Source organism: Papio anubis, unplaced genomic scaffold (genome assembly GCF_008728515.1).
Source record: "Papio anubis isolate 15944 unplaced genomic scaffold, Panubis1.0 scaffold214, whole genome shotgun sequence".
NCBI classification, from domain to species: domain Eukaryota; kingdom Metazoa; phylum Chordata; class Mammalia; order Primates; family Cercopithecidae; genus Papio; species Papio anubis.
In genome coordinates this window covers 98442-152639 of record NW_022162176.1, presented here as the reverse complement: position 1 = coordinate 152639, position 54198 = coordinate 98442, and the positions used below count along the sequence as shown (strand labels likewise).

Here is a 54198-nt window from a genome sequence, read left to right as displayed (position 1 = left end):
TAAACTGAACAAAACAGCCTATATCTTGAAGAAATCATGCTTGAAAAGTGATAATTTCACTCTCTAAAATTTAATTTTTAATTTTAAATTATTGTATGGGAGATAACTCCCATGGCTCAGAAATGAAAAACATGAAAAGCATTCAGTATAGTCTGTTCTCCGTCCATGTCCTCCTCTGTCTGATTTCATTGCACTCATCTGTGTAACAAAGTCTTTCTTATTGATTTCTAGGAACTCTTTATATGTGGCACTAAGGGCATGAGTTATGATTAACTTCTTGTGCATCCCCAGAGCTTCCTGATGCAGATGCAAACACACAGGAATGTGAGTGCTCACCTTCATCTTCTCTGTGTTTTACACAAATGGTGGCAGATTACATGCACTTTACCACACTTTGCTCTTATAAATTGGATAATCCCCCATATGAATACATGTAGCATTCCATTTTCTTACAGCTGTGGAGTATTTCGGTCCCACACTGGATGGATGGTTGGAGTTGATAGACACAGATTCTTTCAAATCTTTTGTTTATCTGTATAACAGATAATGCTGTTCTCTTGCTAATATATCATTTTGCATCTGTCTTTAGAATCAGTCGTGAAATTGCTGGGTCAGAGGACACATATCTTGGTAATTCTGTAGGTGTTGCCAAATTATCCTGCCTGTGGTCATGCGATTTGCTCTTCCCAGGCATGAAGGCCACTGCTTCTCCATGGCTCCTTACCTGCACATAGTGAATCTCTTCTGACATTTGCTGATTGAATAGGTTTCCTATTCTATTATTAGTAAGGCTGACCATCTATTTAGTTTATTTTCACTGGATCATTCCATCAAAGTTTTTTGCCTATCGATCTATTGAGTTTTTTTACCTTTTTCTTTCTTATTGATTTTTTGGAGCTTTTAATATATTAAGGATGTAACTTGTGATAAGAGGTGAAAATACATTCTTTCCCTCAGTGTCTGTCTTGATTTCTTAATTTGCTGATGGAAGTTTTTCATGCAGAAATTCCTATTTCTGTGTAGCTTAACTTACAAATTCTTTTATTGCATTTGGATTTTTCAGTTTTAATTTAAAAAATCATGGAATTTGGCCGGGCGCAGTGGCTCAAGCCTGTAATCCCAGCACTTTGGGAGGCCGAGACGGGCGGATCACGAGGTCAGGAGATCGAGACCATCCTGGCTAACATGGTGAAACCCCGTCTCTACTAAAATATACAAAAAACTAGCCGGGCGAGGCGGCGGGCGCCTGTAGTCCCAGCTACTTGGGAGGCTGAGGCAGGAGAATGGCGTAAACCCGGGAGGCGGAGCTTGCAGTGAGCTGAGATCCGGCCACTGCACTCCCGCCTGGGCGACAGAGCGAGACTCCCTCTCAAAAAAAAAAAAAAAAAATCATGGACTTTGTCCATGATTTCTTTTAGTATTTTTATGTCTTTACTTACAACATTTAAATATTTTATCTTTTTGAAATTTATTTTTATATACATTGTGGGACATGGGTGCAACTTTCATCTTTTATTATTTATTTTGCTGAATGCTACTCAGTTGTCCTAATGCCATTTATCACAGTTTTTTTCACTAACAATTTTAGATGTCACTTTTATGACTTACTAATTTCCCTCCTATTTTTGTGTCTATCTGTATTTCCTGTGCTTTTCTGTTGTTCTGTGTGTTTATTCATGACCCAGTACAACAGTGTTTTAGTTATTAAAATTATTATATGATCTAAGAACTGGTAAGGCTAATTCTTTCTCTTTACTCTTTTTTTTTCTGGATTTTCCTATTTTTGTTTGCTTCTTTTTCTATTTGAACTTTAGAATCAGATTATCTAGTTCTCACCTCACAGTAAAATATGTAAATAAATAAATAAAATACAAAGATCCAGAAAAACTTCAATCTATTTTTATTTAGGTGCATTAATTTGGTATTAAGTCAGGAAAGTTACATTTTATGATGTCAGCCTCCTAGTCTAGAACATCATAAGTCTTCTATTTGTTCAAGTTTCTTTTATAAACTTTTAGAAAGTGGATAAAAACATATCTCTATATAGATCTTTTAACTTTCTTAAGGCTTATTCCTAGAACTTTTTCTTGCTAATTAAATAGGAGTAATTTTTGTTATATCATCCAAAGTTATTGGTTTCTGTAACATCAATTTTATCCCTATGTTCTTAATTAATTTTCTTATTATTTGTTGAAGAAATTAACTTGATATTGTCTTTTGGTTTGAGATAGGTGTATCTTACAATGTTAAGGAAAATACTTATCAAATCCTATTTTATTAAGTTTTTAACACTAAATTTCATCAACAATTTAAATGCAGCTTCTGTATGATTATCTTATTTTTTCAAACTGGATCTGTTTGCAAACATTTTTAAAGTTTTTGAATTTTATTCTTTACATTGCCAAAATGCCTATTGTCCTTACAGCATGTGTCATTCGTAAACAATTTCCATAAGGATGCCATGTTTTCCTAAGCATTTGAGCCCACAGATTCAGAATTCATTTAACAAATGTTACAGAAGAAACAACTTAATACAGCTGTGTCATTATTTAAAAAAGCTTAACATTTTTCTCTGAGCTTGAAAAAATACTAGATACCTTTTCTAGTGAAGAAAGCACCTTAAATTCTTCTTGAATAAAGTAGGTAGATAGATGAGTAGATTGGCAGGCAGATATTCGAGATAAACATTGTCAATAAAATTCAAAAAATAATGACAAGTAAGAAATCTGGTTTCACGGCCGTCGCCTTGTCTTAGTGGTCCGAGCACTGTCTCCATGGAAACAGAGGAGGCCGAATGGACTGAGGAGACGCCGCAGTGAGTCCACTTTTTCCCCGAAACACCGTCATCATTTCCTAAGCTTATTTATCACCTTTCAATTCTAAGAATCATATGATTTTATGGGTGACTAAGGCCCAAGAGAAATGTTCATTCCAAGCATGGAGGATATAATCACCATTGAAAGGAAGCCAATCTTTCAGGCTTTTACAGGATATTGATCTCCGAGAATGTCAAAGAGGCACAAGGAGAGCAGTCGACATCTTGGACTCATAAATTGCTCACAATAAGGTCCACACACGCAGTGTATGATATGACAGGTGTCATGGAGATGTTCAAAGGTGCCACAAACGCCAACATCTGCTACTTGTTTGTCTCCTCTGCAGTGAAGCTGGCACAAACGATCTCCTAGAGAGGCTGGGAAGGTGGGAGAGAATGATCTAAAATGAAAGCTGCTAAATGAGGGCATTTTTTTCTGTCTCTCCTAACCATCAGCCATAAAACAACAGCAGGGACAGGGCTGGCGGCCCTCTCTGCCAAGCAACCAGCTGGTGATGGATTGGACGTGGTGGCTACAAAATGCAGATACAATAGCACTGCGTTCTGGCTAAGACTTCCCAAACTCACTTCACAATTAATTTGTATGTTTCAAAAACAATGAATGTTGTTGTTATTTTTAACATAGCATGAGTTTAAAACTTTGATGCTTCCATTTTCAAAAGGGCAAACCACCACGGACAATAAATGTCCTTTAATACAATACACTGGGGAACAGAGCCCAGGGCTTCCTGTAGAAGTTGCTGATTCTTTGTATAATTTCCGTCTCCGTTACTTCCTCAGATGTTTCTAAAGGCTTTCTGTCATATGCTGGAGATAAAAGCAGCCCAGCAGAAATAAATACAATGAGAATGAAGACGAGGCGGTTCTGACAAGGTGCTGCTCAACCAGGAGGTGGCAGCAGCAGGAGAGTGGACCTCCCTTCCACTGGAAGCTGCACATAAACAGGACCTTGGAGGCCAGGCTGGGTACAAAGCTCCCTGCCCCAGTAGGGACGGGCTTGTTCTAGGCAGAAGGCAGTTAAGCAAAGGAGAGGTGGCAGTAGGAATGACTTCAACTCTTTTAAAGGTTGAAACTGCTGAATAAAGGCATAGCTGTGAAGAGTATGGGATTGTTTATATTTGCTGAGTAATCAATACCATATTGCTTTCATGTTGTTTGCTCAGCTTCGTCCCAGGCACATCCAAGAAGCATGGGCATGTTTCTGCTTCCTTACAAAGCCTCCTCTGTTAGAAGCCTGTAGCATTTCATTGGCCAAAATAGCCATCGGCAAGAGTGTCTGTGGCCCTGTGTGCTGCCCCAGGCATTAATTTAGAGTGATGACTTGAGTCCCTTTATTTTCTGCTCTCCGGAAGGAGGGGTTTTAATAGATTTATCTTTTATATGTTCTGCCTAGCATTGTGAGAAGCAGACAATTTTAGTCAATCATTCGAGACCATCCTGCAACCCTCAGCTTGTGAGTTTACAAACCTTGTAAAGAAACATAGCATCTGGCAATCAATTGCTAAATGCTACCCATGGAATTTAGCCAAATATCTAAGTCTACCAAAATCTAAGTCATTAAGCCTTTTGGCCTGAATTCTTGGCATAATCTTAGATAGGGCGCATTACATCCCTGATCCAAGGGCCTGTGCACACCAGGTGCTCCTCCCAGCAGGGAAGGCCTCGAAGGTGTGGGCCAGGGATCGCAGCTGGGCTTTCTCAATCAGCATCTCCGGAATCAGGACACTGCACTTCACATTACCAGCCTTGCCACAACTGGCAGGACAAGACAAGGTGGCAACACTGTCATCTTTGAGAAAGGAGTTTGGAAAACATTCACTGCAAATTAACATAACTTTTCTGACTGGCGTGTGCTCCACAAATGGTGCAGCTGCACCCTGAACCAACCTGTGTTCTTGAAAGATCAGAGGGAAATGTGAGGGCAAACCCACCCAGTGCAGAGCTGCCTTCTGCAAGAGGTGTTTCCAAATTTGAAAGTGACCTTCGTGACTCCTCCTCTTTTCCTTTCCCTCTGTAGGGAATGTTTGAACAAGCAATTGATGACTGCCCCTAATAGCCCAGATAAGGTTTTACAAGAACAGGTGGGCCTGCTTGAAAGATAAACTTTTCCTGAAGCCACACTAAGACAAATGATCCGAAACTTGCAATTTGGTTAATGTTTTTCTCTCCGCCTTGCTGTGTACACAGCTCCTTCTGGCCGGCAGCAGGAAGAGTGGGCCTGTGTGTGCCAGGCCCTGCAGTCTCTCCTCTCACCTGGTGTCTCCAGTGAGGGGCCTGAGTCATCGCACACCATGAGCTTGTGCTCAGCCTGCACATCTCCCACCTCCCACCAGCTGCTCCTCAACTGGCAGGGCCAGATTCTAGCAAAATCTCACTCCTGTGCAGATGCTTGGGTTTCCCTGGTGTCTGGGGGGTGGTGTGCTTGGTGGCCTGAGCACTGCAGTGAATCCATGTTTCCCTCCCAGCACGCTGTTCTGTCCTCCAACTTGGCGGACAGCTCTGGCCAGGGACGTAGCCCAGCCGATGCCCACCCTGCACTCTGTCCATTTCATAAGAGCCCCCGGTTTCCTCACTTCCCTCAGATTTTGACAAGAGAACGGTCCCAGTGTGGCCCAGAAAGGCCAGCAGGGTGCAGCCTGGGACTGACAGCAGAGGCGGCTCTGGTGGGGAGAAAGTAGCTCTCCTAGCCTAGCCCCACTGGTGAGCGGCACCTCCTGGCTTCAGGCCATCTTTTGTTCCAGTCCCAGGTAAGAAAAACACAAACAAAAGCCAGCCTCACGGCGCTCGAGAAGTAGAAGGCCATTCACTGACCGCAACACACTGTGTGCACAGACACACGCGTGGACAGGAGGTAGAGCTTGGGGTTGCTGCGGAGTGGACAGGACACTGGAGCGGCAGGCGGTGCGGACCCGCTGGGCAGGAGCATGGTTGTCGTTTTGAGCAGCAGGAGCTAGTTTGTTGCTCAGGGCCTTGTCTTCTTTACAAAGAGCCCCAGGCCACGGGGGCTTCTCTGGGTGCCTCTTTGCTGCCACGTCTGCACGCAAGCGGAGAGCAGACCCAGCCACCGACTCACTTGCTTTGCTGTCTTCAGATGGAAAAGCCACTGTCATAGCCCCAAAGGAGGGGAAACGGTACTGATTTGGGGAACCTCTATGTTGATTTCAAAACAGATAGTCTCCTGTGTTCTCAAAGACTGGAAGCGAACCCCACAACCGCCTTAGGCCGCAAAAGCTTTATCCTTTCTAATGAGCATCCCTGTGACCTGCTCTGTGCCCTGCAGATACTTTGCTCAGCCAGCCAGAAGGAGGGAGGCCAGACACCAGCCCCCACGGAGCTGCGGCTGGGACCCTCTGCCTGGGGACGATGGGGTCGGGGTACAGTAGCTGCCCCAGAAACAAGTGGGGCCGCAGGAGGCTGATGGTGAGCTTGGAGGTTGGCAGAATTCTAAATCTAGGCACTGCGGGGTCCACACAGGTCATGACCCTACTCTGCTCCACCCAGACTCTGGAGGACCTGAGCAGGAACCTCTGCAGGGCGGGCCCGGGGCCCCCTACCCTCTCGGCAGCCGGCAGTGCTCCCTGACAGCCCGGGCCTCTCCTTCTGGTAGCTCTGTAGTTTGCTGTCGCCAACGTGGCTGGGCCTGGGACAGGCTGCTCCTCTCCCTGCTGAAGCCAGGCAGTCCCTCCTGCCTCAGTTTCTCAGACTAGACCGTCTCTCCCATCACGAGCCACTGAAGACGCTCAGCTGTTTCTCTCTGCCTGGTCTGACTGTCGGATCTCCCTCTGCATGCGTCGGTTTGCTGTGTTCTCGCTACTCGCCCTTGGATAAAATTTCTTCTCGACTCACCAAGGTGGGTGTCCTGGAGGGCAGGGCCGCACCTCACATGCATGTTGCCCACATAGCTCAGAAACAGATGCATTCATGCTTGTTAAAAGTAAAACGGGGTCAGGCGCAGTGGCTCATGCCTGTAATCCCAGCATTTTGGGAGGCTGAGGCGGGTGGATCATCTGAGGTCAGGAGTTCAAGACTAGCCTGACCAACACGGAGAAACCCTGTCTCTACTAAAAATACAAAAAATTAGCTGGGTGTGGTGGCGCGTGCCTGTAATCCCAGCTACTCGGAGGCTGAGGCAGGAGAATCGCTTGAACCCAGGAGGCAGAGCTTGCAGTGAGCCGAGATCGTGCCACTGCACTCCAGCCTGGGTGACAGAGCGAGACTCCATCTCAAAAAAAAAAAAAGAAAAAAGAGAAAAGAAAGAAAGACATGACCGTGTGGTGGCAGTAGCACACAAGATTGATGTGGGCAGTGCTTTGGCTGAATTGCACAGAAAGGGAAGTCATGAAGCAGGGCCACCCCCGGAAGGAGAAGAGGTCAAGGCAGAATCTGAGGGGGGCTGACAGGTCTAGGAGATGCCAGCTCAGCAGCCAATGGGGAGTACCTGGGCCAGAGACTCTGAAGGGCGGCAGTGGCTTGGGGTTTTCTGTGGCCCCAGGGTTTGTCTTCTCTGTGACTGACAGATTTGGGTACAGTTTTACAGGGCATGCAAAGCAAGTGGGCTCTAAGGGACTAACAATGTGCTTATTCGGACATGTTTCAAACAATTGTGTGCGTAAGAATTTGGGTTTGGCGGGAGGGGGCTCCTCTGAGTGTTGTGAAGGATGTGGGAACCGGAATGCTTGTACGTTGCCGGTGAGATGGTAAAAAGGTGCAGCCCACTTTGGAAAACAACTTGGCAGTTTCTTGAAAAGTTAAACACGGATTTACTAGAGGACCCAGACTGTCACTAGGAGTCGTACACCCAAGAGAATTGAAGACACACATCCACACCACATCCCGTACCTGAAAGTTCGTGGCAGCATTACTCACAATCGCCAAAAAGTAGAAACAACTCAAATGTCCAGCAACCAGGATTCACTAACCAAACGCGGTATGTCCACGCAGAAATACCATCAGGAATACAAAGCCAGGACCCACAGACCTGTGCTCCGCCACAGGAACCTCAAAACGTCACCCTCCGTGAAAGAAGTCACAAAAGAACAACTGTTGTATGATTTTATTTATATAAAACACCCGAAAAGGACAAAAGTAGAGAGACAGAAAGTAGATTAATGGTTGCCCAGGTTGGAGGGTGGGATTGGAGGGTGGGAAGGACAGTGACTAACAGGGGGCAGGGGCAAGGGGGGCAGGAGCTTTTTTTCTTTTGGTGAGACAGACATTTTAACTAGACTGATGTTGTCATGGTGGTGCAAGGCACTGGGTCCTTCTCAATACATCAAAATTCATTTAACTGCACATTGAAAACAGGTGAATTTTACTGTATGTAGATTAAGTCTTATTTGGAGTGTTAAGAGAAAAAGAAGTAAACACAGAAACACAAAAACCTATGGCCCATATCCTCCAGAGCAGTTCACCTTTCCAGAGGGCACATAGCGTTTTGTGAATTTACCTGGGCTGGCAAATAAGCTGACAAACAAACAACATGAATGGAGTGAAACAGAATGTCTCGATTTAGTCTCAAAACGCAGAGCACACTGGACCTGGCAGGAGCTTTCTAATTATGCTGTTGTGAATTGCAAAGGCTGTGTCTCCATTCTCTCCTCTCCACCGCAGGCCAAAGCTCACGGCCTTCCTGCTAGACCCACCGACCCATCAGCATCTGAACTGACTCCTGGGTTCCCTCCCCTGTCACCTGTTTGTGTTTTTGGTTTTGTTTTTGAGACAGGGTCTTACTCTGTCACTCAGGCTGGGGCACAGCAGTGCAACTGTGGCTCACTGCAGCCTCAAACTTCTAGGCTCAAGTGATCCTCCCACCTCAGCCTCCCAAGTAGCTGGGACTACAGGTGTATGCCACCACATTTGACCTCTGCTTTTTTTTTTTTTTTTTTTTTTTGTAGAGATGGGAGTCTAGTTATGTTGCCCAGGCTGGTCTCGAACTCCTGGGCTCAAATGATCCTCTCACCTCAGCCTCCTAAAGTGTTGAATTACAGGCATGAGCCACCGTGCCCTGCCAATGCTGAAATGATGTTACTCCTCTGATCAGACTCTTCTCAGGACCCGGAAGCCAGGACTTCACCATTTTGCTAGTGTCGGGGCCGTGCTTTCTAGTGCATGGGCTCTTGTGGTGCCAGCGGTCACAGGACAGCACGCTCCCCTCCTGTGGATGACTCCTTCATGCCCTTTCCTCTCTCTCCTAAGGCCTCCAACATTTTCTGTCCCATCCATATGCTCCACTTATGACCCTGCTTTTGCTTTGATTTTCTCATTAAAATAAATCTGCAGGCTGGCCAGGTGCAGTGGCTCATGCCTATAATCCCAGCACTTTGGGAGGCCGAGGCAGGTGGATCACCTGAGGTCGGGAGTTCGAGACCAGCCTGACCAACATGGAGAAACCGTGTCTCTACTAAAAATACAAAATTAACCAGGCATGGTGGTGCATGCCTGTATTCCCAGCTACTCAGGAGGCTGAGGCAGGAGAATCGCTTGATCCCAAGAGGCGGAGGTTGCAGTGAGCCAAGACACTGCCATTGCACTCCAGCCTGGGCAATAAGAGCGAAACTCCATCTCAAAAAAATAAAAAATAATAAATAATAAAATAAATCTGCAGGCTGCCCCCTCACGGCAACGTGTCTCGCCTGCATTACTGCAGAAGGATGGGCCACACCCCTGCCCTGGCGGACTAGACCTCTTAAGGACGCCTCTGCCTTCCACCTCACTCCTAAATCACCCACATCTTCTTCTCTAGTGAGTTGTACAAACGTGCTTTTTCCTGACCCATCTTTAAAACATCTTTTGCATGCTTTGCTCTGCAGCTGCATCCTATTTCTCTGTTCCCCTGTAGAGCGAAATGGTTCCAAAGCGTGGTCTGGACTTACCTTGAACACCCCTCCTCCCTCTGGCTATCTGAGCTACTCCAGTCCGGCTCTCGGCCTCTGCACTGCCCTGAACCTGCTCCTGCCGGCAGCCACAGCCTATGCAGACGTGCAGCCCCCAGCTGTAAGACAGTGGCCCCCCTCCCTGCTGCTCCTGAGCACCTCCTGCAGGTGGTTTCCTGAACCACTCTCCTCCCCCCCCAAGCCCCCTCCTCCATGCAAACTTCGGGACTCCTGGCTGCCCAAGGCCGCTCTGCCGTTTTCTGTCCGCACCTGCTTCCTGGGGTTGCATTGATTCCCACAGCTCCAAATGCCACCTGCCTGCTCATCGCACCCCGCCCAGGCCTCTTCTCCCTCGCTGGGAGCATGTCCTCCGTTTCTCCACTTCATAGACACCACCTCTCGCCCTTCCTTCCCAAACAGCTCCAAACAAAACTGTCTCCGGTTCAGGTCCCGGCTCCTCAGGACAGAAAACCCCGAGTCCTCCCTCCCCGTGTGCTCTTTCTCTCACACCCAGATCCAACCCAGCATGAATCCCCGCGACTCATACCTGCTTCCAGCCTCCACCGCCCTGACCCAGGCTCAGGGTCCGCGCAGCCACCTCCACCCTGCGCCCTGCGGTTCACGCTCCACACAGGCGCAAAAGTCAGATGGGGCCCCCCAGCTCCACCAGGCCTGCGAGGCCTCCAGCAGGGGCCGGCTCTCCCTGCTCCCTCCGGGGCCCAGCTCACTCTTCACCGGCATCCCCGCTCCCTTGCCAGAGTGTCACTTTCTCTGTGAAACACGCCAAATGTCCCTTTATGCCCTCATGTTTTGACTCTCCATAGCATTTTTCTTCCTCTAATATACTATTTACTTACATTGTTTATTTTCTTTCTTCTCCTAACAGAATGTACTGGCCGTAAAGGCAGAACATTGTATCCTGCTTTGTGTACTTTTGTATCCCTGGTAGCACAGACACATTTAATATTTAACTGTTGAGAGAATGAATGAATATGCTCCCCCTATTTACCTATCACTCGGCTGCCCTGCAACGGACCCTCAGATTCCTGCTGACAAAGATTCTCTGCTTGGCCAAACGATAGTCCGGCTCCTGAACCTCCTCCTACCTCCATCTGTGCACGTCCTTGTAAAATCTATTTTCACCAAGAACCCTGCTAAGTCAGGTTAGCAAGAAGCCCCTACCCTCAATACCTCATCGCCCTCCATATCTGATCAGGTTCCTCATCCTCCGTTGTCCCCAAGGTGAAGTCTGACCACCAGGGCCTGTCTTCAGCAAGAATCCTATTGGGCCGGATTAGCCAGGGTCCTTTTTACTCTGAATTACCTTTGAGTTCTTTTCCACCCACTGCCCCCAACCCCGCTGCTTGGTTATCAGCTCCCCCTCGCCCATGCTGTATTTGGAGCTGAACCTGATCTATCTCGATCCACCTATACCTGCCTCAATGGTCTGGAATAAAGTCCACCTGCCGTGCTAGTCACGTTGAGTAATTTTTCTTTAACGTTGCTCACGCTGACCTTACACATGCTGACCTCAGCCCCTCTCTCCACCACTCTGTGTCCTCTGCCCAGCTTTGCTGTCTCTTCCAAGCAGAAAATATCCTCCCTGCTTTCTGTTGCCAGAGTCCTTCCTCCACATCTCTTCTTGAACGCTAAGGATTGATGTGTTATCTCCCCTCCCTTCCACACTAAGCTCAGCCCCGCAGCCTTTTGTCTGAGATAAGCTGAAGTAGTGCTTGAAGAAACCAGCTCTGAGGCGTTCAACGGTCTCTGCCAAAGCCAGCGAGGCCCCGGCCGCTGTGCATCCGCACCTGCCACCTCCGGAAAGAGACCTGGCAGTGCACTCTGCCGAGGCTGCCCAGCTGCCCTGAGCCCTTGCCCAGTGCCACCACCAGTGAATCTGCCTCAGAGACACGGGACTGAGCCCAGCCTTCGGTGATTTGCTAAGTTAGAGAAATCACATGTCGAGCACTGAACCCAGACAGCACCTGTTTTAGTCCGTTATATGCTGCTCATGGCAGAAAACCTGAAACTGGGCAGTTTATAAAGAAAACGAATTTTCATTTCACTCCCAAGGTCGAGGGAGCATGTCTGGTGAGGAACTTCCTGCTGGTGAGGACTCTGCAAAGTCCCAAGGCAGTGCAGGACAGTCCATGGCAGGGAGGTGGAGCGTGCTGATGCTACCTTTTCTTCCTTTAAAGCCACCAGTCCCACTGATATCATAACGCACTAATCCATTAACCCCTGGTGGATGAGTCCATTCGTGAGAATGAAGCCCTCCGGACCCAATCACCATTTAAAGGATCCACCTTCTCAACACTGCCACTCTGGGGATTCAATTTCAGCAGGAGTTTCAGACAGGACAAACACTGCCATCATAGCCACCCCCTTCTCATGCCACCCAGGCTGGGACCCCAGCCTACCCTGCAACTTAACAACTTAGCCACAGAGCATGAGCCGCAGGGCCTCCTACTACCCTCTGCCACACTCAGGAGTCCCATCCAGTCTTCCTGAAAGGCTCCCATTCTTCCTTCTTCTCTTCCAGCCAGAATGGCCATACCTCACTCACCCCTCCTTCCTGTTCAAATCAGGTACCCCTCCCAGCAAGTGACCTCCATCACACCTCACACCGGAGCTGGCAGGGGGAAGGTGCCTTCTTACCTTAGTGAGCCAGGGCCTGAGCAGGCTCTCAGGAGTACTGGCGACTGAATTAGGGGGGTGGGAGTGTGCAGCCATGCCACCAGAGGCACACCTGCTGGAGAGATTTCAGGAAATCCCTAAGCAGCTATTGTTCATAGACAGCTGTGTGACAATAGTTATTTGCAGCTAAAACACAAAGTCAATAATTAATAAACTATGTGGCATGAGGGGATTATTGTCTTTGTGAAAACAGGAAGCTTTTTTTTTCATTTGTACACATTCATGGGGCACATGTGCAATTTTGTTACATGCATAGATTGCAGTAGTCAAGTCGGAGCTTTTAGGATGTCCATCTCCAGAATAAAGTACACTGCACCCCTTAACCAATTCCTCCTCCCCCTCCTCCTCCTCCTCCTCTTCCTCCTCCTCCTCCTCTTCCTCCTCCTCCTCCTCTTCCTCCTTCTCCTCCTCCTCTTCCTCCTTCTCCTCTTCCTCCTCCTCCTCTTCTTCCTCCTCCTCCTCTTCCTCCTCCTCCTCCTCTTCCTCCTCCTCCTCTTCCTCCTCCTCCTCCTCCCGGCCACCCCTTCACCCTTTGTCTCCATTGTCTCTCATCCTACTTTCAACATACATATTTTTTAGCTCCCAATTATGAGTGAGAACACATAATGTTTGTCTTTCTATGCCTGGCTTGTTTCAATTAAGAACCCAAGATATTGGCTTCCATTTCCATCCACGTTGCTGCAAAAGACATGATTTCATTCTTTTTATGGCTGAATAGTTCACCATTGAGTATATATGGCACATTATCTTTATCCATTTATCCAGTGATGGACACCTTGGTCGATTCCATATCTTTGCAATTGTGAAGCTTTGGCTTATTAATGACATGGCTTGAAATTCATCCAGGAAATTGCTGAGGTCTTATCAGAACTGAGTCCCTTGCTGGGTCTGCAGTCATTTGGATCAAGCATGACCTTATTCCCAGCAAGGTGGGCATCCAGAACTCTGCACACCTCTACTCCACACAGCCCCTCCAGGTCCCTTATTGAATCTGGGCCTGAAGAAAAGAAAATCTGTCTCTGCATTTTATGTAAAACTATGGTTATTACTGGTTTGGTTTGTTGTTGTTGTTGCTGTTTGTTTTTCGGGTTTTTTTGTTTGTTTTGAGTTTTGCTCTTGTCGCCCAGGCTGGAGTGCAATGGTGCGATCTTGGCTCACTGCAACCTCTGCCTCCTGGGTTCCAGTGATTCTCCTGCCTCAGCCTCCTGAGTAGCTAAGATTACAGGCATGTGCCACCATGCCCTGCTAATTTTGTATTTTTAGTAGAAATGGGGTTTCACCATGTTGGCCAGGCGGGTCTCAAACTCCCGACTTCAGGTGATCCACCTGCCTCGGCCTCCCAAAGTGCTGGGATTACTGGTGCGAGCCACCACGCCTTGCCTGGTTATTACTTTTTATCTTAAAACCTTAAACTTGTCCCTCAAAAAAGGTTGTTCATTTTATTAACTCTCTCTTTTTTTTTTTTTTTTTTGAGATGGAGTCTCGCTCTGTCGCCCAGGCTGGAGTGCAGTGGCCCGATCTTGGCTCACTGCAAGCTCCGCCTTCTGGGTTCATGCCATTCTCCTGCCTCAGCCTCCCGAGTAGCTGGGACTACAGGCGTCCGCCACCGCGCTGGGCTAATTTTTTGTATTTTTAGTGGAGACAGGTTTTCACTGTGTTAGCCAGGATGGTCTCGATCTCCTGACCTGGTGATCTGCCCACCTAAGCCTCCCAAAGTGCTGGGATTACAGGTGTGAGCCACCACACCTGGCCCATTTTATTAACTCTTTAATTGAGTTCAGTTCTCTATGTGAACTCAGTTGTCAATGATTAAAACTGGTAGGTTGGCTGTTTCAAGGCAAAATCTACTTCTTACTCAAAACTGGTTTCCTTTTCCATTTTTTTCTTTCTTTTTTTTTTTTTTTTTTTTTTTTTGAGACGGAGTCTCGCTCTGTGGCCCAGGCTGGAGTGCAGTGGCACAATCTCGGCTCATTGCAAGCTCCACCTCCTGGGTTCCCGCCATTCTCCTGCCTCAGCCTCCCGAGTAGCTGGGACTACAGGCGCCGCCACCGCGCCCGGCTAATTTTTTGTATTTTTAGTAGAGACGGGGTTTCACCGTGTTAGCCAGGATGGTCTCGATCTCCTGACCTTCTGATCTGCCCGCCTCAGCCTCCCAAAGTGCCGGGATTACAGGCTTCAGTCACTGTGCCCGGCCAACTTTTCAAATTTAAACCAGGAGGAAGCCCCAGCCCAACTGGCTGGATCCCAGAGCTGCAGGTGACAAAGCCCACGCACCCTGAGTCTCACTGTGAAATCCAGAACATTGGTGTGCAGTCTGGAGGGACTAGTGTTAAGCTCTTTTTGTGCCAAGTGCTATCTATGAGCAAATGTGGTTGACTCACAGTTTCATCAGCAGGGCATCATCTGCCAATAAAATACTAGTTTCAAAGTTAATTCTTCTTGTAGATCTGTATAGAAGTGCTTCGTATAGAAGATTACCTTTTAAGGAGCCAAAAGACAAGTGGTTATACCAAGAACAAAATGTAGGTTAGCAAAGCCCTGCATAAATGTTTATAATTAAGTGGTTCCTATTATATTGAGGCAAAATCCAGACTTTTGCTTCATCAAATTTTAGAATAAATCAGCTTTAATAAATAATATTAAATGAGATATAATCTAATTACGAGTTTAGAAGTTAGAAATTGAGAATAAAATCCAAGAAAAAGGAAGATTGAGATACCAACGGAGGGGTTCATGGTGCTTACCGCTTGGGACTCAGACAAAAAGGCATCTCATCCCCAAATGGAATTTGGGCTGGATGGTCTGGGGTCCTGGAGCACTGTTGTTAATTCCATTCCGTCTAATACAGATTGTGGGAACACAGCCTCACTTTTCAGACACCCTAAACGTGAAAATACTCAGGGAGAAGAAGACGTCATGATGTATGTAATTTACTTTAAAATTCTTCACTAAAAACAAAATAACAAATATGGCAAAACGAGTTTAATCTATGTGTGTGGCTGAGTCTCTGACAGGGCCCCAAAGAGTCCTTCCTGGTCTTCAGGCCGATATGCGACCCCCACCCTGAGAGTGGGCCTGGACTCACCTCTAACAGACAGCAGGTCACAAAAGGTGGGGACTCCGGCTCTCACCCTCTCCCTCCTGCCCTGGGGGAGGCCGTGGGTGCTGGTGCAGGGGAGAGGCCATGGGGCTGGCAGTGGAGGGTGTGGGGGCTGGGTGGAGGAAAGGGCAGGAAAGACCCTTCCAAGCCCAAACGCTTCTGGTCAAAGCACTCAGGCGCTGCAGGGTGCCACGCAGTTGAGAAGGAAGTTCTTTAGGGAGGGTGCTTCTCTGCGTCCCAGTCCCCAGGGCTCTGCAGCGGCACCGGCACTGCCATGGGAAGATGAAATGGTCCTGATGCCTGGCCCAGCTCTGAGCCTGGTGCTGAGGACAGGCTGATTCCCCTCCTGAGCCTGCGCTCCCAGGAGGGCCCCTGCATGCCAGGCCTGTGCTTCAGCATGCGACCGCCTGTCTCCCTGAAATATCCAATCTCTCTTTTTTTCGAGACCGAGTCTCGCTCTGTCACCCAGGCTGGAGTGCAGTGGCACGATCTCAGCTCACTGCAACCTCCGCCTCCCAGATTCACATGATTCATTGTTTTTTTCTGTTTGTTTGTGTGTTTTTTGAGGCAGAGTCTCACTCCGTCACCCAGGCTGGAGTGCCGGCTGCTTGCGGAGGTGATGTTCTGTCCAATATGGTCGCTGCCTGGTGGCCAAAATGAGCATCTCAGACTGTGCTGGGCTTTCTGAAGGGCCACACAACAGTTCAGGTTCACCATTTGATTTAAAGGAACATCAGCCGGACTCACGCCGTTGCCTGTGAGGGCTGCCTGCAGAGTCCCCCCCCGTGAATGAAAATGTCTGTGTAAGGACCCTTCGTAAAAGGTGTTCTCTGTACTTCCAGAAAGCCACCAGTACAAATGCACTCTACATGCAGCAAAAATTACTAAATTACATAATACATCACAATCACGGAAAAACAAAAACCTGGTGTATCCGTCAGCTCGGGCAGCCCTAACCAAATGCCGCAGGCTGGGAGTCCTGAGCCACAGAAATGTTTCCTCCCATGGCTCTGGAGACTGGAAGTCTGAAATCAAGGCGTCACCAGATTTGGGTTCCCCCGCGTCCTCCCTCATCGGCATGTAGATAGCTGTCTTCTCACTGTGCTCTTCCAAAAAGTAGAAAAAACAAGTATGCGTCAACAGATGACAAATAGACAAAACAAGGTGGATGCGTGTCGTGAAATATTTATTATTCAGTCACAAAAGGAGTGAAGCCCTGATGGGCGCTACAGCACGGACGGACCTAAGACATTATGCTATGTGGCATAGGCCAGACGCAAAAGGAAAATACTGCATGATTCCCCTCACATGCAATCTCTAGATGAGGAAAATGTGTGGAGACAGACGGCAGCCCCGCCCAAGAAGCCAGGACGATGGAGAAAGGTGTTTCTCACTCCCCACAGGTGCCAGGGGCAGCCTGCTTGGACAGCCATCGCTTTCAAGTCCTCCTCAGAGAATCCCTTCACACCTAACTTGTTGCAGAGCATTTTCCTGCATGATGGATGTGCCGAGAACACTGACGGGGCCTCCAGTCCTGGCACGGGTTCCGGTCCCACACACTCTATGAGCCAGAACATTCCAGTGCAGTTTTGATGGGTGGGTCGGCTCCAGCCTTATCTGTTTACAGCTGATAAGGAGGAAAGAGGCCTTTCCTGGCAGGGACCCACCTCCACCCTTCCCGTGCTCCCGGCAACGCTTCCAGCTGGGCCTCTTGATGGCAAACAGGGCAGCTCCTCTGCAGTAAAATGCAAAACCCTTTTATAAGACCTTTGAGTCAACGCGGCAACCTGGGACCACAAAGCTTTGTGTGGAGAGCAAGTGACAGTTTGGCGAAAATAGGTCATCAGAAGCTTTATCGCCAGGCCGTCGGCCCTTCTCAGAGCCAACTGCAGAGCTTAAGCAAGCAGCTTAAGCATATCGCACTGCTATTTCTTGCCTCTCGGTTCTGTCTTGCTGGCAAGACATTTTTTTTCCTAGTTTCCACTTATAAAGTGCAGATTTTCAAAATCTTACTCTACATATGAAATGTCATGATGTATTGGAGTTTTTAAAACTTCAAGAAAAAAGTTAGGGAGGAAACAAATGAGATAAGATTGGCCAAGGCTGATACTGAATTGCTGAACCTGGGCTTATTGGCTCATTCCCCCAGCCTTTGTGTATGTTTGGAAATGTCCACTAAGGTAAAATTTAATAAATAAACTATGGGGGAAAGTTAGATTTTAGACGCTGCTTTTAAAGCTTTCGTATTGTCAGAGAAGTTTGGTTTCAACATCACTCTGTAAAGTGAACAGTTTTAAAACTTATTTAGACAAAAAATACAATCCTCTAGCTTATATACATCTTCATTTTAGTATACAAACAATTTAGCTCATGCAGAAGATTCTATTAATTTAAAGTCATAAAATGTACTTACTTTTACATATAATTAAATGATGTAATTAACCAGTAGTAACCATTGAGTTTAAAAGTGTATTTTTTGACCGGGTGCGATGGCTCACGCCTGTAATCCCAGCACTGTGGGAGGCTGAGGCGGGTGGATCACAAGGTCAGGAGATCGAGACCATCCCGGCTAACACGGTGAAACCCCGTCTCTACTAAAAATACAAAAAATTAGCCAGGCGTGGTGGTGGGCGCCTGTAGTCCCAGCTACTCAGGAGGCTGAGGCAGGAGAAAGGAGTGAACCCAGAAGGCGGAACTGGCAGAGAGCCAAGATCGCGCCACTACACTCCAGCCTGGGTGACAGTGAGACTCCGTCTCAAAAAAAAAAAAAATGTACTTTTCACCGGGCACGGTGGGTTTGTCCCTGTAATCCCAACACTTTGGGAGGCAGAGGCAGGAGGATTGCTTAAGGCCAGAAGTTAGAGGACAGCCTGGGCAACATAGCAAGACCCTATCTCCACAAAATAAAAAAAAAAAAAAATCAGCTGGACATAGGGGCACGAGCCTGTAGTCCTAGCCATTCAGAGGCTGGGGTGGCAGGATCACTTGAGCCCAGGAGTTCGAGGATGTGGTGAGCTATGATCACTCACTGTACTCCAGCCTGGGAGACAGAGTGACACTTTGCCTCTAAAAAAACAAAATTAACAAGGTGTTTGTCTCATGACTCCACTTACAGATGCTTGATGAAGTTCTGGGGCACCTTCCTCCGTGTGCTCTGCCCACTCGGGTCTGCTGGCCTTGACCTGGTCCTGGCAGCCCACAGGACCCATTGCTGGGAGGTCGCCGGGACAGCCCGGTCCTCCAATTTCCCTTTGCTTTATTCAACAGCCTCTTTAATAAACCTCACATGTAAAGGTGTAAGAAATTAAATCACCACTGAAGATTATTTCAGCCTTGGAGGAAGAATACTATTTTTAGAAATAAGTTTTTATATTAAAATCACAGAACAATTTGCAACACTGGGTTGCAAAGTGTTTTCTTTAGTGCTGATAAAAGGGCCTCAGTCTCTAATCCCGTAGTTAGAAAAACACATTTAGAAGGTGCTAGAAAAGACCACAAATCACTCCCTCTTTGAGTTCCTTTTGGATTCAGCAGGCTCCTCTGGCAAGGGCAGGCGCTGCAGTTGCCCCGTGCTCCCAAGGGCTCCCTGTAGTTGCCTTAAATACCTGTGGGTATCTCATCATATCTGTGCCATGCATGTTTTTCAGAGATCGAACTGCCAAGGGATTGGAACTCTCTAAGCCTCCCTATCTCTCTTTTCATGTAGGGGATAATAATCGTGCCTACCCTAGAGGGTCCTATAGTAAATGGGGGCAGTGCCCCTCCCCCACTTGCTGGGCACAGAGAAGAGGCACCATCTGCGGAGTGATGGGGACTCTCTTAAAGCAGGGGGGACATGCTTTCCCTTATCCTTGTGTTCCCCATTCAGGGCAGCTGGGACCCCAGGCTGTGGCCTGTGCCCCACACGGCAGCTCCCTCTCCCGCAGGGCCCTTCACCATTTCCCAGTACAAGGAGTACGCGATAGAAAATCTCCATCTTCCTATGAAAGCTTTTTGTTCATGTTAGTTTTTTTTTTTTTTTTTTTCCAGTGAGAATATGGCTCGTCACCTTGGATACCAATGCTTTACCCCAGGGATTGGTCACTCCTGCTGCTGTCAGCACTGTAAACACTGCTGGGGGGAGTCAGCCCAAGTCCCCACCCCCAGCCAGGTCTCAGAGGGGATCGTCCTTCAGGCTCGGAGGGGCCTGCCTGTCACTGCACCCCCAACCCTAGCTCAGGGGCTGTAGAACTCGAGATACCGTCCTGTTTCTCCTGGCTGAGGAAGGGAAAGGAACGTCCACACCTTCCGTACTTGTCCATTCTGTGTCCCCGGGGCCTGGAGTAAAGACACCTTCAAATGCAGAGGCTCTTCAGACTCAGCTTTCCTGGAAACTGATCTTCAATGCACTAAGAGAAGGAGACTCTCAAACCAAAAATGACCTGGAGGCATCATGTCAGGTAAGGACAGAGGTCATGAGATCTTAGAGCCAAGAGGGGGGTCTTGAGAGCCTCAGAATCAATCGCAGTGCATGAGCCACTGTTCATTAAAGGAGGTGTACACTTTCTGTCTCAAAATCTAAGCCATAGCAAAATTAACAAAAAGCTACAAGTTACAAAATGATTGCCTTATTCATTATAATTCTTTTACATAATTTTATATTTATCTATAATGATTGCATTGTATTTTTAGGTATAGGTGAATTTCTGCTTATACTTTTAAAGACATTTTCAACTTCAATGATTTTCTTTAAATATTCTAGGTTTCTGTTTACGGTCAGTTTGGCATTACAGATCATCAATTTGGGAAACAGTAAGAAACATTTTATTCATAATTTCAGTTTTAATTGCATAAAATATTTGTTTCTCAATCATTATCAGTCTCACATTTTCGGTATTTTTTAAAGGCTATCAAAGAGAGAAACATAACGGCCGTAGAGAGGAAGTCACCAAGGTTGCCACTCAGAAGCACCAACAGTCACCGCTCAACTGGACCTCCAGTCATTCCGGGGAGGTGACTGGGAGCGCCCAGGGCTGGGGGCCGGAGGAGCCCCTCCCCTACTCCCGGGCTTTCCGAGAGGGTAAGTTGCGGTGCTGCCCACAAAATCCGGGGCGTCATCTCAGTCTGCGGACTCAAGAGTTTAGGATATAAGAATATGTAGTATAAATTCAGGATAAAATTCAAGGAGAGCATTTTGTTGTCTTCAAATGATGATGCACTTATAAAGCTGTAAAGCTAGAGACAGTTCCTAGTGAGGTGTTAAAAAGTTGTATTCTTTCACTGGCAAAACGTCGTGTTTGCTCTTCAATGGCTATTCTGCTGCAGATGTAGAGAACTGTGATTTAAATGTGTTGCAAATAAGTATCCCAAGCCCAGATAACAGTGGACCCTTCCTTGGCTTATCGCAGACACCGCGTCCCCAGGAGGCCCCTCGCCGGTAGGTTTGGCGTCATCACACCCGTGGGTGGTCCCGCCCGGGAGGCCTGTGCTTAATCACTGTCAGGTGAAGCCACAGCCAGAGGTTAACATGTGAAAGGAAGGGAGAGAGCAAGCCGGGTTTGCAGGCCGCAGCCCTGGTCGTTTGTTTCATGTCCCTAACAAGCAGGGTTTACCTGAGCAAACACACTTGGCGGGGAGCTGATTTTACTGCCTCCCCGGGGCGGCCACGTTCGGCCCCGTCCCTACGGGAGAATCGGGAGGGCCACGGGCCGCTGGGGGCGCGGGGCTGACGTGCGGGTGATCCCGCAGGTGCGTCCGCGAGGCCGCGCTGCTGCCGGAACGGCGGCACCTGCGTGCTGGGCAGCTTCTGCGTGTGCCCGGCCCACTTCACCGGCCGCTACTGCGAGCATGACCAGAGGCGCAGGTGGGCACCGGGGTGCGCGGGGAGGACGGGAGTGGGCGCCGGGCGAGGGGCGTGCGGGTCGGGGGCGCGGGAGTGGGCGCCGCGCGAGGGGCGTGCGGGTCGGGGGCGCGGGAGTGGGCGCCGCGCGAGGGGCGTGCGGGTCGGGGGCGCGGGAGTGGGCGCCGGGCGAGGGACGTGCGGGTCGTGGGGCGCGGGAGTGGGCGCCGGGCGAGGGGCGTGCGGGTCGGGGGGCGCGGGAGTGGGCGCCGGGCGAGGGGCACGAAGGCCACCGCATTGACGCAGGTCCGGGTCTTCTCAGTGAATGCGGTGCCCTGGAGCATGGAGCCTGGACCCTCCGCGGCTGCCACCTCTGCAGGTGCGTCTTCGGGACCCTGCACTGCCTTCCCCTCCAGACGCCTGGCAGCTGTGGTAAGAGGCCCTGCAATTCGGTCCCCAGCTCACCACCACACCACACACTGCTGCGCCTTCACTGCAGCGCCTTCACTGCAGCTCACCCTCCATACCGATCCACAGTGCATCTTCCATTGCCAGGCTATATAGCATTCAGCAAACTAGATGGATTCATCATTGAAGAAAATCGCATTCATTGGGAATCATATAGTGAATTAAATTTTGGTTTGAAGTTGCTCATATCCAGATTGCTGAGTTTAAAAATGATTTCCAGTGTCCTCACGTGTCTGTTTCAGTGAGCGGAATTTCAGGAGATGACCAACTGGTAATCGAAGAGGAATCTGGGAGACAAGTTAGCTGTGTAAATCTCAGGTGGTTTCTCTGCACTAGGCCAGCACCATCTGCTCAGCTGTGGGACCAGCAGGGGCACAGGCAGCATGGCATTGGCAGCACGGCATTTCCCTCTGGAATCCTGTGCCTTCTAGCCTCTCCTCTTTGGCAAGCACTGGCTGGCACTAGCAATGGAGGGCACAGCCAGTGAAGGCCCAGCCTCTCGGCCCCAACCCTGGCTCTGCCCTCTCCCAGGCCTGAGTGGTCTGGTGGTGCAGTGTCCAGGGGCATGCCTGATGAGGCCAAGGCCCTTGAGCCACTCTCCTGCCCCCTCCCTCCACTTCAGTCAGCCCTGGGAACCTCCATCTGTCAAAGGGCACAGCCCTGCAACCCCACTTCCCACCTGTCCTCCTCAGGCCATCCTGCTAGGGCTGTGTGGAGGGCAGTACCAGTGGCCAAAGATCTTCAACCCGGCTCCCTCAGCTTCCCTCTTGCTCTTGGAGGCCTGCAATGGAGGAGAACACTTAATGCATGCTTAGCTCTCCTTCACCTTCCTGTCCTCTCTTCTCTCCCTGGTAGGACCAGCAGTCAAGGAACACTCTTAATACAGGCACAGCCCCTAACCCCACTTCCCACATTTTCCCAAAGCACCCCCTCTTATATGTGTGCTCCTTTTGCTGGTCCTCTGCCTCTGAGTCACCAGCTGCTCCTCTAGGCCCCAGAGACAGGAAGACACAGATTTCACGGACAGGCATCAGAATCACAGCGGGTGCTTGTGTGGTCCTCATAGATGAAGTCAGTTCCCACCTGCCATTAGACCGCCCAGGTTGGAACGTGGGGAACGGACTAGCTGTGATGACTTCCAGGATATCTGGTCACGATTTTACATTCTTGGAAACATCCAGTACTGAGACTGCTATTTACCAAGGACAGTGATAGTGGCTCTGAAAATGTGGCCTCTGTTCATCAAAGCTGGACAAAATAGTACAGTCATCCTTCAGAGTCATCTGTCAGGTGCAGAGAGGGTAGTAACACCTTTGTGTTCTTTTACCCATTCATCCTGCTTCAAGGCAAGTTACAGTGATGCTTGTGATGGCTGTGCAGATGGTGGTTATGAGGACTTCAAGTTCACAAGAGTGATGATAGATGGAACATCCTCCGTGGCAGGTGCCATTGCAGTAGGGCAAGCTCTTCTGGGTGTTACAGCAGGAGAGGAGATCTCAGTGTATTTCAGGCACTTTATATACCCATTATCCCATTTAACTCTTACGAAAGCCAATGAAGTAGGTACACCTTTTACATTTGGGAAAGCTGAGACACAGACAGATCAACTCCTACAGATAGATAAAAGGGTCTGATTCTGATTCTTAACCTTGTGCCATTCTTGTACTTTTTTTTTTTTTTTTTTTTTGAGATGGAGTCTCGCTCTGTTGCCCAGGCTAGAGTGCAGTGGCACAATCTCGGCTCACCACAAGCTCCGCCTCCGGGGTTCACACCATTCTGCCTCAGCTTCCTGAGTAGCTGGGACTACAGGTGCCTGCCACCACACCTGGTTAATTTTTTAATTTTTTTAATTTTTAGTAGAGACGGGGTTTAACCATCTTAGCCAGGATGGTTTTGATCTCCTTACCTCGTGATCCACCCACCTCGGCCTCCCAAAGTGCTGGGATTACAGGCATGAGCCACCATGCCCGGCCCATTCCTGTACTCTTTCTATAAGAGTAATTATCAATATGACTGGGTACAATGGCTCATGCCTATAATCCCAGAACTCTGGGAGGCTTAGGTGGGAGGATTGCTTGAGGCCAGGAGTTTGAGAACAGCCTGGGCAATATAGCAAGACCTGTCTCTACAAAAAATTTTTAAAATTAGCCAGGTGTGGTGACAAGCACCTGTGGTCCCAACTACTTGGGAGGCTGAGAGGCAGAAGGATCACTTGAGCCTAAGAGTGTGAGGTTACAGTGAACTATGACTGCACTCCAACCTGGGTGACAGAGCAAGATCCTCTCTCTTAAAAAGAAAAGAAAGAATAAATATGAAACACATGAAGATATTTTTTATAGTGTTGTATAGAATACAGAAAGTTTGGTCATGGTCCAAAGCCAACAGCACAGTAATAGGTAAGTAAATGTTTTAAATCCTTTAATGGGAGATTAGGATGGTTTCGAAGAATATGTGGAAGATAGAATGTTGCTACAAAAGCGTGGCCCCCTGGCTCCTGCAGGGACTCTCTCTCTGGGGATCTCCAAGAGCACTCATTGCTCTGACTGATGCTCTGCGGGTCCAAGAATGAAAAGCTTCCATCTAGCAGGGACCTTTCCCCAGTCCTGAGCTAGCCAGGATCTCCTTGTTAGTCTGAGTGGGTGGCTCTTTCTACTGTGGCCCTACAGCATCAAGTATCAGTTTTCACAAGTATCAAGAGACAATTTAATTCCATAGACTCTAAAATTTAGAGTCTATACGATGACACGGTGATGTAGCCAAGTCAGGTGTCTTCAGAGATGGGCAGGTAACACAGAAGTGAGACAGGGCAAGGTCAGGACTCACCACACTGCTGCAAACTAATTTTTAAAAATGCAATTCTGGCAAAAACCCACCAACCAACCAACTAACAAGCAAACAAACATCCGTGGGCCAGACCCAGTCTACAGACCTCTGGGATGCCATTGGAATGGCTCTCGCAGGTCCAGCTGGCTCTGAGTCTGTAAGTATGCACCCTGTGTCCAGCCCTCCTGTTTCCTTCCATCAGGGAAAGGCCAGCACAGACCCAGTACTGCTGACCCCTTTCCCACCTGAATAGCTTCACATGCTGTGAGCGCCTGTCTTAGCATCAGCTTCTCTGGAGCCTCGTCTGAACCTAGATGTTAGTATTCCTGTTTGGGGATTCCGGCATCCCTGGAACAACCCTCTCTCCCAAGGTGGGGTGCTATGGGGAGGTGGCACCCAAGCCTGGAGTGAGCCTGACCTGGCCAATGCCACCACAGCCTACCTGTGGACAGGTGTACAGTGGTTCTTGCTGCAGGCGCTGGTCTGCATCATTCCTTGTTAATTTCCAGTTTCATACTCATGCCAGGTTCCCAAGTCCAGAGGGCATCTCCTGGAGGTATAGTAGAGGGTGAGGCGGACCTGGTCGGCAGGTGGGGAGGTGGCTGGCCTTTGTTCAGTTGCCCCGGGGAGAAGGTCCCTGTAGTTGGCCATGCTCTTCCACCAGCCTGACCCCACTCCAAGCCAGGCCTGAACTCACTTGTGAGAATGTTCTAGTGGTGTTGGCTGCCATGCCTGCAAGGTTGTCCACTTCACATGGCAATCACCACCCAGGGCATTAGCCAAGACCCTGCCCAGCCCCACCACTCCAGAGGTTCCCATTCCACTGTTCTGGACTGGGGTCCCAGCTACATAGAGACTAAGGCTCAGGGACCCTCAGGGTTCAGCATGAATGAGGCCTGCCGTGAGGGGTGGGGAGGGGAGACAGGGACTAGGCGTTCAGGCATGGCCTCCTGTGACCAGCGATGTGGACAAGGGGAGCAGCAGGTGAGTCCCATCGGGCGCGAGGGCACTCACAGGGCTAGGCCTCCTCAGAACAGCAACCAGACTTTGAGTGGCTGCACCCTCCTGCTCCATCAGCTGTCCCTCGTCAAAGAAATATTTCGAGCACTCATTTGGGGAAAAGTGGAACCTTTGTTGCAGCAGATGGAGGTGAGCTGATTTATATACTACAGCACTGTTTTAAATCGGGTCTATTTGCCCAATCGCTCAATGACCTGGAGCGGGACTCCCTGAAAGGTCATAGGCCAAATGAGAAAGACGGAAGGGCTGTTCTTCGTTCCCCTTTAAAAACAGTACTGTAATTCTCCTTCAGCGCTCTGAGTTCTACACACACTTAGAGGAAACCCTCCGTGCAGCCGGCAGGTACCAGCCCCCGCACACCTCGCCCTACAGCGCGGCCCAGGGGCGGAGCCTAGTGAGGGCTTAGGAGAAAAGGGCCTGCGGAAGGCAGGGAGCAGGCGTTTCTACTGCACGCCCTCAAACCGAGCCGCAACACTGTATTCATACATCTCCGGTTTGTCTTTTTTTCCAGACCCGAAAGACTTCCTGGCCTCCCACGCTCCAGGGCGCGGCGCCGGGGGCGCGCCCAGCCTGCTGCTCCTGCTGCCCTGCGCGCTCCTGCACCGCCTCCTGCGCCCGGACGCGCCCGCGCACCCTCGCTCCCTTGTGCCTTCCGTCCTGCAGCGGGAGCGGCGCCCCCTGCGGAAGGCCGGGACCTGGGCATCGCCTTTCATTTTCACTGTTGTAAATAATAGGTGTGTTTAGTTTACCGTAAGCTGAAGCGCTGGGTGGATATTTTTACGGGGTAATAAACATTTTCATGAAAGCGCCTTTGGCTCCAGATCCTTGGATCTGGTATCCAGATCCAGATCCGTGTGTCCCCATCACGGCTGGGACCTGTAGGTAGAGATAGCAGGACAACAGCAAGGAGCCAAAGCTGGAGCCAGAAAGCCTGGCACCGCCTCCTTCCCCCGACAGTTAGCACCTTCCTTTCACAACATCTCCCTTAAGGGGGGCGCGTCTGCTGCGGAACCCACCGCAAGGCGAGGCAGGCAGAGTTCAGCCTACAGAGCCCCAGGCAGCCTCCCCAGTCTCCCCAGCGCCGCTTCTCAGGCCGCTTCCACAGCCAGTCCAGGGCGACGGGCGCCGCGAGCTGAGGATGCCCGGCCGGGCCGCACCACACAGGCTTGGCCATGCGGAATGAGCGAGCACCTCAGGTAAAGGACACTTGAATTGAGCGCTTCAGCTTTTAAAATGCACGGTAGTTCATGAGCCTGCGTGACACAATTACTTTTACGTTTTATATTGTCAATGAGTTTACTGGCATTTTCAATCTTTTCAACTAGTGGCTATGAAAATACGAATTTAACGTAACATTCAAATGAGTATTAAATAAAAATAGAGTAGAACTTTATTAGAGGGCTGGCTTGGAGTTCATTGGTTCATGAGAAAAATAATTATTCAAGTTTTAAGACATAAATATTTCTAGGCATTAATATGTTTTGAGGCCGGGCTCACGCCTGTAATCTCACCAGTTTGGGAGACCGAGGTGGGCGGATCGCGAGGTCAGGAGCTCGAGACCATCCTGGCTAACACGGTGAAACTCCATCTCCACTAAAAATACAAAAAAAAAATTAGCCGGGCGTGGTGGCGGACGCCTGTAGTCCGGGGTACTCGGGAGGCTGAGGAAGGAGAATGGTGTGAACCCAGGAGACGGAGCTTGCAGTGAGCCGAGATTGTGGCACTGCACTCCAGCCTGGGGCAACAAAGTGACAAAAAAATACATATATATATGTTTTATATATATATGTATTTTTTTATACCAAAGTTGTCTTAAGGTAGTTTCAAGTGCATTCTGAGCAGTGCCTTTTATTTCAGTTTATCAGTTTATTGTAGGAATAAACAAGTGATAAACTTTGCAAATTATCCTAAGAGCTTGATGAATATGTATATGCTATTCATAAAATTTGTGTTTACAGAATGCCTATTTTTTACAACATTGCCAGGCAAAAAAGACACTGCTTTATTTTCAGTAGGTGCACTTAGGAAATGGAACTGAGAAGTCACAGTTGCGGTTAAAAGGAAACCAGAACTGTTCAATATTAGTATGAATATCTAGGGTATAAATACGTTTTAATTAGAAAATTAGAAATCGGGCTCTATGGATTTCTGTACTGGAATACTAGAAAGGATCCTTCCAGTGAAATGATTCTTGATTATAGGCAAGAAAGTTAGAGTCACCATTTATCTGTCTACTAATTGAAAAGCCTTTACCTACCTAGCCCTGAAAAGACAAGGAGAATTTGAGGATAAAAGGCATTTTCTTTTCGCAGCCCAGGCGTCCAGAGAGACAGTTAAAAAGGAGAAACTTCTCAGGAGAGAAAAGAGCAATGCTGGGCTCATGGCTGTTAGCGTCCTATAAATGTGTCCCAGATCTTATCTGTCCCCTGCGGTTGAGGAGGACAAATAGAGACATCCTCTAGGCCACTATCTGCCAGCACCCCTTGCTGGGAAGAGCCTGTTCACAGCCCTGGGTTTGCTCACGCGGATGGAGGGAGGGCACCTCCCTTCCCAGAGCAGTCCCCAGCTGTGTCCATTCTGCAGTGTTTGTAGAAGCTGCACTTTACTTGCCAGCTTAGCCCTGGCTCCGTCATCCCACACACATCCCAGAAGAGCAAAATCTGTCCTCACATGCCTTCTCCGAGGGAGCCACTCGCCAGGGATACTGGGAGGAGATGCAGGGGATGCATAAGGACTTACACCAGCACAGGGCTGGTATGTTCAGCCCATTCCTATGTCGGAGTTTCACTTCAGAGCCCCAGCGCATGCCTGCCAGCTGAGGGGCGCTCTTGTTCCTTTCAGCCACATCACAATTTCCCCGCTCTAGCCTAGAACCAAATGGTCTTTTCTTGCTGTGAGCATTCAGAAGCAGCCTCTGGATATTTTCCCAGTTTCCGTTGTCTGCAAAGCCACTCTGGCACGTACAGTCATACATCACACCAGCAAAAGTTTCTGGGAGTGACTTTTCCGTGGAATTCAGTTTTGAGTATTTAAAATTAAGTTTGATAAGCTTTCTATGCACAGGCACTTCTCATCTCACTTGGACTGTCTGTTATGGGGAAACGAAAACAAGGGGCTGTGTCTCTCACGGTTACAGCTGCTCGACTCCCACTGATCTGGCCAGCGCCTGGACCCCTTCGGAACCCGGCACAGTGCTATGGAAGTTTGTGGCCACAGAGCTAGCTGGATCCCCAGAAGCTGAATGCTGCCAAGTGAGTGGAGTGCTGGGCTGGGAAATGTCTGCAGCACTCCCACGGGGAAGGATGTGCTGCTCAGTGTGTAAGAACTGGCTCTCCAGAAACAAAAAAGGTGCATCAGTATGCTGATATAACTTTTTTTTCCTTCTTTTTTGAGACAGAGTCTCACTCTGTTGCCCAGGCTGGAGTGCAGTGGCACGATCTCCACTCACTGCAAGCTCCGCCCCCCGTGTTCACGCCATTTTCCTGCCTCTGCCTCCTGAGTAGCTGGGACTACAGGCGCCCACTATCACGCCCAGCTAATTTTTTTGTATTTTTAGTAGAGATGGGGTTTCACCGTGTTAGCCAGGATGGTCTTGATCTCCTGACCTTTGATCCACCTGCCTTGGCCTCCTGAAGTGCTGGGATTACAGGCGTGAGCCACTGCGCCCGGCTGATATCACTTTATTATAAGTTTTACTGATATAAAGTACATTATAGCACAGAATTCACAAGTAATAACAAAATATACAATACTCTTTATTCCATAGAGCCTATATGCGTTTGTTGATTTTTATGAGATCGTCTATCTGTACTCAAACCTACAGTTGTGATGCAACCATGATTTGACACACGGAGTTGCATCCTAACTCACGGCCTCTCCAACAGATTTATTGCCATTAAATCTGAAATGAGATCTACTGTAGAGATATTTCTAATCCTTATACAAATTATGTTAATTACCTGAAACAGCTCAACTTTGGCACTATATATGTGAGAATGTTACCAGTTTGTTGACATGAGTGATTTATTTGCTGAATCAGTTCGTTTTCAAATGAGATTCGTTTTAATCAGGTAAGGTAAGAATGCAGACATGGGCCGGGCGTGGTGGCTCATGCCTATAATCCCAGCACTTTGGGAGACCAAGGTCAGGAGATCGAGACCATCCTGGCTAACACGGTGAAACCCCATCTCTACTAAAAATCCAAAAAATTGGCCGGGTGTGGTGGCTCACGCCTGTAATCCCAGCACATCGGGAGGCCGAGGCGGGTGGATCACAAGGTCAGGAGATTGAGACCATCCTGGCTAACACAGTGAAACCCCGTCTCTACTAAAAATACAAAAAATTAGCCGGGCGTGGTGGCGGACGCCTGTAGTCCCACCTACTTGGGAGGCTGAGGGAGGAGAATGGCGTGAACCCGGGAGGCGGAGCTTGCAGTGAGCCGAGATTGCGCCACTGCAGTCCAGCCTGGGCCACAGAGAAAGACTCTGCCTCAAAAAAAAAAAAAAAAAAAATACAGACCTGGAAATGATAAGGAGGAAAAAGTGTGTATACTCACTTAGAAACAGGAGGTGTGTCTTGCAGGGCCACATGGGGCAGCCCCAGGGTGGGCCGGGAGGCAGAGGGAGCGGGCACTGTGGGCAGGAGCCTGTACTGTGACTTCTGTGGGAAGGAGGCAGGGGCAGATAGTGTAGGGTTGGCTAGTGAGTCATTTCTGCAGACTCCAGGGCACAGGGGCTGTCCCTAGTTGCCTGGTACATTTTCCCCTTGCTCCCTTTGCTTCCTGACCGACCCTGGTGCCTCTCCATGTGGCCCTGTGTGATGTGGAATGGCCTGTCCTCTTGCCCTGTGAATATAACAGACTGTCTTTTCATCATTTCCATGTCTGCATTCTTGTCCTACCTAAATAACAATAAAACACCCATTAAAAACAAATAAGAGCTGTTCACGCCATTAGAACCACCACGGACTAAGAGTCACTGAGGCCTTGCTCCTGGGTTGGCCTTGCTGAAGCTCCAGCGATGCTAGTGGGGTGACTTTCTGTCTCGTTGGCGGGGCACGGCCCAGAGCTGAGACGAGGATGGTGAGTAACCGGCATCTGCTCGGACCCAGCATTGTGCTCCACAGCCTGCTGCTGCCTCTGAGGTTTACTCTCTGCCAAGGGCACCTCACTAAACCTCGGGGAAATCTCATCACCACCCAGAAAACGCTCACTGGGTTCTAAACAGACACAGCCTGCTTCTGAATCCGTCACTGAATCAATGACTTCATTTAATAATAAATCTCACCTCCAGGCAGACCTTTGTATTTTTCCTTCATGGCACGTGATAGATCACGATGAAAGAAAAGCCACTTTTATGGTCTTTGTTTGACATATGCGGAAACCCAGGCTTGAGGAGGTGGGAGAATCCAGCAGGTCCCGAAGCCAGCGAACGGGAAACCAGGGGGCTGCAGTTCGGTTCCTTGATTCCAACCCCCAGGCACGTTCTCTGCTGTCTAGGAGAGATTGTAAACCTCCACTACAAGTTTGAGGTCAATTTAATCCTTGTTCCTGAGCCTCCCTGTGTGGGGTGCTTGCCAGGCCTGAGACTTCAGTCATCCCAGAGTCTTTGCTCCCTCAGACACTTCTAGCATCAAATGAAAGCTTCCAGCCAGGCATAGTGGCTCACCCCTGTCATCCCCACACTTCGGGAGGCTGAGGCAGGAGGACCACTGAGCCCTGGAGGTAGAGGCTGCGGTGAACTATAGTATGATGGCACTGCTGCATTCCAGCCTAGGCTACAGAGCAAGACCCTGTCTCAAAAATTTTAAAGTTAAAATTAAATAATATATATATTTTTTTAATAAAAGAAACTTCCCCCACTGCAGCATCACTCCTGCCCCTCCCTCATTTCCACTGGTATTACAGGCGACCTCAGTCAGCCCTTCCAGGATCTCAATAGCTTCAATGCAGGACAGGGCTCCTGCCTTCTGCAGTCAGACCCCGGTGCAGCTGCATCCACCCAGCCCTGCTGAGAACCTCAGGAAAAAGCAGCCCACCAGGCAGGGCTGGGGGAATCTTCCTCCAGGTTTCACCATTTGGGGTCTAACACTTGGCTTTAAACAATGTTGCCAAGAATAGGAAATGCCTTTCTCGTGTGGAAAGCCTTGTCTCTTTCACTCCTGCGGGCCATTCCTGTGTGGTGGATAAGAAACACTAATACATGAGGGGCTCTTCAGGGAGGAGTGTCAGGACCGCACGCGGCCCTCTTCCTGCCCTGGGAGGCGCAGGCTGAGAAAAGCTCCGCAGGGGATGCGGGAGGAGGTGCCACTCCCCTCCTGAGTCCGCCCAGTTTACCGGTTTAAATTCTTGCTGTGCTCTGCACACCTTTGCAAGGAAACCTGTCAAGGCTGTCATTTTGAGTAAATATAAATATAAAATGAGGCCAGGCACAGTGGGTCACCCCTGTAATCTCAGCATTTTGAGGGGCCAAGGCAGGGGAATCACTTGAGCCCAGGAGTTCGAGACCAGCCTGGCAACATGAGATTCCTTACTACAAAAAAGTTTTTAAAAATTAGCCAGGCGTTGTGGTGTGCACCTATGGTTCCAGCTACTCAGGAGGCTGAAGAGGGAGGATCACTTGAGCCCAGGAAGTAGAGGCTGCAGGGAGCCCTGATCACACCACTGCACTCCAGCCTGGGAGACAGAATGAGACTCTGTCTCAGATACATGAATAAATAAAAACACAGATGGCCAGGCGCGGTGGCGCTCACTCCTGTAATCCCAGCACTTTGGGAGGCTGAGGTGGATGGATCATGAGATCAGGAGTTCAAGACCAGACTGACCAACATGGTGAAACCCTTTCTCTACTAAAAATACAAACATTAGCTGGGTGTGGTGGCACATGCCTGTAATCCCAGCTACTCAGGAGACTGAGGCAGAAGAATCACTTGAATCTGGAAGGTGGAGGTTGCAGTGAGCGGAGATTGACCCCACTGCACTCCAGCCTGGGCGACAGAGTGAGACTCCATTCAAACAAAACAAAACAAAACAAACCTCAAACAGACCGCTGGTTTGAGTTTCCTTCTGGCTCATGTATATGTGTGAAATACATTGTGTTTAAATAGAATTGTTTGCCCCACAGAGACCCCCTCACCCCTTTTGCCAAGTGAGGACACAGCCAGAAGGCATAATCTATGGAAGTGGGTCCTCACCAGACACAAAGTCGGCCAGCACCTTGAACTTAGACTTCAAGTCTCCAGAACTGTGAGAACTAAATTTCTGGGTTTTTTGTTTTTTAGACAGTCTCGCTCTGTCGCCCAGGCTGGAGTGCAGTGGCGCAGTCTTGGCTCACTGCAAGCTCCGCCTCCCGGGTTCACACCATTCTCCTGCCTCAGCCTCCCAAGTAGCTGGGACTACAGGTGCCGCCACCACGCCCGGCTAATTTTTATATTGTTGGTAGAGACAAGGTTTCACTATGTTGGCCAGGTTAGTCTTGAACTCCTGACCTTGTGATCCAGCTGGCCCGGCCTCCCAAAGTGCTGGGATTACAGGCATGAGCCAACACACCCGGCCATTTCTGTTCTTTACAAGCCATCCAGCCTATGGCATTTTATTATAGCAGCCCAAACAGACTAAGACATTACTTATGTTCCTTTTACCTGTTTCCCAATTTTGTAAATAAATAAAAATCAATATAGGTCGATTTTTCACATTTAAACAGCAGTATCTTCTGTAACATTTTCATGTTGGAACATACTGTTAATCATAGAACTATGTTTTTCTTAACAGAGCATATGTTTTTAAAATTGAAATTTTGGTGGTTGTGTTTATAGAAAGAAAAATTATCATTAGGGGACAAAGAAAGAGCTCCAGGAAACTCTTTTCTTGTTTGGGAGACGGGGTCTTGCTCTGTCACCCAGGCTGGAGTGCAGTGGCGTGATCACACCTCACTGCAGCCTCAGACTCCTGGGCTCAAGGGATTCTCCTGCCTCAGGCTCCGGAGAAGCTGGGATTACAGGCGCACACCACCATGGCTGGCTAATTTCTGTATTTTTATTATGGTAAAGATAGGATTTCACCACGTTGGCCAAGCTGGTCTCCAACTCCTGGGCTCAGATGATCCACCCACCTCAGCTTCCCAAAGTGCTAGGATTACAGGCATGAGCCGCCAAGCCTGGCCACTTTTTTTAGTTGTATATTTTGTAGCAATGAGATCTCACTGTGTTGCTCGGGCTTGTCTCAAACTCCAGGCCTCAAGCAAGCCTCCTGCCTCGTCCTTCCCAAGTGTTGGGATTGTAGGCATGAGCCACTGCTCCTGGCCAGGAGCTATTCATTTTTAACATGAAGATCTCATGACATGGTTGTAATGAGTGGAGGAGTAGAAGGAAAGGTTGCCTCTTCCAGCCTGTTCCACGAGACCTGAGACTAATCAGCTCCTCACCTAGCCCAGGTGTGTGGGACTCTGATTTTCATCCCAGAGTCTTGGGGCCTTCTCTTCCTTCAGCATCCGTTTCACTGTCCAGGGGACCAGTCAGCTACAAGCTGCCCAGCTGAACGCCCAGGTTAAACTGCCTCTGTGTGCAACGGCCCACACCCTCAGCACCGAGGCGAAAAAAGGCCTCAGCGCCCTGTGGCCTTGATGCCTGGATGTCTCAGGCTGACATGCCACACACAGCCTGAGGTTCCTCCAGCCACATCTGTGCCTCCCCAGTGACTCTAGCACCTGCATTTGTGTTGCAGATTCTGGGATTCACCCTGCGAAGGCTGTGACTGTGACCTGACCGTGACCAGAAGGCCAAAGGCTGAGCCTCAGAGGAGCTGAAGCTTCAATCAGACGTTTGGCTGAAGGACAGCAACTGCCACGCAGCTCCTCCCTGAACACCTGTCTCTCAAATCAGCTAATTTAGTGATTTGGTTTTCGAATGGGATAGATTTAGAATTAGCTTTGGTGATATTTGGTTATTTAGTTTACTAATGGTATAGATTTCGAATTTGCTTTGGTGATATTTTTTGCATTTTATGTTGTAAGTTTTTATATACAACAATAATTACGAGTTGTTTAAAACTATTTTTACATAAAATGAAGCAAATACGTAGAAGAATCCAAAACAAAGATAGCTCTTAAAATTATTGTAAGGCAAGCCGGGCGCGGTGGCTCAAGCCTGTAATCCCAGCACTTTGGGAGGCTGAGACAGGCGGATCACAAAGGTCAGGAGGTCCCGAGGGCATGCAGCTAACAGGGTGAAACCCGTCTCTACTAAAAAATACAAAATAGCCGGGTGAGGTGGCAGTGCCTGGTCCCCAGCTACTCCCGGAGGCTGAGGCCAGGAAGAATGGTGTAAACCGGGGCCGGAGCTTGCAGTGAGCGAGATCCGGCCTGCACTCCAGCCTGGGGCTGACAGAGGCAGACTCAGTCTCAAAAAAAAAAAAAAAAATTATTGTAAGGCAATGCACCCTTGTGATTACCACCAAGGTCTCTCTGCCCCTCATTTATTCTTTTTTTTAAAATGGAGTCTTGCTCTGTCGCCCAGGCCGGAGTGCAGTGGCATGATCTTGGCTCACTGCAACCTCTACCTCCCAGGTTCAAGCGATTCTCCTGCCTCAGCCTCCTGAGCAGCTGGGACTGCAGGCACCTGCCACCACGCCCGGCTAATTTTTTGTATTTTTAGTAGAGCTGAGGTTTCACCATTTTAGCAAAGATGGTCTCAATCTCCTGACCTCATGATCCGCCTACCTCGGCCTCCCAAAGTGCTGGGATTACAGGTGTGAGCCACTGTGCCCGGCCGGCTGCCGGCCTTTCATTGTAAGTTCAGGTTGGGGGTTGGGGGAGAGCTGTGGGTGAGGCCCTGTGAGAGTCCTGCTGACTCATTGGGATGCAAACCTGACTCAGACAGGTTTGCAGGTGCAACTCAGAGTCTGGGTCATGGGCTCAGTGCTGGACCAGCAAGTCCTGGGTCAGCCAAGCCGCAACCCCTACAAGCTGGAGCAAGCCACAGGGGTGGGGGCTGGGTTTCCGGAGGCAGGGAGAGGGCAGGGCTGTGAGTAGAGGGGGCAGTCAGCTGACAGCTGACCCCTGGGACAGAACTCTGGGACGGCTGACCCAAGACCTCAGCCCCCTTCACAGTTTACTCGCAGCTGTCGAGGCGAGCCTCTGTGACCTGTGTGCCTGGAAGATACGACTTCATCCCTGACCGGCGCACAGCACCTAGCTCCGGGAGGCCAGGCGGCTGCTTCCATGTGGGGAGGCCCTGGCGCCATTTTTCTGGAAGACTGCATGCCCTGGAGGACAGGAACGGGGCCTGAGTCTGCGCGACCCAACTCCCCAAGGAGAGTGACTTGGCTCCCATATCCCTGCCCAGGGAGGAGGGAGACCTGCCCTCCCTGAGGAGCTGGAGACACAGTGGAGTGTGGGAGATGGCTCTGGTGGGCCAGAAACCAGAGCAAGAAGCTTCTTGGGTGGTTTTTATTTTGTCAGGCCTGGGGCAGGGGTGGCCTTGGGTGGACAGGAGAGCCCAGAGATGGAAACATGTCAGGAGCGTGCAGAGCTCAGCAAGGAGGCCGGCCTGGGGTGGGCACACTTGTGGTTAGGAGGCCAGGGGCCCGGCCCTTCACAGGCTCCCCAGCAGAATCAGCAGCAGGAGGAGGGTGTGAGCAGCCGGAAGGGCTGCGCAGAGCCCGGGTTTATAGACGGTACCCTGAGAGGACATGCTGTCCAGGGCTGGGGGCATCTCCTGAGGAGGAGCCAAGGCAGGATCCAGAGGGGGACTCTCCCTCTTCTTCTGGCTAATCCAGTTGGTGAAGTAGGAGAGCCGGGTGAAGACGCTGGGGCCGATGGGTGAGCGGCAGTCGAGGCTCCAACTAGACAGCCCCATCAGGAACCAGGTGCCATTTAACGGGCAGACGAGGGGACCCCCGGAGTCTCCCTGAGAACAGAGAGGACATGGGTGGTGGGGACCAAGACAGGGAGGGACACGCATTGTTCGGGGCAGGAGGGGGCCTTACGCTTCTCCAGGACGGAGTGTGGGAAGCAAGGTGTGCGGCAGGTGTCCCCACTGTCTGAGTGAGTGGCGCTCATCAGTCACCTGGGCGATGTTAGAAGCCCAGACCCAGGACAGACCTCCTGGATCAAAATCTCGAAGACGGGGCTCTGAAGCCCCACTCCACAAAGCTCCCAAGGAGACCCTGGGCAGAGCCTTCAGGCTGGCAGTCACAGACCCATGAGAATAAACAGGGGATTCTAGGAGATGGACATCCAGGCCTAGCCCTCCTGACCCTAGTGGGGAGAAGGCGCCGCCTGTGGTCTCAGGGGTGGCTGGGTGCCAGCCTGGAGGGCTGGCTGCGCCTTGGCCTGAATCCTTAGCCCAGCACTGCATCCCACCAGTATTTTGTTCTTTTTTAAACTTTTTTTTTAAAAATTGAAATGGAGATGGAGATCTTGCCATGTTACCAGCTGATCTTGAACTCCTGGTATCAAGTGATCCTCCCACCTTGGCCCCCAAGGTGCTGGGATTAAATCTAGTCCCGAATCCAGATGTCCTTGACTTATTAAGGTCTCTAGTGTTCCCTCCATTTCTTAGTTGAGCTTTTCAGAAAATGCCAGGCTGTGGGATGTGCTGAGGGAAAAAGAGGTGCTGCCTGTGCCCAGCCTGGGGGTAGGGCAAGTGCCAGGGGCTCCCAGGTGAGCACGGGGGATTGTGAGTGTGGCAGGGCCCCCAAATGGGGAAGTCCCTGACATCCTGGGCAGGGCACCCCCATCCCATAGGCCAAAAAGGGAATCCCAAGGAAACAAGCATCCTCCTGCCATGCGTGCAATCAACAAGACCAAGCCTCTTCGTGTGCAGACAGCGCCGAGGAGGCCCTGAGGGACATTCCACATGAACAGACATCACAGACGTGGTGTGTGGACGGGGGCGACCTGGAAGGACCCCAGAAGGGCTGCTCTAATCCTAGAGCTGCTCTGAGCCAACACAGGAAGGAGGGGCAAGGCCTGACTGTGCCAGCCCACAGCCTTGTCAGTGGGCAGGGAACCCAGGGGACCTGGTGCAGATTCTGTCTGATAGGATGGTTCTGGCCTGAGCCCCATCAGGACACAACTGCAGGAGAAGGGATGGCAGAGGCTGGCGGGAAATGGTCAACAGACAGGACTTGCCATATCTGACCGTTTCTCTCTATCAAAGGAAATGGGCAAGACAAGGGAATCAGCCCAGTGGTACACAGTGGGCTGTTGGTGTCAGGAGGCTGAGGAGGCCGCTCCAAGGAGGACAGCAGAGAGCAGGAGGGGCCGCCCACAGTGTCTGATGGGGGATGCTGCACCAATGCCTGACGGCACGGCTGTGGCGAGGATAGAGCCCAGGAAGCAAGAGAGGGCACAGGCAGGCACCCTGGGGTGAGCCCTGCTGGGATGGGTGGGGTGGGAGGAGGTTGTGGGGAGCAGGGAGGGTGCCTGGAGGGCATTTTGTGATGGGAGTCATCAAAGAATGTTTCTGCACCATGGGGTGACCAAAGAGAGAGAAAGAGAAAGAGGGAGGTGCAAGAGAGGGAGAGGAGGCCGGGCACGGTGGCTCACGCCTGTAATCCCAGCACTTTTGGGAGGCTGAGGCAGGCAGTTCACTTGAGGTCAGGAGTTCGAGACCAGCCCAGCCGAGATGATGAAACCCCATCTCTACTAAAAATATAAAAATTATTTGGGCATGGTCGTGCATCCCAGTTACTCGGGAAGCTGCGGGAGGAGAATCACTTGAATCTGGAGGGCAGAGGTTGCAGTGAGCCGAGATTGTGCCACTGCGCTCCAGCCTGGGCCCTGTGTCAAAAAAAAAAAGACCGAGAGGATCCTGCACTTCCTCTGTGGGCCTCAGTCCCCCACTATAAAGTGGACAGATTACACACAGTGGGAGAAGACATTCATAAATATAAACATATCCAACAACGGGCTCACGTCCACAATAGACAAAGAGCTCCTATGATTCTGAATGAAAGGCAGACAATCCCATAGTTGGCAAAAAACTTGCACGGACACTTTACAAAAGAGGCAATAAACATATGACAAAGGGCTTATCTTCACTAGTCACCGGAGAAATGCACATTAAAAACCACACACAAGAGTTCATACGAAAATGGCAAGACAATTTGAAGGACTGGCAGCAACCTGAACTATCACTCACCAGCTGGTGGGAATGAAAATTGGTACAACCAGGTTGCAGAGTTTCTCAGATGATGGACGAGAGATGACCATGTGCGTATCTCATGGCAAGGCAATTCCATTGCCAGGGTGACTGATAACCAGAATGGGAACCTGCGTGCTCTGAAACGCGTACACCAGGAGGTCCACAGAAATTCTATTTGCAACAACCTCAAACGAGAACCACCCAAATGCCACGCGCACTAGAATGGGTAAGTAAATTGCAGTGTCTTTGCACAGTGGAATAGCATACGGCAATAAAAATGAACAATACCGACTGCACACCAGATGGATGCAGCCCACAGACACAACATTGACTAAGCGGACCAGGCAAAAGCTTGCATACCATACGGCTTCACTCAGCTAAAAGTCCCCACATGAAGCCATGGTGCTTTAGAAAGCAGGCAGGGTTAGCGTCAGGAATGAGGCACGGATAAAACCCATGGGTGCCAGGTACATGAGTGGTCAGTCTCTGAAAATTCCTCCGCAGGACACTTGTACTTATGCCCTTCCCTGTGCATGGTGTGCTTCAACAAGGTGGTTTTTTTTGGTTTTTTTTGTTGTTGTTGTTGTTGTTTTTGAGATGGAGTCTTACTCCATCACCCAGGCTAGAGTGCAGTGGAACGATCTCGGCTCACTGCAACCGCCGCCTCCCGGGTTCAAGCGATTCTCCTGCCTCAGCCTCCCGAGTAACTGGGACTATAGGCACACGCCACCATGCTTGGCTGATTTTTGTATTTTTAGTAGAGATGGGGTTTCACCATGTTGGTCAGGCTGGTCTCGAACTCCTGACCTCAGGTGATCCACCCGCCTCAGCCTCCCAAAGTGCTAGGATTACACATGTGAGCCACTGTTTACCCGGCCAACAACGCTTCTTAAAAGATACAAATAAAACGGATGGGCCAGTGCTTTTTGGGAGTTTCTGTCCTGGCTCTGACACCTCAGGCTTGGCTGGGCTCGGGAAGAAGTCAGGGCTGGGGCAGGGTCCAGAGGAGACCCTGTGGCAGAGGCCCGGGACAGCACAGGCGAGAGAGATTGAGCCCACTCACCCGGCAGATGGCCTTTCCTGTTATGAGGTCCCCAGCGCACAGCATGTCCTCGTGGATGGTGTAGTCACCGCTGCTTGGCTGGCCGGGGTACTGGGGCTGGAAAAAGGATCTGCAGACACTATTTTCCATGACACCGACCTCTGCCTCCTGAAGCTGGAAGGGCTCAGGCAGGAAGACTGTGGGAGGAGGTGTCAGATGTGCAGCCAGAGGGAAGCCCTCCCTTCCCAGCCCGCTCACCCAGGGAGGGCACCACCAAGACGAGGGGACAGGCAAAGGGGAAGGGCCTGCAGTAAGACGAGCCAGGACGGAGGCCAATGTGGCTGCAAGGGAGCAGGCGTGGGGTGAAGGGTGAGGCGCAGCCGCCTCGGGGCCCAGAGCGGGGGCCCTCCTAGCCAGGATGTGGTGTTGGAGGTGTCATTCCAAGTGCACTGGGACACAATAGAAGGGTCTTATGCATCAAAAACAAGCCCTCTGGCTGCTAAGAGGAGGCAGAGCTGGAGGCAGGGAGGGTGGCAGCTGGAGTGGCAGCCTGGCTGGTGGCATAGCTAGCAGGTGCTGGGCAGGCTTGAGCAGTGTGACAAATCAGACACGCCCTTCCTCAAGGAGCAACTGGTCTGGGGACACTTGGGCTATGGTTCCAGCTGTCACCCCCAGATCTGGCCTGGGGTCCCCATGTGGGCAAAGCCTGATGACAGGGGCCCACCCCTGCACAATGCCTGCCCTGTGTGGGCCTCATGGGTCCTTGGGGGCTGCTGGTGTGTGGAGAGAGAAGGATGACTGGAGCCCAGATCTCTCATCAAGGTCAATGGCTCTCTGCTCGGAAGCTGCTCCAACTAACTGATGACTTCCCCAGGCCCTAACTCCTCCTCTCCCACCTGGAGAATCTTCTCTGCCCTGATTCTTAGAGAATGACAGTCCCTGGGAGGCCGAGGCGGGTGGATCACCTGAGGCTGGGAATTCGAAACCAGCCTGACCAACATGGAGATACCCCATCTCTACTAAAAACACAAAATTAGCCAGGTGTGGTGGCTCATGCCTGTAATCCTAGCTACTCAGGAGGATGAGGAGGAGAATCGCTTGAACCGGGGAGGTGGGGGTTGTGGTGAGCCAAGATCATGCCATTGCACTCCAGCCTGGCCAACAAGAGCGAGACTCCATCTCAAAAAAAAAAAAAAGTTGGAGAACGACAGTCCCAGGAGGCTGTCTTTGGAGGACCAGCTGCTCTCATGACTAGGGCCGTGTGACTGATATTCAGCGGCAAGGGCAGGGAGGCCAGCTCTGGCCTGCTCATGGAATGCCTGTCTTAAACGCCTCCTCTGAGATAGTCTGTCAAATGATGACCCCACAAATAATTCCAAATTGCCATTCCACTGTTTTGCACTCATCACTATATTTTCCTAAATCAAAAGCATTTACTCTTTTGCTGGAGTCTTTACCTAACATTTCTTCCCTCTCAGTCTACAAATATACAAATATATGACAAATATGCTAGGCGAGCAGCGAGGTTCACATCCACAGAGGTGAGTGTTCTTCAGACATAAACACCTGGGCCGAGGACAGACCTGCTCTCTCTTTTTTTTGTTTTTGAGACAGAGTCTTGCTCTGTTGCCCAGCTGGAGTGCGGTGGTGTGATCTCGGCTCACTGCAACCTCCGCCTCCCTGGTTCAAGCGATTCTCCTGCCTCAGCCTTCCCAGTAGCTGGGATTACAGGCACCCGCCACCACGCCCAGTTAATTTTTGTGTATATATATATATAGTTTTTTTTTTTTTTAAGTAGAGATGGGGTTTCACCATATTGACCAGGATGGTCTTGATCTCTTGACCTCGTAATCTGCCCACCTCGGTCTCCCAAAGTGCTGGGATTACAGGCGTGAGCCACGGCACCCGCAGGCCTACTCTTACTTGCTACTGATGCCCAGCACCTTCCACCGCCATGGAAGCTCCAGGGCGCTTGGTGAGGCCCTGGAGGAGGTCAGACCGCAGCAGGCCCTTGTCGTCAGGGTGGAGTCAGTAACATTCAGAACCAGGGAACCCTGAATGGCTCAGAGTCAAAGAGCCCAAGTGCCTGCCTCCAAAAGTGGGAGATGCTCAGGCCACTTGACTGCACTGCTCACCATCCTCGGTGACCATTCCCCAACCAGATATCCAGCAGGAGCTGTCAGGGGCCAACGATGTGGTGGGTTCCGGAAGGCAGGCGGGGAGGATGTGGGAGCTGAATTCCACAGGACGGTGCAGCTGCAGCAGGGTGATGTCACTCCCCATGCGGTGCCACTTGTTATAGTCAGCGTGCACCATGATCCTGTTCACTGTCATCTGCCGGCTGTGCTCTGTGGGATGGCTTAGCTGGTTGTACCCAAGTAGGATCCGGTAATCAGACGGGTTAGTGGACCTGTTGTGGGGAGGCTCCTCTGAGTGCTGGGCCGGCACCCTCACCCTGGCTGCCCACCTGGCAGGCACCCAGACCCCACCGTCACTCTGGGGTTACTCTCTCCTCCCTTCCTCATGTCAGAGAGCCCTGCTTTGGTCTTGACAAGAGCTTGGGGGCCTTCGGGACACTTGGCCAGGGATGATTCCTGTGGCTTTCTCAGCATGCCCCAGACTCAAAGGAGTCGAGAATCTTAGTGCAGAAAACACTGGGGGTGCATTACGTCACCCCTTCATTTCAGAAGAGAAGAGACTTGGCTCATTCCTAGCTCTGACCAGAACCCTCCTCAGGCCCCATGACCTACAGTAATTCTCAAAGACCCTATTTCCCTAGCCAGTATGCTCCACCCCCTTCTCCCCAGTCCTCGTGCACCACCATCTCCAAGGCTGCCCCACCTGGTGACGGGAACTCAGCAGGTATTGGTGGAGCACATGGAGGAGTTCATGGAACTGAACTTGTTTCCAGAAAACAAGTGACTTTCCAACCCACAGGTCCTGGCTGTATGGTCCTCCTCCCCCCACATGCCTGCATCCACCTCCCCAAAGGCCTCTCCTGCTCCGAGCCGCTGTCTGGTGCAGGGTCTACCATGGTCCTGGTCTTGTGCATCACTTTCCTGACAGGATGAGAAGCCTCAGGGTGGGGCTTGCATCTCTGTGTACCGCACAGTGGGCCTGACTTGAGGCCTGGCACCTGCGCGTGCTGAATAAATGAGTGGGATCTGAGGAGGATGCTACAGCCAGCTATGTCCAAAGCTCTGGCTTCTGGCTCAGAATTTGACATCCTCCCGACTCCCTCAGAGCACACAGCAAGCCCAGGAAGCACTGGAGGAGTAACTGAGTCTCCTGACCCTCTCTGCCTCACACCTCCTGGGACAGAGGCCGTCTGTTTCATCTTTCACTCTCATCTGTGGGGACGGTGGCACATAATTCTCCAGAAGTGACAAAACCCCCCTGGCTGGACATATAGAGTCGCAGGACCCTTCTGGGGAAGAATGTGCCAGCATGTGTGGGTAGCCAGGACGTAGGGGAGCCTTCGGCAAGTGTTCCCTGGACAGCCTGCAACGAGCGCTGGCTGGAAGGGGCCAGGCACTCGACCATGCATGCCTGGCCCTGGGAAGCCCTGGAACTGTCACTCTGTCTCATCACCTGAAGCGTGCGTCAAGTGTGTGTGACCTGGGATGCTGCACACCCACTACCACTTACACAAGAAAAACCGCGGCCCACTGAGATTGTGTGGATGGCCTAGAGCTGGGCAAGATGCAGAAACCAAAGCTCACACTGAGTGGAACATCAGGATTTTGATTCCTAAAGTTTACAGCAGATGGAGAGTGGGCTGGAGGTGGTTCCCTTTAGAAATAAAGTCTGTTTTCCTCTATTTATTGATAATCCCAATTAGAGTGGATTAATTTTCATTTAGCTATTTATTTTATTTTGTTCTATTTTATTTTATTTTTGAGACAAGATCTGGCTTTGTGGCCCAGGCTGGAATGCAGTGGCACAACCACATTTCACTGCAGCCTCAACCTCCCTGGGCTCAGGTGATCCTCCTGCCTCAGCCTCCTCAGTAGCAAGGACCACAGGCATGCCCCGTCGTATTTGGCTGATTTTTTATTTTTAGTAGAGATGGGGTTTTGCCATGTTGCCCAGGCTGGTCTTGAACTCTTGGGCTCAAGCAATCCACCCGCCTTGGCCTCCTAAAGTGCTGGGATTACAGGTGTGAGCCACCGTGACAGGCCTTAACTATTTATTTATTTTTACTTTTAATTATTTACTTATTTTCAGACAGGGTCTCATCCTGTCGCCTGGGGTGGGGTGCAATGGTGTGATCACAGTCACTGCAGCCTTGGCCTCCCAGGCTCAAGTGATTCTCCCGAGTAGCTGGGAGTACAGGCGCACACCACCAGGCCTGGCTAAATTTTGTGATTTTTGTAGAGATGAGGTGTCACTCTGTTGCCCAGGCTGATCTGGAATTCCCGGACTCATACAATCCTCCCACCTTAGCCTCCCGAAGTACTAGAATTACAGGTGTGAGCCACCACACCCGGCTCCATTTAGCTGTTTCAAAGTCATGTGCGTGTAATGAGACAACCACACCATCTTAGCAGGTTGACCAATGTGGGGTGGAGTGACGGGGGGGGGATGCCCAACCCCAGAGTGAGAGATGAGGTAGGATCCTTTGCCTGGGAGATGCCACACACTTGGTCAGGAGACTGGAGCAGTCTGATGCGCAGGGACAGCATTCCAGGCACAGGGCACTGCTGGGTCAAAGGCAGGACACCCGGGGGCAGCAAACTGTCCCAGAACAAAGCCTACAAAGAAAAGGCTGCGCCCTCACTTTGGACTTCCCTCTCGCGTGCCCTCCCACAGCAGGGCCCTGAGGGAAGGTGCACCTTTGGAAGCAGTGAGCAGCAGAGGCCACCCAGTTGCTGTCGATGAGGGCAGCGCCGCAGATGTGCCTGCCTAGATAGAGTAGACTGGCCTGCCATGGCCACCGCTCAGGTTCCGCCCTCTGGCCTCCAAAGATCTTCCCGGTGGGCCTCCCGGAGGAATTCCCGCTGAATCTGGTCTTCCCACACACTGTAGAGACAGCCCAGCAGTGAGGTGCCTGCATGAAGGACGCCAGCCCCTGGTGCCCCCAAATGTCAGGATTAACAGGACCCGGGGCCGCCGTGCCCCTCCTCTCACTTCACAGGAGGGACATGTCCAAGGCTCAGGGTGAAGCCACGCGGCCCATGGGACAGCACCACCTGGATGACCCGGGAACACACAGCCCAAGGCCCCCTGTCAGGGGCGACGGCCGGTGGGGCTGGGGGGTGAGCACTGGGCCCGGCTTCTCCCAGGCCTCATGCCGGTGTGTGTTGGCTCAGAGGCTGCAGAAGGGTTGCACCGCTCCACCGCGCGGCCCCTGAGCGGCTGTGCCCTCCCTTCCCGGCCCAGTGCGCCCCCGGACTGCAGAGGCCTGAGATCCAGCCCCGCAGGGCCAGCGCGGGAGCCCCATCCTCTCCGCTCCTTCCAAGGCGCCTTCCTCCCAGGGCCCGGGAGCCAGACCTGCCCGGCCGGGCCCTCCGGGCGGGTGTCCGCGTCGGGCGGCAGGGCAGGGCCACGAGAGGCGGGCGACCTCCGCTCCTCGCTCCGTCCGGGCCACCCCCGCCCGCTCACCTGCAGAGAGGGACGAGGTGGACGGGAAGCGCAGCAGCAGGAGGAGTGGCCAGAGGATCGCGGCGGCCAGCGCGCAGGGTCCTCGCCGGCCCCGGCCTGAGCGCTCTGCCCCCGCGTCCCTCATCCGGCCGGTGGCCTGGGCGTCCTCAACGGGGCGGAGAGCGCGGCGCGTGGCCAACCGCGGGGCTCCGGGAAACCGCCCGCGGCCATCGGGGTGCTGGGACCCGATCCCAGGCGGGCGGGTGTGGGGAGCCCGGGCTCGTGGGAGGCAGGGGTCACTGGGAACCCCCAGAGCGTCACAGGGCCCCTCCCTCCCGGAACTCCACTGTGCAGAGGAGACATGAAGGCAACTATGGCCCAAGCGCAGAAATATACAGTAATGGTGAGAGGGCGAGTGCTTACATCATGTCATCAAGCATTTCCAGCTAACCCACTCCTCCACAAGGACGCCGGCCCTGGGATTAGGTCAGGCCCACCAGGGACAATATAATATCCTTTTCTTAAACTTCAGCGTGCCACAGTCATGAGAGGCCTGTGCGGTCTCAGCCACAGGTCCCTCCACACTCAACAGGAGGGTCATAGACAACAGCTGGGTGGCAGGGAGTCATCTGAGAATTCTGCCTAACACAACCTCCGGCCTCCAGTGACGCATGTCCCTCCCAATCCCCAAAATGTATTCAGCATACCTCAAGGTTACCAAGAGCCTCATCCTGTTACCGGAACAGGGCCTGATTCAGACATGAAGAGAGGAATTCGGGCGGTCCATAAAGTGAAAGCACGTTTCTTAAGAAAGTAAAGGAATAAAAGAATGGCTACTCCACAGGCAGTTGCCCATTTTTATGGTTATTTCTTGCTTATATGCTAAACAAGGGGTGGATTATTCATGAGGTTCCAGGGAAAGGGATGGACAGTTACCGGAACTGAGAGTTCCTCCCTCTTTTAGACCATATAGGGTGACTTCCTGACCTTGCGGTAAACTGTCATGGCACTGGTGGGAGTGTCTCTGAGCATGCTAATGTATTATAACTAGCATATAATGAGCATTGAGGACCACCAGAAGTCACTCTCGTCGCCATCTGGGTTTTGGTGGGTATTGGCTGGCTCCTTTACCCCAACCTATTTTAACAAGATCTTTATGACTTGTATCTTTTGCCTACCTCCTATCTCATTCTGTGACTTAGAATACCTAACCTCCTGGGGGCCGGGCATGGTGACTCACACCTGTAATCCCAGCACTTTGGGAGGCCAAGGTGGGCAGATCACCTGAGGTCAGGAGTTCCAGACCTGCCTGGCCAACATGGTGAAACCCCGTCTCTAATAAAGATACAAAAATTAGCAAGGCATGGTGGCAGGTGTCTGTAGTCCCAGCTACTCGGGAGGCTGAGGCAGGAGAATAGCTTGGACCTGGGAGGCAGAGGTTGCAGCAAGCCGAGATCACACCACTGCACTCCAGCCTGGGTGACAGAGCTAGATTGTCTTTAAAAAGGCCGAGGTATGATGGCTCCATGTAATCCCAGCACTTTGGGAGGCTGAGGCAGATTGGATCCTGCCAAGTCAGCAGATCCAGAGACCATCTGGCTAACTGCAGGTGAAGCCCGTCTCTACTAAAAGTACAAAAACATAGCCCGGGGGTGGTGGCAGGTGCCTGTAGTCCCAGCTACTCGGGAGGCTGAGGCAGGAGAATGGCGTGAACCTGGGAGGCGGAGCTTGCAGCCAAGATTGCGCCACTGCACTCCAGCCTGGGTGACAGAGTGGCAAGACTCCCGCTCAAAAAAAAAAAAAAAAAAAAAAAATGCCTAACCTCCTGGGAATGCAGCCCAGTAGGTCTCAACCTCCTTTTACCGGCCCCTATTCAAGATGGAGTTGCTCTGGTTCAAACGCCTCTGGCAATCTCATTAGAGTCTCAGCTTAAAATTCAAAATCTCACCATCTACATCTAAATAGAATTATCTCATCAGCTCAAAATCCACAATGTCATCATTTAAATACTTCAGATGGAATATAGATCAGGTTCCCAGCTGTAATCTGCTAAATACAGCTCTTGAGCACAATTCTTCCTGACCTGTGGACCTATGAAACGAAAGAAACTTCCTACCCCAACATTCTGCACATACAGTGGCAAGACTGGCACAGCATGATGCTCAAAAGGAGGTTGGGGGAATGGACAGTAAAAAGCAGTGACTAGTCCATAGCAGCTTTTATATCCTTCTGGAACAAACTCCATTAGGTTTCAAGGCCTGGGAGAAAATCCTCTGTGGCTCTCAGCTCGGGTCATCCTTCCTTTTTCATGCTAAGTAGCACGGTTGCATTCAAGTAGTTCTACTGCCTTGCTTCCTGCAAGTGGAATTCTGGGGGCCTTCTTTCATTGTGTACTTTCCCTGTCCCTGTCAGTATGAGCTGGGAATATTCTGCTGAAATAAACATCTCAAGAACCTCATAGTCCTTGTGTGTTTCACCAGTTTCACTTCATTAGATAAAGTCACATGCACAATCTTTTTGAGATAGTCCCTCCTCCACCTGGCCTCCTGCTGAGATGGCAGCGTCCTTGGGGCCCTCTGTTGTGACTATACCTCAATGTCTTGAAAGGGCCCTTGGATGGACTGACTATTCTGACCTCTTGGTCTTTCTGGGGTCTTAGCAGAACATTAGAGTGTCAGACTTTTCTCTGTGCCATGGTTTCAGCGACCATCTCTGACCTTTAGCATCTTTTGACATCTGGAGAGGCTAAGAATTTTCGAAACCTTCCAGTCCTGACTCCTTTTGGTTTAGCAGTTCTTCCCTCAGTTTATCCCTCTTCCTTCACCTTTTGCTATAAGTAGCAAGAAGAAACCAGGTAGCACCTCAAAGCGTTGCTTAGAAATCTCCTAAGCCACATGAAACTGCCTTTGCAAAATTATAACTGTAAGAGAAATCTGACATAGTTGACTCCATCTTGCTTCTGACCTCCAAGCTGTCCTTGGTCATTCCTGGGGCTAAGCCAAGCTAACTTTAAGAAGAATTTAGTTTATAGTTTAATTTGAAAGCAAGGATAATAATAGTTCCTCCCTAAAACTAATCCCTTCCTTGCTCAGGGACTGAAAACCACCTTTGGTAAGACTAATGAAAGGCCACAAGAATAGGATTATGGGAGGGGACTGAATTCTGATAAGGTAGGCATAGTTTCTATAATCCCTTACAGCTCAGGAGTCACATGGCCGGAGGTCACAAGATTTGTGACTCTCCCAGTTGCTCCTACAATGTCACTATTGTAGAACCTGAGATTTTTTTTTTTTTTTTTCGGCTTTTTTCAGACTGACCCCACCTGGACTTGTGACTCATGACTCAAATGGCCCTGTGGTCCCACCCAGAGGTGGGCTCAGTGCACAAGGACCATTTTCCACACCTCTGTAATTTCATCACCAACCAATCAGCTGCACTTATTCCCTAAACCCCATGCCCATCAATTGCCCATAAAATCCCCTGGCCTCTGAGCCTACAGGGAGACCAATTTGAGTGAGAATGCCAGTTCTCCTGTGTGAGCTGGGCCCTGGTCAATGAAAGTCTTTCTCTACTGCAACAGCACGGTCTCAGGAGTTTGATTTTGTCTGTGCAGCAGGCAGGAAGAACCTATCTAGCGATTACACATACGTGCAAACGGGCCCCTGAAAGTTTGCTCCTCACACAGCAGCGGGAAACAGTTTCTGCTGTGACACCATCAGGACCTACCCCATTTCCAGTAGCATACCCCCCGCCTGCTAAGCTGTCAACCACAGAAGCCTTAAAGTCTATATTTCTATGCACAGTCTATCCAAGGAAATAGAGGCCTTCTCTAAGGTAATTCAAGTTTTTTAAATGATGTTCCTCAAAATATTTCCAGGCCCCACCCATTGCCCAGTTCCAAAACTACTGGCATATTTTTAAATGTTTCTTACAGCAGCACCTCATTCCTGGAACCAAAATTCCTATTAGTGTTCTGTTGCTGTGAAGGTTTTAACCTCATGTCTTAAAACAACACAAATATATGACCACACCATGCCCGGTAAGGAGTCTGCCATGGCCCAACTTGGTTCTCTGCTGAAGGTCTCATGCTCAAGATGTCGACTGGCCACAAGCTCTCTGAAGGCTCTGCAGAAGAACCTGCCTTCCAGCCCATTTAGGTTGTTGGCAAAATTCCCTTTCTTGCAGTTGAATGACTGAGGCAAGCGCTGGTTTGCTAGTTGTCAACTCCTAGAGGCCACTTGGCTGCTTCCCACAGGCGCTCTCACAATACCGCAGCTTCCTCCTTCAGGGATAGCCTCAGGATCTCTTGCATCAAATCCTTCCTAGGCTTCTAGGAATCTCTGACTTCTCTTGTCTGTGACCTCCAGACCCAGATACAAAGGACTCCCATGATTTGGTCAGAACTTTCAAGGACATCACCCTTCCTTAATCAATAATCTCCCTTTCTTAAAGTGCTATGTGATTAACACAGTCACGAGACTGATAGCCCATTATATTCACAGTCCCTCCCACCCTTGCGGGAGGAATTATATAGGATGTGGGTTGTTGAGGGTTATCTTAGAATTCTCCCTACCACAGTCTCCTCTGAGACAGATTCTGCCAACGCAGACACAAGAGTTTCATTCAAAAGCTCAATCTCTAGCAGAAGATGCAGAAAAGTAAATTGATACTTTCCTTTTTTTAATTTTTTTTTTTTTTTTTTGAGACAGAGTCTTGCTTTGTTGCCCCGCCTGGAGTGCAGTGGCACCATCTCAGCTCACTGCAACCTCCACCTCCTGGACTCAAGCCATTCTCCTGCCTCAGCCTCCCAAGTAGCTGGGATTATAGGCACATGCCACCATGCCCAGCTATATTTTGTATTATTAGTACACTATGTTGGCCAAGCTGGTCTCGAACTCCTGACCTCAGGTGATCTGCCCACCTGGGCCTCCCAAACTGCTGGGATTACAGGCATGAGCCACTGTGCTCAACCCGTTTTTTGTTTGTTTGTTTGTTTGTTTGTTTGTTTGTTTTTAAACAGTTTCACTCTTGTAGCCCAGACTGGGGTGCAATGGTGCAATCTCGGCTCACTGCAACCTCTGCTTCTTGGGTCCTGGGTTCAAGGCTGGTCTTGAACTCCTGACCTCAGGCGATCCACCCACCTTGGCCTCCTAAAGTGCTGGGATTACAGGAGTGAGCCACTGCACCTGACCAACTGATGATTTCAATGTACTGTGAAAAGAACCAGAATAAACATAGGCACAAGAGTCTCAAGTTTACACACGAACAATAATGTGTTTCTAATGTATCTACTTTCATCTACCCTTTTAAAAAATACTTGATCTTTTTATACTCTCTGAACCGTTTTTTTTTCTTTGTAAATCATTCATCTGGTAAGAGGTTAATATCCAGAATATTTTCTTTTTAAACTTCTACAACTGAACAACAAAAATCAAAGAACCCAATTCAAAAACTGGCAAAGGACTTGAATAGACATTTCTTTTTTTTTTTTTTTTTGAGACAGAGTTTCGCTCTTGTTGCCCAGGCTGGAGTGCAGCAGTGTGATCTTGGCTCACCGCAACCTCTGCCTCCCAGGTCCAAGTTATTCTCCAGTCTCAGCCTCCTGAGTAGCTGGGATTACAGGCACCTGCCACCACCCCCAGCCAATTTTTTTTGTATTTTTAGTAGAGACAGATTTCACCATATTGGCCAGGTTTGTGTTGAACTCCTGACCTCAGGTGATCCATGTGCCTCGGCCTCCTAAAGTGCTGGGATTACAGGCGTGAGCCACTGCATCTGGCCTTGAATAGACATTTCTCTAAAGAAGATATACAAATAGCCAATAGCATATAAAAAGATGCTCAACATCACTAAACATTAGGGAAATGCAAATGAAAACAATGAGATACCACCTCACATTCATTGAAAACACAGAAAATAAAAACTGTTGGCGAGGACGTAGAGAAAGCGGAACCTGTGCCTGCTGTTGGCGAGGACGTAGAGAAAGCGGAACCCCGTGCCTGCTGTTGGAAATCGAACACGGTGCAGATGCTGTGAATGCCAGTTCCTCAAACAATTGAACATCAAATTAAAAAATAAAACTTCAACTTCACTGAACATTTAAACATAAAAGTTTGGCAGTTCCTCGAAAAATTAAACAGAATTACCTTTTGGTTCGCAATTCCGCTTCGGGGTATACACCCGGAAGGATTGAAAGTAAGGTCTTGAAGTGACAACTGTCTGCCTAGAAGCATCACTCACAAAGCCCAGAGGTGGAATCAGCCCAAGCGTCCGTGTGTAGACGAATAGATACATAAAACGTGGTATAGTCTTCGCCCTTGAAAAGGAGTGAAGTTCTGATGCATAATACAACGGCTGAACTTTAAAGACGTTACGTTAAGTGAAAGAAGGCAGCCACAGCAGCACCGGCACTATGGGGCTCCAGTCCCATTCGTTGTGTCTGCAGAGGCCCCGAGAGGCCAGAGAACTAGAGACAGGAAGTAGAATGGTGGGAGCTGCAGGGAGGGGAATGTGGGGTTTGTGCCGAATGGGGGCCGAGTGTCAGTCTGGGAAGACGAAAAAGTCCTGGGGATGGACGGTGGTGACGGCTGCCCAACAGTGTGAATGTACTTCATGCCACTGAACTGTACACTTAAAACTGGTTAAAATGACAAATGTACGTTATGTATATTTTACCACAATTTTGAAAAACTGGAAAAAAGTAATGCGCCCCTCCCCAGTACGGCCAGAGGTATAGAGGATGAGACTGAGAGTTGTATAGGGAAGCTGGAGGGATAGGCAAGGCAAGAAGCCTGAGGGTGGCTGCAGAGGAGGAGCCCAATGTGGGGTGTGGAAGTGTCACACAGGGTGGGTGACACTGGGCGGGGCCAAAACACACTAGGCAGGTGGCTGAGGACAAAGGTGGCCTGGCCCCGGAAAGCTGCAGAAACACTGTCTTCAGGGAGGTGAAAGGGGCTTTGGAGAGCTGGGGTGCTGGAATGCACTGCCCACCATCTGGGCTGTTCCTCAGGCGTCCAGGGACCCACCTCCCACACCACGTCACCTCACAATGATGTACATTGTCAGTTTGAGATGAGGAGCCTGAAGCCAAAGACAACCCACCTCATGTGGGGAGCATGGGTGTGGGCGGGCCTGCCGGCCACCTGCCCCTCTTTGTCCTGCTGTTGGCCCTCAGCATGACCCCACCTGCCTGGCCCAAGCTGCTCCCAAGGGAGAGCAGAAGACAGATATTGTTCAGTATGGATATGGGACGGGGTTGCCAAGTCACAAGCTGGGTGGGCCTACAGAGTAGGAGGTTCCCAGTGACAGCCTATAGTGCTGTGAGCAGAGGAGGGACTCCAGGCAGGCTGTGGGCACCCCGTGGGGCAAGTGCCCTGAGGCCTCACAGCCACCCCTGCACTCCCCTTCACAGACGCGGTGCCGGCATCACCCAGTGGCACAGTGACCTGCAGGCAGGGTCAGGGCAGCACTGGGCCTCAGCGGAAGGGCTCTGGTGACCACTACCCCCACGGCCTCTCTCCACAGGCTCGAGGTGCCAAGGGGCTGTGCTCTCCCATGCCATGCCCTGCATACCAGACCACAGTGCCTTCCTCTTCTTACACTCTCACCACCAGATGGATTTTTCCTGTCCCAGTTCTCCAGGAATAAGTTGCTCTGAGCTTGCCACCAGGTGGCACCGTGAAACTGTTTTACAAGGGCCTAATCAGCTAAACTCACAGCCCCAGACTCTAGACCGGTACCTACTCTTCCCTCCCTCGGCAGCCTGTTTACCTGTGGCTCCCGTATCCGCTCCAAGCCATCCACACCATCCCAGACCCGCAGGAGTGTCCTGTTTCTCCTCCGCCCCTCAGGAGGGGACGCTCACTCTGGGAATCCGTTTAGTGCTCAGGGGGGACTTTCGAGTTCGCACTCCTCCTCTGTGGGTCCCCGGGTGTGCCAGCTGCCTTTCTCACTGTATTCATCAGTGTTCTCCAGAGGCACAGAACTGACACATGAAAGGGCATTTATTGAGAAGAACTGACTCACACGATCCCAGGGTGAAGTCCCATGACAGGCCGTCTGCAAGCTGAGGAGCAGGGAAGCCAGTAGTGGCTCAGTCTGAGTCCAAAAACCTGACAAGTAGGGAAGCCAAGAGTGCAGCCTTCAGTCTGTGGCCGAAGGCCTGAGAACCCTGGCAAACCACTGGTGTAAGTGCAAGAGTCCAAAAGCTGAAGAACCAGGAGTCTGATGTTCGAGGGTGTGAAGCATTCAGCAGGGAAGAAGGATGAAGCCTGGGAGACTCAGAAGTCAGCTTCCTCCACCTTCTTCTGCCTGCTTTTTCTCGCCATGCTGGCAGCCGATTGGATGGTGCCCACCCACATTGTAGGTGGGTCTTCCTCTCCCAGTCCACTGACTCACATGTGAATCTCTGCTGGCAACACCCAGAAACACCCAGAAACAATACTTTGCATCCTTCAGTCCAATCAAGTTGACACTTAATATTAACCACTAACCATCACATTCACCTTCCCTGCTGCTCTGCAAGCACCCTTGGGGCAGAGGCCACATCTCACTCGTGTTGCCGAAGGCCTGGGCAGTGGGAGATGTTGCTCCCTGAGGCCTCTGTGACTGCCTCCTCCTCCCCAGCCATGGTGATGGGGCTGCCGGAAGGCAGTGACTGCCCTCTATTCCAGAGCCATGTTGTTGCAGGATCAAGAAGAACAGAGGGGTAGGGCTGAGGGGTGCGGCCCCACACTGCACACCCCCATGCAGGGCCTACCCTCTGAGACTGAGGTTGGTATCACAGGGTCCCCTGAT

General features: G+C 50.5%; 2 protein-coding genes across 2 annotated transcripts; one reads left to right on the top strand and one right to left on the bottom strand.

Annotated features, from left to right (window-relative positions):
* Window positions 1-19516: 19516 nt before the first annotated feature.
* On the top strand, window positions 19517-34794 carry LOC101020633 (cryptic protein). The gene is given in 8 exon segments (XM_021923427.2): window positions 19517-19944; window positions 20247-20296; window positions 20391-20564; window positions 21233-21347; window positions 21646-21755; window positions 26146-26309; window positions 26311-26830; window positions 34354-34794. Coding segments are annotated over 7 exon segments (687 nt in total). The 5' UTR covers window positions 19517-19921; the 3' UTR covers window positions 26362-26830; window positions 34354-34794.
* A 1268-nt stretch (window positions 34795-36062) lies between these two features.
* Window positions 36063-45580, bottom strand: LOC101020983 (serine protease 40). Its single transcript, XM_009185157.4, has 5 exons — window positions 45424-45580; window positions 44655-44841; window positions 41955-42229; window positions 39841-40016; window positions 36063-36536 (listed from the first exon to the last, which is right to left on the bottom strand). Exons 1-5 carry the CDS (start codon window positions 45545-45547, stop codon window positions 36222-36224), a joined length of 1077 nt encoding a protein of 358 aa, XP_009183421.2. The 5' UTR covers window positions 45548-45580; the 3' UTR covers window positions 36063-36221.
* Between the last annotated feature and the right edge of the window lie 8618 nt (window positions 45581-54198).

What these genes read in the sequence shown, in the direction of transcription:
- LOC101020983 (XM_009185157.4), bottom strand. Translation starts at nt 45,547, where the DNA reads ATGAGGGACGCGGGGGCAGAGCGCTCAGGCCGGGGCCGGCGAGGACCC. An exon ending in CACCTCGTCCCTCTCTGCAG is followed by an intron (nt 44,842 to 45,423) that starts GTGAGCGGGCGG and finishes CTGTCTCTACAG; the next exon opens with TGTGTGGGAAGACCAGATTC. An exon ending in GGGAATGGTCACCGAGGATG is followed by an intron (nt 40,017 to 41,954) that starts GTGAGCAGTGCA and finishes CTCCTCCCACAG; the next exon opens with TCTTCCTGCCTGAGCCCTTC.